Source organism: Hyla sarda, chromosome 4, assembly GCF_029499605.1.
Source record: "Hyla sarda isolate aHylSar1 chromosome 4, aHylSar1.hap1, whole genome shotgun sequence".
NCBI lineage: Eukaryota > Metazoa > Chordata > Amphibia > Anura > Hylidae > Hyla > Hyla sarda.
Window position 1 is genome coordinate 179728393 of NC_079192.1, and position 60948 is coordinate 179789340.

At 42.4% G+C, this 60948-nt stretch overlaps 1 protein-coding gene across 1 annotated transcript; it reads left to right on the plus strand.

Moving 5' to 3' along the window:
• Nucleotides 1-13364: 13364 nt before the first annotated feature.
• Nucleotides 13365-60421, plus strand: ETFA (electron transfer flavoprotein subunit alpha). Its single transcript, XM_056572946.1, has 12 exons — nucleotides 13365-13521; nucleotides 13672-13821; nucleotides 17215-17296; nucleotides 19818-19900; nucleotides 20757-20856; nucleotides 27021-27131; nucleotides 36347-36448; nucleotides 38608-38676; nucleotides 40736-40818; nucleotides 49193-49258; nucleotides 56368-56448; nucleotides 60202-60421. Exons 1-12 carry the CDS (start codon nucleotides 13486-13488, stop codon nucleotides 60238-60240), a joined length of 1002 nt encoding a protein of 333 aa, XP_056428921.1. The 5' UTR covers nucleotides 13365-13485; the 3' UTR covers nucleotides 60241-60421.
• Nucleotides 60422-60948: the final 527 nt, after the last annotated feature.

Genomic DNA, 60948 nt, shown 5'->3' on the forward strand with positions numbered 1-60948 from the left:
GAGTGACTGGAAGTGTATTTTGCCCGGATCAGTGATTTGAGAGACCCTACCACTGTTCCAACTTGGTACCAAGTAGATTTCAGGACTCTCTTACAACCGATCTAGATATCTAAAGATTCAACACTGTTGTCTACTCAGATCACTACTTATCACACTTGTGAAAAATAATATCTATGCATGCTTTTAGAGTATAAATGTTCTATATAGAGTAAATATAGGAAAATTGTGGTTTTGAAATGGGGGACTTTAGTCTTCAAACCAAGTAGATTTCAAGACTCTCTTATGATTCAAGCAAAGATCTTACTAAAGTTGCTTCCACTGATCTAGACGAACCCTAAACATTCAATAGTGTTGTCTATTCTGATCACTGTTTATCACACTTGTGAAAAGTAAATTCTAGCACCATGGAAACCTGTGGTTTTGAAAAGGGTACTTTAGTCTCCCAACCAAATAAATTCCTCCAGGTAATAGGTAAACATGTTCGAACAAGGGTCTGGTCAAGTAGATATTTTCTTTAACACTCCATTAACTTTATACCCCTTTCATAGTCTCTACTCCGAAAGGCAAGTCCTTATGACATTATAGGGTGGGTATTAAAGAGTCAGTGGGGGAGATTTATCAAAGGATTTAGACTGGTGTTTCCCATCTAAATTTGTCACACAGGAAGCCGCAGTCTAAATATGTGTGACTTTTTTTTTTTTTTTTTTAGAGGATTTTAGAACATGATGCATTCTAGACTATTTTTAGACAGAAAAATGCATTGGTGCTGAATTTATCAATAGCGACTTTTCGGCAAAAAGTTGCATTGACCGAAAGTATGCTGAAATGTCAGACCATGCTGGAGCAGGTATAAATACAGTCTAAAGCATAGATCCTGAAGTCTGTGCGCAGAATTTATCAAGAGCCGTGCGACTTTTGATAAATTAAGCGTACAATAGACCGACCTAACACTCTGTAGGTTGCTCTATATTGATGCGGGAAATAGGCAGCTTTGATAAATCTCCCCCAGTGTTTGTCTGACTAATTTTTGCCCTGTCTGGTTGGTTATCTTTTTAGCTAATAAGGTTCAGGACATTCTAACTACACACACCATGTTGCCTTTCTCTTATGCAAAGTCTTTACTTTATATACACAGGTGGAGTTCAAATAGCTTAATTTAAACTTGGCAGACAGAAAGCGAGAATAAAATGGGACGTATCTTGTCTGAATTATGTGAATTACTATGCAGCAAATATTTACAGACTAGTTTAAGACTGTACTTACACTTGGTGCCTCTTGAGAAACATAGAATGACTGCATCCTAATTTACTGTTTGGAACATTTTAAGTCCCTGATTTAATAGCCATAGCACTGTGTGGCAACCACTGCCACAACAGAACTCACAGGGGTATTAACCCAGCAGTCCTGCACTTGAGCAAACTTTTCATAAGTTCCAAAAATTCTAAATTTTTGAGCGAAATTCTCAAAAGTTCCCAAAATTCTCCCTTTTTGGGAGTTGCAACAAGATTGGTGATGGTGTCTCAAAATAGTGAATAACTAGTAGATGAAGAAAGTGAAGAAATAGCTTCTGTAAACACTGAAAAGTTATAAAATATTACCAAACATTCTCCTTTTTAGGGAGTTGCAATAGTATTGGTGTTCTAAAAATAGCTTTTGTATGAAAAGCCGGAAAAAAAGGTCCCTTTTTTGGAATCATGGGTTGTGTATGTGTACGCCTGGCTGGTAGTAGCAGCAGCAAGGGTGGTGGATTGGTGGCAGTTTATAGTAGCCAGCGGAAAGCAAGAAGTGGTGGACTAGTGCTAGTAGTAGCCAGTGGACAGCAGTCAGTGGTGGACTGGTGGTAGTGTATTAGTCAGTAGACAACAGGCAGTGGTGGACTAGTGCTAGTAGTAGCCAGCGGACAGCAGTCAGTGGTGGACTGGTGGTAGTTGTAGTAGCCAGTAGACGATAGGCAGTGGTGGACTAGTGCTAGTAGTAGCCAGTGAACAACAGGGAGTGATGGGCTGATGGTAATTGTAGTGGCCAGCAAAAAGCAGGCAGTGGTGGACTAGTGCTAGTATTAGCCATTGGACAGCAGGCAGTGGTGGACTAGTAGTAGAGGTAGTAGTCAGAAAAAAAGCAGGCAGTAGTGGATTTAGTGTTAGTAGTAGCCAGCGGACAGTAGGCAGTGGTGGACAAGTAATATTATTAGCCAGGTCTTTTCATGCTGCCCCATGTGCTTATGTAGAGATGCAATTCCTAAACTTGGACCCTGGCTATGCCTTACTTTCTTTTTACAGAGACGCCACTGTGCCTGGTTTTTCACATCCTGCACATAGCAGGATACTGTAAAGAGATACGCACACCACCGCCCAACTGTGTCCACAAGGGCCTTGTTATTCACTAAAACAACACAACCTCTGGAAGACAGTGAATATTTTTCCTTGCTGTTGCTGCTGCTACCTGTATTGGGCCTGAGCAAATGGGTGGTGCACACAGAGCTGCTACTACCACCAACATGCTAACTGGCTGAGAACATGGCAGGGGTGCTTTTTCCTCTACCCCTTCTTCTGCCAACCATTCCTTTTAAGAGACTTTTTTTTAATAAAAAGATTTGGAGGTTATTTTTATGTGTTGGGGGTAAAATGGCACTCCCCAAGTTGTCAAGCGGCAGAGAAACTGCCAGTCTTCTTTCACTCTTAATGCTTTCAATGCATATTTATGTTAAACACAGGTAGAAACACTATATGTCAGATAAAAACCCAGAAAATACAGGCAACTTGGTCTAAAATGTGTAGGCTATGTTCAAAATAAACACTTTTAATGCATATTTATGTTAAACCCAACATAACATTTACTATTACTTGTTTCTGTATATACATGAGCTGGGACCTGTTCCCTTTATTATGTGTATTATTGTAGTTCAACTTTTGTCACATTTGTGCATTTATTGGACAGAGAACGATCCTTAATGGATGCATCAATAATAAATGTCATTCTGACAGTTACAATGTTTTCCACATGTGAATATTTTATATGATGTTTTTCTCTCTGTGCTCTTAAAAGGAAGAAATAATGAATTCACATGATAAAGCCTTCCTTCCAGACAAGCCCCGAGCTCTGTAACCTCTCAGCTGCTGGTTGATCCATATAACAGGGCTAAGTATTTGATGAACGCAAAGAACATTTATCAAGTTTGCTCTGCCAAGAATAGGGTTGATTTGGAGCATCTAAAATGGAAACACTGGTGCACAACATCTATTAGTTTCCCCTTGGAAGTTATTTCAGTGCTTGTTTGGAATCTATGATCTATAGTGCCTGATGGAAGATTGAGGTACAATGTAGAAGAAATAGAGATCAAACTATTATCTGCTCAAGTCCTATGCAAGCTGTCTGCAGCGCTCTCAATCCAATTACCAGCAGACTAAAAATGCCCAGATCAATTCTGAGTCAGGGTTAATATTCAATCCATAATCACATTAATGACAATCTGTCCATAATTAGCTATTCCATAATCCCCGGGAGCTCGGAAAAGACTATTCTGTTACCAGGCAGCTGCTTGGCCACCTAAACCTCACCATCAAAACACAGACCCCATGACACTATTGTGGTGCACTTAAGCCTTTACAGTAAGAGTGTTTTGCCTTACGACCCGCAGGGGCTGGTTTACAGTACAAGAAGCACTCCCAGAAAATATTATTTTTCAGCAAGATACCGTACACTAATCCTCCTAGGCCTAATCGTCCTCACGGAACAAGCAGCAAATTACATTTCTTCATCTCAGGAGACTCTGTATGTAAGCTGTCAAAATCCAATAATAATAATGACAATCTGTCCTAATGAACTAATCAGAGTAAACATAGCAGATCTGCCTTATAGTGAGAGGCTTATGGGACCCAGACGTTTATTCTAACTCAGGGAGCACTCTTATGAGGTGTGATGTAGAAAAACTGGTTACTACTGTGAAAAATCTGGGATAAATGGCAAACCATCTAACTGGTGGACTTCACATGAAGTGTTTCTTACTAAAACTAATTTGGCATCTCAACGAATTAGTAAAAAAAACATGTATTGCATATTAGTAAACATTGCAGATATGACAAATTAAACATATGGACTTAGATTTCGCAATCTGTATGAGGCAAAAAACTGGAGTAATTTGCGCATACCAACCAATCACAGCTCAGCTTTCATTTTACCAGAGCTTTTATAATATGAAAGCTGAGCTGTGATTGGTTGGTATGGGCAAATTACTCCAATTTTTGTTTTTGACAGATTAATGAATATGGACCATTGTAGAAATTTCCCAAAACATGACAATACAATATCAATATTTATCAGGACTTATTCATATTTATTTGTAGATGTATAATCCCTTAAGTATTTCTGTTGAATGAAGCGATTGCATATGGCTAGGATCTGTCATCACTTCATAATTTTTAACTAAATATAAGAAGACTTTATTAGACGGGTATATTTATGGACACGTAGGGCTTTTTGTTAATATGTAAATTAGGCTGAAAAGCACAACAAGAGCTCAGGTAAGTCCAGCCCGTGTCCTCTCTTTCGCTGCTTTTGTCCCATTTGCATCATCTATACTATTTGACTGAAAATCCCTAGAAAACGATGACAAGGGCTGTACTTACCTGGGCTCGTACCATGCTGGGGAATGCCCACTGAACTTTTGAGGGTTATTTACATATTAAGACTTTAACAAGTTTGTGCCTTTTTTTCTCTGATTCTGGACAAAAATGTCCAGATTTGCATGACTTATAATGGGAAAACTGTTTCGTAAACAGCATTTTGTTATATTAATTTAGCACTTTTGTGGCCGTTTTTCTTTCTGTTTCTGGCTTTTGCTAAACAAAACTGCAATGGCTGTATGTAACACCTGTGTAAAGGATCAGTGCATAGAAGAAAAATATAGGCCTGCACATACAAAACTAGGAGTGAAGAAACATCATGGATCAGGATCCAACAGACAGATGGTCCTTCTGGGTCAGGATATCGGTGGTGCAAAATCTCAGGCAGACATAAACAATGCTTCAAATGAAGAGTGAAAGATAGACTGCACTCACCATCCATCACAAAAGCTTTATTGGAGCAGATAAAGCATAATGACTCTAGCAGTCAGGAGCATTCGGGGCAGGGGTGTACAGGACAGAACTGTTTTGCGCGACTTGCCCGCTTCCACGAGCTGACACTCCAAACCAAAACCGCATCGCAAACTGCAGTGGCTGTGTGTAACACCTGTGTAAAGGAGCTGTCACACACATCCTTAAAGGAAATCTGTCATCAGCTTCACCTGCACTAACCTGTCTGTACATATAGGTATTGGAGGTGACACTGATGACAACGATACTTACTTGGTCACATTACGTTCTCAGGTACTCCCGCAATCTTCCTTCTGTTCCAGGGTCGTCTTGGAGCATGGGTGGAGCTTCACTGATGGAGTTGTTGGAACATATTTTGCTGAAGTTATTTGAGGCAAAAGTAGAAGTGAATTTACCATTTCTTTTGAATCCACGCCTGAGTTTTGCTCAAAAAACTACATCAAAACTGCTCCAAAAACTGTCACAAAACAGCATGTGTGATTGTTTTTTTGGGGCCAAAAATGCTGTAGTCAGATGTTTGCTAGGAGTCAATAACAAAATATGAAACACATGGCATGTATTTATTTGATGTTTTTAGGCTCAGTGGCAATTTTCTTTAAATTGTAGCATTCTCAGTTTTTAAAGAAATTGGGGCATTTTTCCCTCTTATAGACTTCTACAGGAGGAAAAAATGGCATATTTGCTGGTGTCCTCCCCAGCCCCCTAATTCTTTAATAGAATGTAGAGTTGTATGAAAAACGCAGGGGACATTATTTCTGAAAAGACAACACAAGAACTGCAAAAAACTGAGAAGAATGAGGGAAAGTTTTTTTGTGCATATTTTTAGGCCATAAAAAGGTCAAACAAAAGTTGTGTCTGTTCGTAGCCTTATGCAGGGAAATGTGTGTGTTGTATAAAATAAATGCAACAAAAGACAATAGACACATGATGCAACAATGTAACCATCATGTTTGTCAAATTCCTTAGCTATCTACAACAGCTTATCAAGATATAAATAATATATATTAAAATGGGAAGATGCACAATGCCATTATCTATGTCAAGCACTGGATTTGCCATACAGATGGTATGGCATCTCCTCTTACTGATGACAATGGGAGTTCCCATCTGCTTTAATTTCATAATGGGTTTAATCCTCGACCCCATCTGCACTCCATGATCCCATAGCAGAATGACATGATCATATATTTGCCCTCATCACATCACAAACTCATGAATCTTGAAATCCACAGATTTTCTAATAACATATTGTTTATCATGACCCTCATTTTCTAATGCTTACAAAAGAATACAACAAGGTAGTAAGACATTAGACAGTCATGAAAGGACATAATATCTCTACCTACCCAAGTCTTACATATTCTTGAATATTTGTAAATATATAGCTGCAGTCATGTAAATGTAATATGAAACAATACCCATCCTACGCTATCATTATACAAAATATAATTTATTTATTAGCAATGATAGATCCCAGAAAAAGGACAAAGTGACTTTAAGTAAACAGATACTAACAGCAAAGTACTAAACGTTCCCCCCCTAATCCTCTTGTTAGTAGACAAGATTCTGCTTTTTGCTTGTATATGAACACCCTTGTATCTTAACAGCCAATAGGAAGGAATAAGTTGACTCCCACATGGGCCCCCTCGGTTTGCACCAACGCGGTTATGCCTTCTAGACGCTGATCGGTGGTCGCACATGCACTCATATAGCTATGGCATTTTACATATTAGGTGGATTATTTACATTCTGTCCCTCCTCCCATTTAACGTATATGCCAGGAAAGTTCCATTAAATAGAGGCTGCAATGGACGCCTTACCGTGGCAACCATCACCTGCAGACCCATTTAACACATATATTGTGACATTTGTCCTGATTTATCTGTTAAAGCAGATGCTATTATAGTCTATAGAAGAGAGACACCACTGTTGGGCATCCTTTCACTGGACCAGTCACTGATTTTTTTTAAAAGCAAATCAAGCTCTTGACATACCAGATAAATAGATGCCAGAAAGTAAATAAATGTGATAAAAAGCATATGTTTGCACCTATCACACATAAGCTACATATGATATCCATACCAGCTTAATCTACTATAATTTTCCATTCTTTCTCTTTTGTGGTACTGTATACTGATGTATGCCACACAGACAGGGATCAAAATAACACTATTTTTTGCCTCAATCAGACAATGTAAGGGATAGACATATTTAGTGTGCACGTCAAGACCTTACCTGACATATACCGTATTTTTCGTCATATAAGACGCTCCGGCATATAAGAAGCACCTAATTTTATAGGATAAAAACATAGAAAATAAAGATTCTGAACCAAATACAATGTAAAGTATAGGACAGTGATCTTCAACCTGCGGACCTTCAGATGTTGCACAACTACAACTCCAAGGATGCCCGGACAGCCGTTGGCTGTTCGGGCATGCTGGGAGTTGTAGTTTTGCAACATCTGGAGGTCCACAGGTTGAAGACCACTGGTATAGGAGGTAGTACTCATGTGTCCCTGCCGCTCCGGACACGTCACCGCTCATCACCGCTGCCCTGGATGTCGCCCTCCATCGCTGTCGCCGTGTCCCCATCGCTTCGAAACGTCTCTGCTGCCGGGTATCCTCGCTCTCCGTCACCGCCATCACGTCGCTACGCACGCCGACGCACGTGCGCGAAGATGTGATGACGAGGAAGGAGAGCGCCGGCCATGCAGGGGATCCCGGCACGGAGCAGACACAGAGGAGGCAGGTAAGGTCCCTCCCGGTGTCCTGTAAGCTGTTTGGGATGCCGCGATTTCACCGCGGCAGTCCCGAACAGCCCGACTGAACAGCCGGGTTAGTGTTATTTTCGCTTCAGACGCTTTCAGGTCAGCTTTGATCGCCGCGTCTGAAGAATTAATACAGGGCATCACCGTGATCGGTGATGTCCTGTATTAGCTGGGGGTCCCGGCCGTTGATGGCCGCAGGGACCGCTGCGATAGGACAGGTATTCACCGTATAAGACGCACCAACTCCCCCCCCATTTTTGGGGAAGAAAAAGTGCGTCTTATATGGTGAAAAATACGGTATGCTAAATGACCATCACAAATGTGATGTGAATATAAGATCAGGATGACCATAGTATGGTTTTGGAGCCACATGTACCCTGCAGATATTTTTTGTGTGGCTCCTGACCCCAGCACTACAACAAATAGGCTTTCAGGATTCACTGAGGCAAGGCCATAGTAGAAGAAGCCTATAGAAGAAATCAGTCATACACAACTGCTATCCACAGAACATGAGCGCAGAGATTGACAAAGTAGGAGACAGGTGCATACATGTGGTTGCTCACATGTAGGTTATTGTTAAACCCATGAAGAGTTAGTTTGTTGCATTCTAGCTGAATTCTGTATCAGTTACTACTCTGTGCGGCTTGCAAATTTTATGTGCAATTGTTTTACGCTGGGCACCAGATACAGACAATTGTAAGTGGGTACTAGGTGAGAGCACCCCTGACCCAGGTTCCAGTATCTGCGTGCACCAGCTGGGCACCAGACATTTGAAATTTAGAAAAGGGATGTGCTGTTTCTTCTGCTTTCTATCTATCTATCTATCTATCTATCTATCTATCTATCTATATAAAAACAGGATTCCAATAGCACTCTGGATAAGTGAACAATACTGTGAAGTTTATTCACCCATGTTTCAAATGCGATTTTCTAAAAATGCCACTGATCCCAAAGTATTATTTGCTGGCACAACTTCTCCCCTTCCTCTTGCTGTTGGTCCCTAAAGGATCAGTCCTGGGTCCTCTCCTCTTTTTTCTCTTCTCTTTTCTCTCTACTGTGGGACAAGCTGTGATGTGCTAATATGGGGTGGTGTGGTGAGGTGCAGCAACAGACAGACAATCACTAGTGATGCTAGGGTAGCGTTAACCACCACACTTCAAGGTAAAGCTGTTCTCCTGGGTCAGGCACTGGGCAAAAAAGACACCAGATGCAAGGTTACGGAAAACCACTAAGAGTTTACTGAGGAAAATTGCAGGCAGATATTAACACCATAGCAATACAGTCTTTCCACAGCAGGGTGGGACACAGGGTTGCAGAGGTAGTCAGTAGTAAAATGGTTGGGCATGCTGGGACTTGTAGCCTACTCCACTTTTATGTAACTTGACTTGACTGGACTTGGCTACTGGAGACTTTAGATGTTAGGCTTTAGAATTGAGACAACCGACACTGACTTGAGATTCACTACAGTGCATCCATGGAATCAGCTTACCACCCGGCTTGGACTTCAGACTTTCCAGACCGGAGCTGCCTGAGGTTTTCTACTCCTGACTTGTGTTATGGGACCCCTGTTGGCAATTTTGCTTCTTCTCCCTGCAACTTAGAACATAGACTTTTCCTGGATGGCAGAACGCCTGTAGGTAGTGTTGTTGCTCACCTGCAGAACTTCAACTCACACTTCACGACTCCTCTCTTCACTCTATACAGCACTCCACTGACTTCTCTCCACTGAACTCCTTCTCCAAAGGTGGTATTCTTCCAGTGTCAAGTACATCTGCTCATAGAATAATCATGTTCATTCTTTTGGGTGGCATTCTACTGGGACTGCACTACTGTCCATGAAAAAGCAATGTCTGCGCAGCCCCACTGCCAAAGGCCCAGCGGCGCCTGCGGCAAGCGGACAGTCAGCCAATGGAATTCCACTGGCTGAATGTCTGTGGTGTGGAAGAACCCTTACTCTAAAAAAGGGGCGTGGTTTAAGGTTCCATTCACACAGCAGAATTTCCGAGTAGAATCCAGCGGAAAAATTCAGCTTGGAAATTCCATTGCAGCAGACTCCTATTGCTTTCATTGCTACACTGTGCACATGGTGGAATTTCCGCATATGGGGCGAGAGTTATGAAAACCTGTGGAGAGGCAAATTTGACCAGTTGCCCATAGCAACCAATCAGATCGCTTATTTCATTTTTCACAGGCCTTGTTAAGAATGAAAGAAGCACTCCGATTGGTTGCTATGGGCAACTGGGAAACTTTGCCTTTCCACAGGTTTTGATAAATCTCTCCCATGCTGTGGAAATTCAGATTCTGCCATAGAAATTCTCATTCCAGGCTCCGCAGATTGAATTAACACCCCAATTCTTTCTTTGCTCAGAACTAGGGCTTCTTAGACACATTCCTTATATGCAACTTAACAAGCGGTGTCACCCGACAAAGAAAAAGGTCCCGGCACACGGTAGATTGCTTTGCAACGTTTATTTATCTTTCAGCATTACTGCATTCATTGCAGCTCACACCTGACATCCTTCAACAACAAGTTCTGTTGATAAAGGCTCAGGTGTGAGCCGCAACGCATGCAGTAACGGTGAAAGCTAAATAAACGTTGCAAAGCAATCTACAGTGTGCCGGGACCTCTTTCTACATTGTATTGCCTCTCCACACGCACCGGACTTCTAGCCGCAGTGCTGACCACTCTATTTCATTCACCAGACAAAGAAAAGGCTCTGCAAAAAATGCACAAATTTATCAGACAACAACGTGTTACATCTGGCACAATAGAAACTGGCAAAAAGATAAAGGGGGGAATTTATCATTTATCATTTTGGAAGATTTTGGGGGAGATTTATCAAAGGATTTAGACTGGTTTTTCTTGTCTAAATTTGTCGCACAGAAAGTCGCAGTCTAAATATGTGCGACTTTTCTGCGACTTTTGCTCTAGAGGATTTTTAGAACATGAAGCATGCAAGTCTATTTTAGACGGAAATGCATTGGAAAATGCATTGGTGCTGAATTTATCAAGTGCGACTTTTCAGCGACAAGTCGCATCGGCTGAAAGTACGCCGAAATGTCAGACCATGTTGGAGCAGGTTCATATATAGACTAAAGCATAGATCATGAAGTCTGTGCACAGAATTTATCAAGAGCCGTGCGCCATTTGATAAATTAGGTGCACAATAGACCAGACTAACCCTCTGTAGTTTGGTCTATATTGATGCGGGACATAGACAACTTTGATAAATATCCCCCTTTGTGTTCTATATTTGTCGCAAGCGTGTGGCGCAGGCCCATTTTGCGTCAACACATTGCGACTTTTGCTTTAGAGCAAAACAGAAAGTGCTCCAGTTTAGAACACTTTCAAATGGGGAGATTTATAAAAACCTGTCCAGAGGAAAAGTTGCCCAGTTGCCCATAGCAACCAATCAGATCGCTTCTTTCATTTTTAACAAGGCCTCTGCAAAATGGAAGAAGTGATCTGATTGGTTGCTATGGGCAACTCAGCTACTTTTCCTATGCACAGGTTTTGATAAATCTCCCCCAAATATTTCTGTTTTGCCTTTTGCCGTGGGTATGAATTTACTATGTTCCTCTTTTTTAGTAAATTGCCTTTTTCAGGTGAAAGGAGGTCTGTCATGGCGCAAGAGGAAGACACAGCCGAAAAATGTTGCACTGGGGAGAGGAGGGGGGAGTTGTTACGTGATTTTTTTAACCCTTTTTTGGGGCGGTGGTTTGGTGCCCTTGCCAGTGCTGTGAGACAGTGAGACACTTTGATAACTAAGGTGCAACGGCACCAAACCACCGCCCCAAATAAAGGCGGAGAACACTAAGGCTGCACTCACATCTCATTTTTGCAATACTGTCGCCATATCCGGTTTCATTGAAAAAACCATATTGAACCGTATTGCAAACCGTATATATAGACATTTCATTGTAAACCGTATGCCAACTGTAGCATCAGGTTGTGTACGTTTTGCATCATTTACGGGTTTATACAGTTTTTAACGGTACACCAAACTGTAGTCTACTACGGTTTTGTGCCCAGGTCAAAAACTGTATCCAACCTGTATACGGTTATTTTAAAATGGAGTTCTATGGTAACCGTATTGAATCGTATGTGTGTACGGTTACATCTGGGTTGCACAATACTGTTTTAAATTTCTTTTTTGGGGGGAAATTCAATAAAAAAAAACTTTATTTAAAATGTTGACAAACATAAAACCGTATCCGTTTTTTTTCTCCAAGGAAAACGTATTAAAACGTATGCAAACGGACAACCGTTTTCAAACCGTATACGGTTTAAAAACGTGAGGAGGCATATACGGTTGCATACGTTTCGGTCCGGTTTGGAGACATACGTTTTTTGTACAGAAACGGGATACGGGACCCATATTGCAAAAACGAGATGTGAATGCAGCCTTAGATATTTCACTTTTTGTAAATTCCCTCCATAGTCTATTGCTGAAATAGTCCCAAATAATTCATGGTAAGCTGTGCCGTGGCCCCTCATTCTAGCAACAGATGGGGCGGGGGTCACAACATTAACATTGAAACCTATAATCTGTATAGTGGGAGACACTAGGGATATAAAGATGGTAAAAGTATATTTAATTTAGGTACATATTCTTTTTCTGGGGGGAAAAAATTATAAAGATGGCAAAAACTTTAAAGGGGTACTCCGGTGAAAAACTTTTTTTTAATTTTAATCAACTGGTGTCAGAACGTTAAACAGATTTGTAAATTACTTCTATTAAAAAATCTTAATCCTTCCAGTACTTATTAGCTGCTGAATACTACAGAGGAAATGGTTTTCTTTTTGGAACACAGAGCTCTATGCTGACATCATGACCACAGTGCTCTCTGCTGACATCTCTGTCCATTTTAAGAACTGTCCAGAGTAGGAGAAAATCCCTACAGCAAACATATGCTGTTCTGGACAGTTCCTAAAATGGACAGAGATGTCAGCAGAGAGCACTGTGCTCATGATGTCAGCAGAGAACTCTGTGTTCCAAAAATAAAAGAATTCCCTCTGTAGTATTCAGCAGCTAATAAGTACTGGAAGGATTAAGATTTTTTAATAGAAGTAATTTACACATCTGTTTAACTTTCTGGCACCAGTTGATAAAAAAAAAAAAAAAAGAGTTTTCCACCGGAGTGCCCCTTTAAAGCCAGGGAAGTTGTATAAATGTGGTCCACAAGTATATCACTTAGATCAGTGTTCCCCAACCAGGGTGCCTCCAGCTGTTGCAAAACTACAACTCCCAGCATGCCCGGACAGCCTTCGGGAGTTGTAGTTTTGCAACAGCTAGAAGCACCCTGGTTGGGAAACACTGACTTAGACTTTGGTGTTTCCCCTCTATGAAGGTACTTTGGCGCACACAAGGACATAAATGACGTATCTACAGATGCTCTGTACTAAATGACGTATACAGATGCTCTAGAACTAATGATCACATGACTTCCTATCAGCCGTGTATCAATAGCTCAACAATTACTGTCGGCGCTTCCCCACGTGACCGGTCCCGCAGCGCTGTCAGGATGACGTGACGTCATTAGCGTGCGCCTCCGTAGCGTCAGTCCTAGGCTTTAGACGTCACTGTCCCGGTCACCTCTGTGTCCGAGTGTGTAGCCGACATGTATCGAGCGCTGAATACGTGCACACAGCGGGGGGTAAGATTCCGGGCTTTATCGTTATTAGAGGAGAGGAATGACGGAACTGTGCTGTCAGTGTGTGGGAAAGCTGTGTTATGTAATATAATATGGTGCTGTATACAGTGTGTTGTTACATAACTATTAACCAGTGAATTTCCTCTGTTTTAGTCACCCGCCCTTCGCAGGTTACTGAGCACCCTGGTCATTGCGGAGCACGACAGCCAGCAGGTGACCCCGATCACCCTGAGTGCGATATCTGCTGCAAAGAAGCTGGGAGGGGATGTGAGCTGCCTGGTGGTCGGGACCGACTGCTCTAAGGTAGGGATTACAGAGAATTGGTGTTTCCTTAAGATCTCCCCATAGATCATCACAACATGTTCAGTCATCTGTAGGCATATGCTTTATTCCGTGATCTCTAAGAGCCCGTTCACATGATGCTTATCGTCTCTATGGCAGTTATGCATCTAAATACCATCATAAGGATATGAGCCATGTCCAGTAGTGAACATGGGGAGCGTGACGGAAAACGATCACTTTGACTGCCCTAAATACTTCCTGCTCTTTGTGGCATCACGGAGAGCTGAGGAGAACGGTGTTGGAATGCTGTTCTTCTGACCTGGCAGGTCCTGTTGCCAGTGTGGGAGGCCCAAGGGCCCTGACAGGTTCCCTTTTAAGGGGATGTCTGGTAAAATATATTGTCCTATTGTCCCCAGTCTGCCCAATAAAATAACAAACATTTTAAGGCTACATTCACACTACCGTTAAGCCGTCAGGGGAACCGGGGAGAATAGCGGGAGAAAAATAACTGCATGTGCCGTCTCTTTCTCCTGCTATTCCTGTCAAAAAACAAAGGTGCCTGGAAGCCCCCATAATAGTAAATGGGACCCATTGTTGCCCATTGCTTCCCGTCACGAGAGCGGCTGTTAAAATAAATGAAAAAAAAATTAAAAAACAACTTTAACGGCCGTTCTTGACTGGGAGCAACGATTGTGTGAAAGGGGCCTTTTTCCCCTTCCTCTGCTCCCTCGTAGCTCCAGTATCAGGATGCCCGTCTCCGGCCAATCTCCACAAAGTCTTCTTCCCAGTTTTCAGCCTGGCTGGAGCTGTAGACATGACATGACATGACATCACAGCTCTGCTAAGCCAATCACTGACCACCGCAGTGTCTCACCTTGGCAAGCGATTGGCGAGCGGCACTGTCAGTTCCCTGGCTGTAGACTCTACGCTCTTCAGCCCGTGGGAAAGCAGAGTCAGTAATGGCAATATTCTATATAAAATATTCTTTATTAGCAAGTAATATACAAAAAATACATGGATGCAAAAAGATAATAATACTAAAAACTATTAAAATTGCTCTAACCAGAGCAGTCTCCTACGAAAATATGAGGGGGGGAGATATAACCACACTCAATTGGGTGTATTAGGCTGAAGACTGAGCACCCCTATACTGGAGCTACAAGGGAGCTAGGAGGAAGGTGAGTTAAAGTGTGCGGTTTATTTTTTAATTAGACAGGCTGTGAGCAAAATTAAACAATTTAAGGGACAACCCCTTTAAAGGGGTGCTCCGGTGGAAAACGTTTTTTTTTTTTTAATCAACTGGTGCCAGAAAGTTAAACAGATTTGTAAATTACTTCTATTAAAAATCTTAATCTTCCAGTACTTATTAGCTGCTGAATACTACAGAGGAAATTCTTTTATTTTTAAAACACAGTGCTCTCTGCTGACATCATGACCACAGTGCTCTCTGCTGACATCTCTGTCCATTTTAAGAACTAGCACACATATGCCATAGCACACATATGCTGCTCTGGACAGTTCCTAAAATGGACAGAGATGTCAGTAGAGAGTAGTGTGTTCCAAAAAGAAAATTTTTACCTATGTAGTATTCAGCAGCTAATAAGTACTGGAAGGATTAAGATTTTTTAATAGAAGTAATTTACAAATCTGTTTAACTTTCTGGCACCAGTTGATAAAAAATAAAAAAAAGTTTTCCACCGGTGTACCCCTTTAACCCCTTAAGGACTCAGCCAATTTGGACCTTAAGGACTAAGACAATTTTATTTTTACGTTTTCGTTTTTTCCTCCTCCCCTTCAAAAAATCATAACTCTTTTATACTTTCCTCCACAGACTAGTATGAGGGCTTGTTTTTTGCACGACCAGTTGTACGTTGTAATGCCGTCACTCACTTTACCATAACATGTATGGCGCAACCAAAAAATACTATTTGTGTGGTGAAATTAAAAAGAAAATCGCAATTTTGCTAATTTTGGAAGGTTTTGTTTACACGCTGTACAATTTACGGTAAAAATGACATGTGTTCTTTATTCTTTGGATCAATACGATTAAAATGATACCCATGATAACATACTTTTCTATTACTGTTGGGCTTAAAAAAAAAAAAAAAAAAAAAAAAAAAAAAAAAAAAACGCAAACTCTATAACTTTTTAATTTTTCCGTATAAGCGGCGGTATGAGGGCTCATTTTTTGTGTGGGGAAATTAAAAAGAAAACCGCAATTTAGCAAATTTGGAAGGTTTTCTTTTCACGCTGTACAATTTATGGTAAAAATGACATGTGTTTTTTATTCTCTGGGTCAATAAGATTAAAAAGATACCCATGATTATACACTTTTCTATTACTGTTGCGCTTAAAAAAAATTCGCAAACTTTTTAACCAAATTAGTACGTTTATGAGGGCTTATTTTTTCCGCCGTGATCTGTACTTTTTATTAATACCATATTTGCTTATACGAAACTATTATTAAATTTTTGAATAAATTTTTTTGGATTAAAATGTTATAAAAAAGCAGCTATTTTGGACATTTTTTTTTTCACGTTCACGCCATTCACCGTACGGGATAATTTACATTTTATTTTAATAGGTCAGATATTTACGCACGCGGCGATTCCAAATATGTATATAAAATAATTTTTTTACACTTTTTGGGGGTAAAAAAGGGAAAATGGGACAATTTACGTTTTTATTGGGGGAGGGGGTGTTTCACATTTTTTTTACTTTTATTTTTACACTCTTATAGTCCCCATAGGGGACTATTGAGAGCAATCATTCGATTGCTAATCCTGTTCAGTGTTATGTATAGGACATAGCACAGATCAGCATTATCGGTCATCTTCTGCTCTGGTCTGCGGGAAGGCAGATCAGAGCAGAAGACTCCCGGAAGGCAGCGGAGCCAGTTGAGGGGACCTCCGTCTGCCGTGCAGGATGATCGGATCGCCACGGCAGTGCTGCGGGCGATCCGATCATCCTGTTAAGTGACCGCGATGCGGCAGATGCTGTGATCTGTATTGATCACGGCATCTGAGGGGTTAATGGCGGACATCCGCGGGATCGCGGATGGCCGCCATTACCGGCGGGTCCCTGGCTGCGATCCACAGCCGGGACCTGCCACGCATGATGCTGGCATCGCTCCGATGCCCGCGGTTATGCTCAGGACGTAAATGTACGTCCTAGTGTGTTAAGTAGCACGTCACCAGGACGTACATTTACGTCCTGCGTCTTTAAGGGGTTAAGCACATGCATAAATGTGCTCTAGACAGAAAGTAAGGTATTGGAAAATGTATACCTTCTCCTTAGATTTCTATGCAGATATGTTTATATTTATCATTTAGAACGTGAAATGACTTTATTTTTTATTTTTTTTGTCACATAATGATGTATTTCTATTAAATTGTATTCTGGTTACATTTGCAGGTAGCGGAGCAGTTGGCAAAAGTTCAGGGAATTTCCAAACTGTATGTTGCTCAGCATGAAGCATACAAGGGTTTTCTGCCAGGTGTGACATTTTTATTTTAGTATCTGGAGGTGACACAATTGTTTCTGTCATCTATCACCCTTCCCTTATTTTATTTCTTTTATGTATGTACACTGAAAGGCTTAGTTTAAAAAACTTAAATCTCAATTTTTGTGAAATTCATCACAGCAACTCTTAATACGATGTGGTTTATGCCTCCCCTATGACCCTGTATGCCCTCTTTGTAGGCTCCTGATAAAATGGCGGGTGATGTCCTGGATATCTCCTCCCAAACATTGATCCAGGGCATCAGTGAGTTCCTGGACTGTCTTTGACACTGCTTTGTATGCATTTAAACGTAATTTCCCTGAGTTTGTTACTTGGATTCAGGTCATTGCAGGAGAATGCAGCAGGTCTATATTCTGCTTCTTTGTGCTTGGAGGAACAAGAGGAGCACTTCCTGAGCCATATAGAATGCCCTCCAGTGAGCTACGGGTGTGCATGTGTCTGGCCCAATAGGGTTTGCCTAAAGGCCTTATGTTGTCTAGTGGGACGTGTGCTCACAGCCCAGCACCATGCAGTTTAGTTGGCATTCACCAAACTCCAGAATTGGCAGGTCGATGGCACCCTATTTTTTATCACATATGAGAGTAGAGTCTGGCCAGTGGTACCCTGACTGCTGTTAGGTATTGGGCTGAAATCCTAAGTTTTTGTCAGACCTGGAGCAGTGGGCTCTGAGTTCCCCCTGGTGCAAGAAAATGCCTTGTCTTCACGATGGCACTATTAAAGGGGTATTCCAGGATTTTTTTTTAAATTTGATTATGCTACAGGGGCTGTAAAGTTGGTGTAGTTCATAATATAGTGTCTGTACCTGTCTCTTTCGGCTGGTCTCGTATTCTTATGTGATCTTTGCTCTGGATGTTCATTTTTAACAGCATATGAAATGACTCCTGTCCTAGGTATTTCCCAGGATGCAGTGTGGCCGACACTTGACATCACTAGTCAGGTGATGACAGGAAGCCTGTCTGCTTCAATGGGTGGAACAGCTGGAGGCACCCTGGTTAGAAAGCACTGAACTTTTTATTGAATCTAGCTGTTTGTTGTTCAATGGGTGGGGTGGCTGATGTGTCGGGAGGTAGGAAAGTGGAATTCTGGGATTTGTAGTAAAAAAGAAAACTTCAATAGGAAATACTGAGGTTCACAAAAAGCATGTCCATTACTGCCCGCAGATAGGTGCTAAAATCACCTTTATAGTGGATAACCCCTTTAACTGGATTCAGGTAAACGTAGAGCCAGTCAAGAAAATCTGGGACATTAGGGTTCAGTGCATTCAACACAGCAAAGTAGTAGAGTTAAAAGTTGTGATGAAATTTCAGTTTTTACCGTATATACTTGAGTATAAGCCGAGGCCCCTAATTTCACACCAAAAACCCAGGAAAAGTTATTGACTCGACTATAAGCCTAGGGCGGGAAATACATTGTCCCGCCCATGTCATCATCCAGACCCCCGTCATTAACACCCCCTCATCATCACCCTGTCATTATCACCCCCATCATCATCACCCTGTGATCATCCAGACCCACGTCATCATCACCCCCGCCATCATTCCCCCCCTTCATCATCACCGCCTGTCAATCCCTTCATCAGTGGTCTTCAACCTGCATACCTCCAGATGTTGCAAAACTACAACTCCCATCATGCCCGGACAGCCATAGGCTGTCCGGGCATGTTGGGAGTTGTAGTTTTGAAACATCTGGAGGTCCGTAGGTTGAAGACAACCGCGGCCTTCATCATCATCCAGACCCCCCTTTAGTTTTCTACTCGCCTCCCCTTGGTGGGAAGGATGGGTGAGCTGGTCCAGGCCATCTATGCTGCAGGGACCGTCCGGTGGGGAGGGTTAGTCGTTCCAGGCTGTCCATTTTCATTGGGAGGCCCTCTTCTCTGCTCAGGGCCTGACCCCGGACTAGTGACATTGCCTTGACGATGACGCACAGGGACGTTCATGCGCAGGTACGTCACTAGTCTGGGGTCGGGACCGGAGCGGAAAAGAGGGCCTCCCGGTGAAAATGGACAGCCGGGAACGACTAATCCTCCCCACCGGGCGGTCCCTGCAGCATAGATGGCCCGGACCAGCTCACCCTTCCTTCCCACCGAGGGGAGGTGAGTAGAAAACTAAAGGGGGGTCTGGATGATGACAAAGGCCGAAGTGGTCTTCAACCTGCGGACCTCCAGATGTTCAAAACTACAACTTCCAGCATGCCCGGACAGCTGATGGCTGTCCGGGCATGCTGGGAGTTGTAGTTTTGCAACATCTGGAGGTCCGTGGGTTGAAGACCACTGAGAAGGGATTGACAGGCGGAGAGTTCACTCGAGTATAAACCGAGGGGGGCGTTTTCAGCACGAAAAATTGGGCTCAAAAACTCGGCTTATACTAGAGTATATACGGTAATTAGATTTTCGCTGATATTTGGAATCCAGCTTAAATCAGTGTATATGATATACACAATTCATATCAAGATGTTTATATATTTATTCAACCCAACCTATGATTTTTATTATCAGAGGAGCTGACTCCCTTAATTTTGGAAGCCCAGAAGCAGTTCAGTTTCACTCACATCTGTGCGGGGGCATCTGCCTTTGGAAAGGTGAGTGACCTGCTTGGATTCTGAATTTAAAATGAAGATACTTAGCCTTATGAGTTTAACCACATCTCACTGTGATGTAAATATCCTTTTTGGGTAGGTGGCACACCTGAATGTACATGTCTGTTATGATGAGCTCGCAGGCACAATGATTTCATGACATCATGTCCAACATTCTGGCTTTTTTTTTTTTAACTAATAAGGCCAAGGATAGGATGCAGTGGTTTTATTATTAGTATTTTATAACCTTTCAGACACTTAGGTGTTAAACCGCAACTAGACAGCCTAAGCTTGAGCACTGTGGTAAATTTGCCCCCTCTTAGACTCTGATTCTAGTTTTTAAACCACAGTGATAAATCTGGGAGAGTTTGGAAATGTATTTTTCTTAGCTCTTTTTTTTTCCTGTGGCATTTTTCATCTTATCAGTCATGTAAGTCATGAATTTCTCTTGAAGATTGTGAAAAAAAATCTTGAAGATTGTGAAAAAAACCCCACATGCTTCTCCCAGCCTCTTCACCTGATTTCTGGGGGCTTTAGCACTGAGACTGCGACCAATAAAAACTTTTGACATGGTTCGGCGACATGTCAAAGGTTTATTTTTAATGACTGGTATACTTTAAAGGGAATCTATTATTTGTGTCACCCGCACTAACCTGGTAATCTGTGGCCCTGTTCTCCTGTTCTCCTCATTCCATTATGAGAGTAATGTTCACATGACCAAATTAGAGTAATAAAACAAATGGTGCTGTAGGACTAGTGATGGGGAGTGTGGTATAATATGGACAAAAACAATCCTGGAGGGCTTCTTTAATGGTTGGATTTGTGTAGTTTTTTATTTTGCTTCTTTGTTGCTTTGCAGAGTCTTCTGCCCAGAGTAGCAGCAAAGCTTGACGTAGCCCCCGTGTCAGATATAATAGACATTAAGTCACCTGATACATTTGTAAGGACGATCTATGCTGGTAAGAAAGCTACATATTTTATTCACTTATTAAAGTTGTGTACGTTTTGCTATATCCACACACTTTTTTTTTTTTTTTTTTTTCATTATGTAATGTAGTCAAAAAAGAAAGTTCCAGTCACCACCGATCTTTCTTTAGTTTCTTTTTATTTTGTGCGACTTTAAACTATTGCCAAACATCATCAGTCTTCTGCATTTCTGGCCCTTATCCACTTTCCACATATAAGCTCTACTCTCTCTGTCCTGAACATGTGACATCCTGGACTCCTTACTTTGACCTTATCATTCCCAGAGGGTCCAGAAACCCCCCCCCCCCCATGGAACGAGATGAGAATCCAAAAGCAGTCAGCCGCTGTAATGTTGCAAGAATTTACCCACTAAATAGGGTTGATCTGGCACTCCCAGCCCCCAGTGCACACATGGAGAAGACCCTGCTTCCACCTCTGCTGAGGATTTACGGGGCTGAACTTACCCTGCCACGATCTCTTGTAAATCCTCCCTCACTGGTAAATTTGTGGGGTTAAAGATGGACATTCATTTGCTTCAGCAGGACATTTTGGAACTTGTGGGACAGAGTTTGTTATGCAGGGAACCATGGGGGGGGGGGGCTGACTAGTTGCCCATATCAACCAATCAGATTGTTTCTTTCACTTTTAACAAGGCCTCTGAAAAATGAAAGAAGAAATCTGGTTGCTATGGGCAACTGCACCACTCTACACAGGTTTTGATAAATTTCCCCCCCATGTGTCTGATTTGGAGGACAGGGTAGAACATTTGCTTGGGGCCCTTGAAAAGGCAGCAGAACTATGGGAACAAATCTGATGACCCTGAGAAGTCTGTGCAGAAACAACACAACCTGTGGATCATTGATCTTCTGGAGAAGGTGGAAGGTCAGGATCCAGGCAACTTTGTTGAGTAATAGCTGCTTGACTTGTTCCCTAATGGAGAGTTCTCCAGGGCATTTGAGGTTGAATGGGCTTGTAGGTTTCCAAAGAGGCCCCTGCCACCCAGCGCACCCAGTGATGAAGGTTATTGGGTCCAGTGTCCATTTTCCTGGACTTCTATCCAGACCTTCAAAGGAAGTAGGTTACCTTCACTGTGGTCAAGCGGCAGTGACTGGTGGTTTTTGCTATGAGGAAGCTGAGAAGTGGGTGAGCTGTCTCTGTAGACCCACCACGTGCCTGCCTGACTGTGTCTGGGACTCTTTCTACTTTTTTTTTTTTTTTTGCTATATTGTGCTCTTAGTATCATTGTCTGTCTGAAGTATTTTAGCAAGTACAAGTATTTCATTTGAATTATTAACTGATAGCAGCATCAAGCACACTAATCTGAATATACAGGTTTAATAGTGCAGGCCATGCTGTTTAAAACAGTCTACCTGATAAAAATCAGTTGAGCCGTTCCTTTTGGAATCTGTATAATTATATATATATATAATAAACAGAGGGCACAGTCACTGAAAAGCGGACCTAATACAACAGTTCCCAGTAATGTTCAGTGGCCGTAGCTGAAAATGCAATACTGACGGGGTGCTAAGTGGTTAAAGGAGACAAGGCTAGAATCCAATACATATATATATATAATTATATTTCTCCAGCCTTTATGTAATGATTATCTTGCCGCTCTGGCTGATAATACTGCCCCCTTCATAAGTATTCCTACACTTCTGGGTGTAGCAACTATGTTGCGTGTGCGCTCTGCATGTGAACTTGGTGGTTATGGTTAATGTTTTGCACATCATGCAGACATGCTGAAGAAGAAAAAATGTTTTCTCAAGACTACCTTAAAGTGGTGTTCCAGTTTTTTTAATTTTTAAGTATCGTACCCCTGGTGCAAAGTTATCTAGTTAGTACATTTACTTTTTTTTTTTTTAACCTCTCGGGGTGGATTGTTCCCTTTTTTGGTATTTTCATGGCGTTCAATGTGTCCATGCTTTCTGCAGACTGGTGAGGTCAGATATTACTAAAAATGCTTAAATGGAAATTGTGCTTTGTGATGTAAGATTCTGCTTGGTTGCACTCTTATTTCAAGCACGATCTGCCCAGGTTATCACCGGGCACTCAATCTCTGTGTGTAGAAACTATCTGCAGAAGGGGGAGATTATGAATATTTATTAGAGGGCGTGCATCAGGGAATGTCCGGGAAGGCATACCAGTGCACCAAAGACCCTCATTTACATATTAGGTTTTAGATAATACCGTATATACTCGAGTATAAGCCGACCCGAATATAAGCCGAGGCCCCTAATTTTACCCCAAAATCCCAGGAAAAGTTATTGACTCGAGTATAAGCCAAGGGTGGGATATACATCATCCCCCCCCCCCCTCCCTGTCATCAACACCCTCATCATCGTCATCATCCCCCCTTCATCATCCCCTCCCCCCTTCATCATCCCACACCCCCTTGTCATCATCCCACACACCCCCTTCATCATCACCACATGTCATCAGCCCCCCCCCCCCCCCCTCATCATCACCGCTTGTCAATGTCTGATACAGTGGTCTTCAACCTGCGGACCTCCAGAGGTTTCAAAACTACAACTCCCAGCAAGCCCGGGCAGCCAACGGCTGTCCAGGCTTGCTGGGAGTTGTAGTTTTGAAACCTCTGGAGGTCCGCAGGTTGAAGACCACTGCGGCCTTCGACATCATCCAGCCCCCTCTCACCCTCTTTTTAGTTCGGTACTCACCTCCGCTCGGCGGGACGTTAGGGTGCGCTGGTCCGGTGCTGCAGGACTGTCCGGTGGGGAGGTCGTCCGGTGGGATAGTGGTTCCGGGCTGCCATCTTCACCGGAGGGCCTCTTCTCCGCGCTTCGGGCCCGGAATAGAGGCATTGCCTTGACCACGACGCAGAGGGACATTGGTATTGCACGTACCTCTGCGTCGTCGTCAAGGCAACGTGACTATTCCGGGGCTGGGCGGAGAAGAGGCCCCCCAGTGAAGATGGCAGCCCGGAACCACTATCCCACCGGACGACCTCCCCACCGGACAGTCCTGCAGCACCGGACCAGCGCACCCTAACGTCCCGCCGAGCGGAGGTGAGTACAGAACTAAAGAGGGTGAGAGGGGGCTGGATGATGTCGAAGGCCGCAGTGGTCTTCAACCTGCGATGGCTGCCCGGGCTTGCTGGGAGTTGTAGTTTTGAAACATCTGGAGGTCCGCAGGTTGAAGACCACTGAGGGCGGAGAGTTCACTCGAGTATAAGCCGAGGGGGGTGTTTTCAGCACGAAAAATCGTGCTGAAAAACTCGGCTTATACTCGAGTATATACGGTAGATTAGATTTTTTTTTATATTTTGGGAACAAAGCAAAGACCATTGTATTCAGTCGCCCACACCATCTGGTAGTACCAGCAATTTGGTGTCTGGCATCGCTGGTCAGGTGCTCTATAGTCTTCTCCTTTTCCCTTGTTTCGTGGGTGGGGGCAGGGCTGCTCCCTAATCGGGAATGCCATCTACCTTACTTCATAGAACTGAGGCATCTTTGTTATGTGTTGTTGGGGGTGGGGGTTAAGAAAGGGCAAGAAATGACTTGCGTTGGATAAATTGGCTGGGCTAGTGTAAATGGTGACTAACACAAATGGTCTTATACTGATGTTATGTTAGAGATACCTCTATAGTATAACACTTTGCTAAATCTCATTACTAATTCTCTAGAACAGACCTTCTGGGATTACTTCTTAGGGATTTCTCTCAGGATAGAAGGTTAAGGACTTTAATCTTTCTAGGGAATCATTTATAGATTCCTGTAGTTTTCTCATGCTTTTCACCAGCCACGGTGTAAAGAACTGACAGTGTTTTCCTTTAGGGTGTATTCATACATACAATATCCTGCGTACCTGCATATATTTGATGCGCAGGGTTGGAAGCTGCAGATTTTATGCTGCAAAGTTCATTGTAAACTAAATGACTAAACACAGATTCAAATCTGCAGCTTCAAATCTTGTTCATCAAATATGTGCAGAATACTGTACGTGTGAACAAATAATACACCGGGTTATAGTGCGGGTGAACAGGAGACCGATGCGGGTCCCTGACTCGTATACCTGCAGTCCGGTCCTTCTGAAGATCCTCTTCTGTCTTTGAAGAATTGCGCACTGGAGGGGGGCCTGCCGGCTTGATTTGAATATTCATGGGCACTGGTTACCAGAGCGCCTGTGCCTACTGAGCGCTCACATGACCAGCGCCATGAATATTCAAATCCAATCGACGGACCCGCCTCCAGCGTGCAATTCCCCAAAGACAGAAGAGGATCTTCAGAGGGACCAGGTGCTGGACTGCAGGTACGTACATGAGTCAGGGACCCACATTGGTTTCCTGTTCACCCGCACTGTAACCCAGTGTATTGGGTGTAGTGTGGGTGAACTGGTGACCGTTTTCCTTTTAACTACCTAATGACCACAATACGTCTTTTGTCAGTGGGGCAGAAGTACAGCAGGGCTCCTGCACTAACTGCGGGGAGCATAGAAACCTGGGATCCTTGTAGTTTAACTCTTTAGATGCTCCCTCATTGGCACCCGTGTGTCACAATCGCTACTACTCGGCTGAATTTCCATGACTATTGAAGGCCCAAGGTATGCCATGTCTGTGCGGCTCCTCAGTTGTGCAGGAACTATGCGGTAGGGCTGGATATTTCACCTTTTAGTATTATGTTGACAGGATAATAATATATTATATAGGCAATCAGGACATTTAATGTCAAAGTCCCCTTGTGGAACTAATAAAATGTGAGTGTTACTAAATATAATTTTATTATATTAAAAATAATCCCCCCTGCAACCCCACCCCCCCCCCAAAAAAAAAATACATTTTATTTTATATTTTCTCCTTATACACATTTTGGTATTGCCACATCCATAATGACCTAAACTATAAAATGATCTCATTATTTATCGCACATGGTGCATACTGTAAAAATATAAAAAATCTATGCCAGAATTGCTGTATTTTGGTAATTTGGTACAAATTGTCCCGCTAAGTACAAGCCCTCATATGGGTATGTCGACAGAAAAATAAGTTATTTCTCTTGGAAGAAATTTGCTTGGTCAATAAAGGGTTAATGTTAATAATATCTGTTGTCGCAGATAAAAACTGTATAATATAAGGTGGCATTTTCTATTAGCCTTTTTTATTTTCTATTAGGCTGTCCGGGCAGGTGGGATTTGTAGTTTTGCAACAGCTGGAGGCGCCCTGGTTGGGAAACACTGGCTTATTATATAAGGGAAGCGGTTTACTACTCCTGCGTTGTTGTGGTCAGTCCTTTTATGCTTAGATAAAGAAATGGTTATTGAATTCACCCTATCTGTACATCCCCATCACCAAGTGAGATCAAGTGCTGGCTCCCCACATGTCCTGTTAAATATTAATCCATCCTGCTGTTCGGAGAGCTCGTCACAACAACATACAATCCGTGTCCTTGGGATGAGAAATCTCAGTGGGAGGACACAACATAGTATCCAGCTCCACCAACACGGTCCCTGGTGTAAAGCTCTGCCTGCTGGTGCAGCTGTCACACAAATGGCAACAGTCTTTCTCGTTCCATAGTGGGAGAGAATGTAAACTATTGAAATGTAGGTACAAGTTCTCATTCACTTCTATATTGTTACATTTTCTGATATGGGAAGTGTGTGTTCTGTGGGTCTAAGACAGAAACATGGCAGCTGGCTTACTAGTCCCTAAAGGACCAAAATACTTAAAACCCTGAAGCTTACCCTTGACGGCTTCCTAAATGGCTCCTATTCTTCAGGGAATGAGCAGATGCAGTTGTACAGCTTGTGCAATGAACATGGATCTTGTACAATTTAGTTGCTTCTGCATTTGGTAAAGATGCCACCAGTCCTTTTAGTAAGCTGGCACTCTAACCATAATGCCCACCACCAGATGTTGTGCAGTGGCAGCTTCCTCTCCTGGCAGCTGTTACTTTGGATATTTGGCTTGTATACAACTTGCCATGTGTCCATCATGGCTGCTAGGTGGATAGAGAGGACGCTCCTTGCAATATCTATGGGGATGTTTTCTCTCTTATCCATTGATTTTCATTGGAGAGATACTACATGAAAGTAGGGATGTTCTGTTATTATTAGTCTGTAGTTAATATGTAAATGGCACAGCCTTTTCTCTTAGCTGGTATTGTAAACTGAACCTAAATGTGTCTACCCTCATGTTTTGCAGGAAATGCCCTGTGCACTGTAAAGTGTGATGAAACCGTGAAGGTCCTGTCTTTCAGAGGGACGTCTTTTGAAGGGGCTTCGAGCTCAGGAGGCAATGCAAGTGTGGATAATAGTAAGTAGATTGGAACCACTATGCGTTCCATAATGTCAATTCTTTCATTAGAAAACCATAAACTTTAGTTAAAGGGTATTGCTATGTTAATATGTAGCATATTACTAGGATTAAACTAAATAGGACTCAAGTTTATAACACAAACCCTGTTAATCTGTGAAGGAACAGGCACAAGGCTTCTAGATGGAAAGACAGAGATGGGGCACTCTGCAGTGCCGCCGCAGAGTGCTGAAGATTAAAACTGGGGGTCTATGAATGAATACTAGGCCTACCATGTTAAAGGGGTACACCGGAGGGGGAAAAAATTAAAATCAATTGGTGCCAAAAAATGTATACAGATTTGTAAATTATGTCTATTGAAAATTATTAAGCCTTTTAGTACTTATCAGTTGCTGTATTGTACAGAGGAAGTTGTGTAGTTATTTCCAGTCTTACCACATTGCTCTCTGCATACACCTTTTGTCCAAATCGGGAACTGTCCAGAGCAGGAGAGGTTTGCTATGGGGCTCCTACTATGGACAGTTCCTGACATGGACAGAGGTGTCAGCAGAGAGCAATGTGGTAAGACTGGAAAGAACTACACAACTTCTTCTGTAGTATACAGCAGCTGATAAGTTTTCCCTCCGGAGTACCAGTTTAAGAATCTAAGTACCCTCTATGAAAAAAAGTATTCTCCTTAAATAGTCGCTGCCAAGATGATGGATGCTAGAATATGTAGGATTTCTTTTTCTCCTCTCCCCCTACTCTTCCTATTTTCCATTTGCTTGCATTTTCTCTGTTCTTCCCTTTTTGTTTCTGTCCTTCCCCCCTACATCTCAACCAAGGTATCGCCCAGGAATGTTTTCTCTTTTACAATCTGTTTAGGAGGGATTGATCTGTTACTCATAATACACTGCTCAAAAAAATAAAGGAAACACTTAAACAACACAATGTAACTCCAAGTCCATCACACTTCTGTGAAATCGCACTGTCCACTCAGGAAGCAACACTGACAATCAGTTTCACATGCTGTTGTGAAAATGGAACAGACAAGGGGTTGAAATTATAGGCAATTAACAAGACACCCCCAATAAAGTAGTGGTTCTGCAGGTTGGGATCACAGACCACTTCTCAGTTCCTATGCTTCCTGGCTGATGTTTTGGTCACTTTTGAATTCTGGTGGTGCTTTCACTCTAGTGGTAGCATGAGACGTAGTCTACAACCCACACAAGTGGCTTAAGTAGTGCAGCTCATCCAGGATGGCACATCAGTGCGAGCTGGGGCAAGAAGGTTTGCTGTGTCCGTCAGCGTAGTGTCCAGAGCATGGAGGCGCTAACAGGAGACAGGCCAGTACATCAGGAGACATGGAGGAGGCCGTAGGAGGGCAGCAACCCAGCAGTAGGACCGCTACCTCTGCCTTTGTGAAAGGAGAAGTACGAGGAGCACTGCCAGAGCCCTGCAAAATGACCTCCAGCAGGCCACAAATGTGCATGTGTCCACTCAAACGGTCAGAAACAGACTCCATGAGGGTGGTATGAGGGCCCGACGTCCACAGGTGGGGTTTTTGCTTACAGCCCAACACCGTGCAGGACGTTTGGCATTTGCCAGAGAACACCAAGATTGGCAAATTCACCACTGGCGCCCTGTGCTCTTCACAGATGAAAGCAGGTTCACACTGAGCACATGTGAAAGAGTCTGGAGACGCTGTGGAGAAAGTTCTGCTGCCTGCAATATCCTCCAGCATGACCGGTTTGGCAGTGGGTCAGTAATGGTGTGGGGTGGCATTTCTTTGGGGGGCCTCACAGCCCTCCATGTGCTTGCCAGAGGTAGCCTGACTGCCATTAGGTACCGAGATGAGATGTGAGACAATATGCTGGTGCGGTTGGCCCAGAGTTCCTCCTTATGCATACCTCATGTGGCTGGAGTGTGTCAGCAGTTCCTGCAAGAGGAAGGCGTTGATGCAATGGACTGGCCTGCCTGTTCCCCAGACCTGAATCCGATTGAGCACATCTGAGACATCATGTCTCACTCCATCCACCAACACCGTGTTGCACCACAGACTGTCCAGGAGTTGGCGGATGCTTTAGTCCTTGTCTGGGAGGACATCCCTCAGGAGACCATCCGCCACCTCATCAGGAGCATGCCCAGGCATTGTAGGGAGGTTATATGGGCACGTGGAGGCCACACACACACTACTGAGCCTCATTTTGACTTGTTTTAAGGACATTACATCAATGTTGTATCAGCCTGTTGTGTGGTTTTCCACTTTGATTTTGAGTGTGACTCCATATCCAGACCTCCATGGGTTCATAAATTTGATTTCCATTGATAATTTTTGTGTGATTTTGTTGTCAGCACATTCAACTATGTAAAAACGAAAGTATTTCGTACAATAAGTTAATTCATACAGATCTGGATGTGTTATCTTAGTGTTCCCTTTATTTTTTTGAGCAGTGTAGTATCTCTAGGTTTTTAGAATTTCGGTCAATTTATTAAGTTTTTCCATTTGCTTTTTGAAACATGGCAAATCTTTGCTATATTGTTCACATTGGCCTCAAAAGTTTAAAGGGGTACTCCGGTGGAAAACCTTTTTTTAATCAACTGGTGACAGAAAGTTAAACAGGTTTGTAAATTTCTACTATTAAAAAAACCTTAATCCTTCCAGTACTTCTTAGCTGCTGAATACTACAGAGGAAATTCTTTTCTTTTTGGAACAGAGAGCTCTCTGCTGACATCATGACCACAGTGCTCTCTGCTGACACCTCTGTCCATTTTAAGAACTGTCCACAGTAGGAGAAAATCCCCATAGAAAACATATGCTGCTCTGGACAGTTCCTAAAATGGACAGAGATGTCAGCAGAGAGCACTGTGTTCCAAAATGAAAAGAATTTCCTCTGTACTATTCAGCAGCTAATAAGTACTGGATGGATTAAGATTTTTTAATAGAAGTAATTTACCAATGTTTAACTTTCTGGCACCAGCTGACTTATAAAAAAGTTTTCCACCGGAGTACCCCTTTAAACTTTTGAAGCCAATGCGAACAACTTAAGGACCAAGGGCGTACAGGTACACCTTTGCTCCCTGGTACTTAAGGACCAAGGGCGTACCTGTACGCCCGTGGGAATTTCAGTCCCCGGGTGACTGCTGATTTCTACCAGCAGGCACCCCGCGCAAATGCCCAGGGGGGGTCATCAGACCCCCCCCCATGTAGGCGATCGGCGCAAATCGCTGGTGAATTCACACCAGCGATTTGTGCAGATTCCCGGTCACGCGGGTCTATGGTGACCTGGAATATAAGGGGGATCGTGGTTGTCAAAGACACCTATGATCCCCCTGAAGGGATAGGAGTGAGGTGCCAGGGGTCCCACCCCTCCTATCCCTGCTATTGGTCGCCAGAAGTGACGGCCAATAGCAGATCGGGGGCGGGGGGGGGGTTAACGTTCGGTTTCCCCGAACTGCCCACCCACAATAGGCGGGGCAGAACGTGGAAACAGAAGGGGACCGGCAGCAGAAGATCCACTTATCCATCCAGAGGCAGTGGGCGACTGTTATCGGCAGGCGGCGATGTTGTGCGGCTGGCTCACTGGATCCTACGGAAGCCGATGAGTTGCCTAGCAACATCTGGAGGGCAACAGTCTGAGACCACTATACAGTGGTCACTAAACTTTAGCCCTCTAGATATTGCAAAACTACAACTCCCAGCATACCCAGACAGCTGTTTGCTGTGTGGGCATGCTGGGATTTGCAGTTTTGCAACATCTGGAGGGCCGCAGTTTGGAGATCACTGTGCAGAACTGCAAATCTCAGAATGCCCAAACAGCAAACAGCTGTCTCGGCATGCTGGGCGTTGTAGTTGCGTACCTCCAGCTGTTGCATAACTACATCTCCCAGCATGCCCTTCGGTTATCAGTACATGCTGGGAGTTGTAGTTTTGCAACAGCTTTAGGCACACTGGTTGGAAAATACTGACTTAGGTAACAGAACCTAACTGAAGGTTTTCCAACCAGTGTGCCTCCAGCTGTTGCAAAAGTACAACTCCCAGCATGCACTGTCTGTCAGTACATGCTGGGAGTTGTAGTTTTGAAACAGCTGGAGGCTTGCCCCCCCCATGTGAATGTACAGGGTGCATTTACACGGACAGGTTTACAGTGAGTCTCCTGCTTCGAGGATGAGCTGCGGCGAAAATGAAAAATGTATTGTGCGGCAGTGTTTCCAAAACTGAGCCTCCAGCTGTTGTAAAACAACAACTCCCAGCATTTCCGGACAGCCACTGACTGTCCAGGCATGCTGGGAGTTTAGCAACAGCTGGAGGCACCCTGTTTGGAAATCACTGGTGTAGAATACCCCTATGTCCACCCCTATGCAATCCCTAATTTTGTCCTCAAATGCGCATGGCGCTCTCTCACTTCAGAGCCCTGTCATGTTTCAAGGAAACAGTTTAGGGTCACATATGGGGTACCTCCGTACTCGGGAGAAATTGCACTACAAATTTTGGGGGACTTTTTCTCCTTTTACCCCTTGTAAAAATTCAAAAACTGGGTCTACAAGAACATGCTAGTGTAAAAAATGAAGATTGTGAATTTTCTCCTTCATTTTGCTTCTATTCCTGTGAAACACCTAAAGGGTTAATAAACTTACTGAATGTCATTTTGAATACTTTGAGGGGTGCAGTATTTATAATGGGGTCATTTATGGGCTATTTCTAGTATGAAGACCCCTCAAATCCACTGCACATCTGAACTGGTCCCTGAAAAATTCTGATTTTGAAAAATTAATTGGAAAATTGCTGCTGAACTTTGAAGCCCTCTGATGTCTTCCAAAAGTAAAAACTTGTCAACTTGATGATGCAAACATAAAGAAGACATATTGTATATGTGAATCAATATATAATTTATTTGGGATGTCTGTTTTCCTTACAAGCAGAGAGCTTCAAAGTTCGAAAAATGCTAAATATTCAATTTTTTTCATCAAATTTTGGAATTTTTCACCAAGAAATGATACAAGTATCGACAAAATTTTACCACTAATATAAAGTATAATATGTCACAAAAAAAAACAATCTCGGAATCAGAATGAATGGTAAAAGCATTCCAGAGTTATTAATGTTTAAAGTGACAGTGGTCAGATGTGCAAAAAATGCTCTGGTCCTACAGTGAAAATTGGCCTGGTCCTTAAAGGGGTACTCTGCCCCTAGACATCTTATCCCTTATCCAAAGGATAGGGGATAAGATGTCAGATCGCCAGGGTCCCGCTGCTGGGGACCCCGGGGATCGCTGCTGCGGCACCCCGCTATCATTACTGCACAGAGCGAGTTCGCTCTGCACGTAATGACGGGCAATACAGGGGCCGGAGCATCGTTACGTCATGGCTTTGCCCCTCGTGACGTCACGGCCCGCCCCCGTCAATACAAGTCTATGGGAGGGGGCGTGGCAGTCGTCACGCCCCCTGCCATAGACTTGCATTAAGGGGACGGGCCGTGATGTCATGAGGGGCGGATCCATGACGTCACGTTGCTCCGGCCCCTGTATCGCCCGTCATTACGTGCAGAGCGAACTCGCTCTGTGCAGTAATGATAGCGGGGTGCTGCAGCGGCGATCCCCGGGGTCCCCAGCAGCGGGACCGCGGCGATCTAACCCCTTATCCCCTATCCTTTGGATAGGGGATAAGATGCAGGGGTGGAGTACCCCTTTAAGGGCTTAACAAAAACCCAAAAACTAAAATGGGAAATAGTTGTGTTAAATCATATAAAGAAATAAAATATAACACATTATTTTGGTCACCTTAACTCGCCCAAAAAATGTTATAAAAAGTGGTCAAAAAGTCAAATATACTCCAATATTAGATCAGTAAAAACTACAAGCCCTCTTTACAGGTTCATTAATGGAAATGTGTTTTGCAAAGGCCAAGTCAGAGCCTTGGGCTCATAACCCTATTGAGATGCTGCTGCATGACCTGAAGAGGGCTGTGCATAAAAGGCATTGCAGAAGTATTGCTTAAAACACACTTAGGGTGTGTTCCCACCTGGCGCATACGCAGTGTATTCATGCTGCGCAAAATTTAAGGCAACAGCGGGAAATACGCTGCGTATTCCTTGCTCACTATACACACAGGGCTTTCCGGCGGCAGCCCTATGTGTGCAGTGAGTTTTGGAGGCGGAGCCGCGCATCACGTCACGCCGGCACACGGCCCCGCCTCCAAAACTCACTACACGCATAGGGCTGCCACCGGGGAATAAGGGGACTAATAAAATGTAAAAAAAAAAAGAAAAAGTTTAGTGAAAGTAAAAAAAAAAAAAAAAAACACATTAACCCCCTTTCTTATTAAAAGTTTAAAATAGAGATGAGCAAACTTACAGTAAATTCGATTCGTCACAAACTTCTCGGCTCGGCAGTTGATGACTTTTCCTGCATAAATTAGTTCAGCTTTCCGGTGCTCCGGTGGGCTGGAAAAGGTGGATACAGTCCTAGGAGACTCTTTCCTAGGAATGTATCCACCTTTTCCAGCCCACCGGAGCACCTGAAGGCTGAACTAATTTACGCAGGAAAAGTCATAAACTGCCGAGTCTAGAAGTTCGTGACGAATCGAATTTACTGTAAGTTCGCTCATCTCTAGTTTAAAACCCCCCCTTTTCCAAAATTCCATATAAAAAATATAAAGACATAATAAAAATAAACATATGTGGTATCGCCACGTGCGTAAATGTCCGAACTATAGAAATATATTGTAAATTAAACCGCATGGTCAATGGCGTATGCGCAAAAAAATCAAAGTCCAAAATAGGCTATTTTCGTTCACTTTTTATACCATAAAAAATGAATAAAAAGCAAAAAAAAAGTCCAATAAAAAAAAAAGGTACCGATAAAAACTTCAGGTCACAGCACAAAAAAATGAGCCCTCATACCGCCCCGAACACAGAAAAATAAAGTTATAGGGGTCAGAAGAGGACAATTTTAAATGTATAAATTTTCGTGCATGTAGTTAAGTATGACAAAATCAAACCTTTTATAAGTAGGGTATCATTTTAACCCCTTAAGGACCAAGGACGTACCGATACGTCCTTGGTCCTGCTCTCCTGATATAACGCGGGGTTACACAGTGAGAAACCAGTGATCAATGATGATCAGTGTGTGCAGTGTTATAGGTCCCTATGGGAGCTGTAACACTGCAAAAAAAAAGTGGAAAAAAAAAGTGAATAAAGATCATTTAATTTATTAAAAGTTTGAATCACCCCCCTTTTCCAATAAAAAAAACTGTGTAAATAAAAATAAAAATAAACATATATGGTATCACCGCGTGCGGAAATGTCCGAATTATAAAAATATATCATTAATTAAACCGCTCGGTCAATGGCGTGCGCGCCAAAAAATTCCAAAGTCCAAAATTGTGCATTTTTGGTCACTTTTTATATCATTTAAAAATGATCAATAAGTCCTATCAATGGAAAAATGGTACCATTAAAAACTTCAGATCACGGCACAAAAATGAGCCCTCATTCCGCCCCATACACGGAAAAATAAAAAAGTTATAGGGGTCAGAAGATGACAATTTTAAACGTATTAATTTTCTTGCATGTAGTTATGATTTTTTCCAGAAGTCCGACAAAATCAAACCTATATAAGTAGGGTATCATTTTAATCGTATGGACCTACAGAATAAAGATAAGGTGTCATTTTTACCGAAAAATGTACTACGTAGAAACGGAAGCCCCCAAAAGTTACAAAACGGCGTTTTTTTTTTCAATTTTGTCGCACAATGATTTTTTTTTTCCGTTTCACCATAGATTGTTGGGCAAAATGACTGACGTCATTACAAAGTAGAATTGGTGGCGCAAAAAATAAGCCATCATATGGATTTTTAGGTGCAAAATTGAAAGAGTTATGATTTTTTAAAGGCAAGGAGCAAAAAACGAAAATGCAAAAACGGAAAACCCCCCGGTCCTTAAGGGGTTAATCATATGGACCTACCAAATAATAATAACGTGTAATTTTTACCGAAAAATTTTATGCGTAGAAACGTAAGCCCCCAAAAGTTAAAAAATTTAGTTTTCTTCAATTTTGTCGCACAATGATTTTTTTCCTGTTTCACCGTAGATTTTTGGGTAAAATGACTGATGTCGTTACAAAGTAGAATTGGTGGTGCAAAAAATAAGCCATCATGGATTTTTTTTGGTGCAAAATTGAAAGGGTTATGATTTTTTAAATGTAAGGAGGAAAAAATGAAAGTGCAAAAACAGAACGCTTGGTCCTTAAGGGGTTAAAGCGTACCTGTCTCGTCATAGGGAAATAATGCTTCTATATGTTACTCACTGTGTCATGCAACATGTTTTTACATGTGTTTTTTTTGTGGTGTCTAGCTTCTGTATTTGGGTAACAAAATCCCTCTGTTCTGCTACTTACTCATTGTGACATCCAGTGTTCAGTAGGGATGTGTCCGAGCCAAGCACTGAGCCCGCCCTCCCTCACCATGCATTCACTCCCTCCCTGAGTCTGCTGTACAGTGCTGGGTCTCTTCATGCAATCACTGCAGGCTGCTCTGAAACCCACTCCTCTCTGATTCAGACAGGAGTCTGAAAGACAGGACAGGAGTAAGTTATTTCCCTCCTTCCTCTGAAAGAAACATGTCAGTAGGTGGTGGGAAGAGCATGTACACAGAGGACCAGTGTTCAGGGTGGTTGGGGTAACATTTTCAATGAGTTGTATCACAGTGTACAGAGGGAGGAGAGCAAATATATATAAGCATGAGCAGGGGATAGGTCATTGTATAATTTATGCAATTTTCCAGCATATGCTGTGTAATTTCAAGATCTTTGCTTGCAGTCATATGTTTGAGTCTTTATTGTTTACTACCATTGTATAAAAAACCTGTCTTGGACAAGTACCGTTATCAAAGCTGTAGTTTTTTGTAAGGTGCACCAGTTTATCAATTACATAACTGGGATTTTTATTCACCAGAAGTAAAATAAAAATTCCAGTTGAATGACCGCAAGCACAGATCTGTCTGTGAAGATTCAGAAAGTATAGGAAAACTGTATATACTTTCTTTTTATAAATATAAACTTTATTTGCCTTTTTATTTGACCACTTTACTCTTTTGTACCTGTGATATTAATGTGACATTTTATTGGTAAATAATGCACACATGGTTTGGTCCTATCAGAGTGACAATAGCATATAACAACCTTTGTAAATGATTTGATCACAAATCAGAAGTCTGAAATGATATTTTCCATGTTATAGTAACTCCTCCTGCACCAGTTGGCAAATCTGAGTGGTTACAGCAGAGCTTGACCAAAAGTGACCGTCCAGAACTGACCAGTGCAAAGGTTGTCATCTCCGGAGGTAAGTTTACAGAACATATAGGGAGTGGATTTACTAAGCCTAGTGTTTCATATGTTGGCCCTAAGTTAAAGGGGTACTCCACTGCCCCATTGTCTGGAACATTTAGTTCCGAATGCTGGGTGCGTGCTGCGGAGGTCGTGCTGTCACGGCCACGCCCTGCGTAATGTCACGTCACGCTCCCTCAATGCAATTCTATGGGAGGGGGCGTGACATCCGTCAGGCCCCCTCACATAGACTTCCATTTAGGGGGTGTGGCGGGACATCACGAGGAGCGTGGCCATGACTGCACAACCCCCGCACCCAGCAATGTTCTGTACGCTGGGGCAGTGGATTACCCCTTTAAACCTGCAAGCCTTAGAATTACGCCTGTAAGTTGTTTGTTTTTTTGCCGCTCTGTCAGACTCACACCTTTTTAATAGATTTCCCCCATAATTTAAATTTTTTTTCTTGGCCCCTGTTAAGTAAGGCTTATGAACTAAGGCAACACACTTAGTTTTTTTTTTGTGGACTGTGGTTAAAACCAGAGAACCAGTAACTGTAAAGTATTGAAGTTCCAGTTTGTAACTTTAATCCATCACCGTAACTTAACCCCTTAAGGATATGCGGCATAAATGTACGGCGCTGCATAGTGTCACTTAGCGCACAGCGCCGCACATTTACTGTGCATATGTGATGCGAGCGCAGGAGCTGCGCTCACTTCCTTCCCGGCGGGTCCCGGTGGCTGTCAGCAGCCACAGACGTACCGGTAATGGCAGACGTCAGCGATCGCGCTGATGTCTGCCTTTAACCCCTCAGATGCCGTGATCAATACAGATCATGGCATCTGCGGCAGTGCGGCACTTAAAATGGCTGATCTAATCGCCCGCACTGCCGCGGGGATCAGATCAGCCAAGATTGTGGACAGAGGTCTCCTCACTTGCCTCCGTTCATCTACCAGGGTTTTCTGCACTGATCTGCCTTGCAGCAGACCAGAGCAGAAGATTGCCAATAGTACTGATCAGTGCTATGCCCTATGCATAGCACTGAACAGTATTAGCAATCTAAAAGTTTAAAGTAAATGTAAAAAAAATTAAATAAATAAATAAAATGTGAAAAAGCCTCTCCCCTAATAAAGTTTTAAATACCCCTTTTCCCCATATTAATACACAGAAGCGTAAAAAAATAAGAAAAAGAAATAATGAACATATTTGATATCATCGCATGTGTAAATGTCCGAACTAAAAAAAAAAATATATATATTAATGATCCCCCTACGGCGAATGGCTTAAACATAAAAAAAAATATATATATATATGTATGTGTGTGTATATATGTATATATATATATATATATATATATATATATATATATATATATATATATATATATATATATATATTATATTATATTTCTGCTTTTTTGTCACATCAAACTGCAAAAAATTTTTATAAAAAGCGAACAAAAAAGTCACATGTAAGCATACATAGTAATAAAACAAAGTGCAGATCATGGCACAAAAAATGAGCCCTCACACATCCCTGAATACGAAAAAATAAGAAAGTTAGAGGTGGTCAAAATAGCGCAATTTTAAACGTACTGATTTTGTAAAAAAAAAAAAAAATATGAGATTTTTTAAAAGCAGTACAATAATAGAAATGTATGTAACCATGGGTATCATTTTAATCGTATTGACCCAGAGAATAAAAAAAATTCATTTTTTTCCGTAAAGTGTACAGCGTGAAAACGAAACCCCTTAAATTTGCTAAACTATGATTTTCGTTTAAATTTCCTTACATAAAAAATATTTTGGGTTTACCATACATTTTACAGTTACACTTTGTAATGAGTAATGTCATTATAAAGTGCAACTGGTCACACATAAAAAACAAGCCCTAATATGGGTCTGTGAATGGAAATACTGTATAAAAGATTTATGGATATTAGAAGACGAGGATGAAAAAATGAAAACGCTAAAATAAAATCAGCTGTGTCCTTATGAGGTTAAATGGAAAAAAATATCCTTTAATCCAGAAATAAGATATATTTATTTTTATTTTCTTTACATCTATAATATGTTGCTGTATGTATTGGAGTACATGGAAATAATAAACTTATGTTTTCCTAGCACATTTTGTTTTTGTAATGTTTCTTGAAATCTGTGCGTTTCTGTTCAAACCAAGGTCGAGGACTGAAGAATGGAGAGAACTTTAAATTGCTCTATGATCTGGCAGATCAGCTTCATGCTGCAGGTAGGTTCTGAATAATTAATTATATGTATAGACTATATCTCCCCCTCTGTCTGTCCTATCTATCTGCATTCATAATGATCTAGATTTCAGTCTACTTAAAACCAAAACTGTCTAATTTTGTCCATAGCTACCAATTACTTCTCAGCTATTTTAAACCCACTGACATACCAATAACATTGATTTTGTCATCATGAAGACATTTGTTAAGAGGGGGGATATAATAGGCAATAAGTGGACTGTCATTTCTTCACCTGTCCAGTGCTAAAATCTACAATAGGAGCAATGGTGCACATGTGTACAGTTAGGGTGCAGAGGAGATGGCACCAGGGTGTTTAGTAAGAAGACATGCTGGCTGAGCCTGTACGATTATCTGGGCAGCGTTCTGTTAGGAAACCTTGGATCATATCCCCTACCTAAACATTGTTGAAAATCGAGTACTTTCCTTCATGGCAACAATATTCTACAAGCTTCTTTGGGATGTTCTGGAAATACAAGTCTGATCCATGAAGGTCCCATGTAAATGATCTGGTGGTGCCCGATACCACAGGACAACATTACAGGTTTCTTTGGTGGGGTTTAGTGTCTAGGACAGTAATCCAAAGAGTCCACTTACAAGACTGTTTAGAGTGACAGTGCATATTAAACTTTAATTAATAAACATGAAACGGTCATTATCTGAAAGATTGGTTTGTTAGATTATGTTGCAGTAGAGTGACATACCCTAAACTCTATACAACAGCAACACCGTTTTTAAAGAATGCAGGGCTTATTAGAGAATGCAGGGCATTAAAGGAGAACTCCATAGGATAGGGGATAAGGGTATGACCTCTGCGAACACTCCCTCCCCCCTTCGATCGCCAGAACATGGACCAGCTCTCGGTGAGGAGCATGTGCTGCAGAAGGCACGGACTCCATTTATTTGTATGGGAGTGCTGAAGACAACCAAGTACAGCACTCGGGCATCCCCGGTGCTCCCATAGAAATGAATGGAGGGGTCGCCCCCACGCAATCAGCTACTTATCCCCTATCCTGTCTTCCGGAGCGGTTTTCTTCCTGCTGTGGTCAGCTTATTGCTGGCTGCAGCGATTTCCACCTCAGCCCATGATATACTGAGCTGCAGTGTTGTAACGTGCTTGGCCTTTCTTCTGGTGTCTAGGCCCATTACATCACACTGCCACTCAGCCTATTACCGGCCAAAGCGGGACATCATTGGAGCCAGGGATTAGCTGAGCCACAGTGTAACATGTCTGTTACCAAAAGCTGGAGAAAGACCACAGCAGAGAACAGAAGATTCCAGTGGCACTGAAGGAGCATCAGAAGTTAAGTAAAAGTTTTTTATTCTGACCGGCTGGGCATATATGAAAAATAACATTGTTCGCTGGAGTTCTCCCTTATTCCAGCCAAACATCTCTGGGGAGACCTGAAAATGCCTGTCTATCTATAGTCCCCATTCAGCCTGACAGAGCTTGAGAGGATCGGCTGAGAATGACAGGAAATCCCCAAATCTAGGTGTACAATTGTGGCCTCATACCCAAGAAGACTGCCGGCTGTAACTCTGCCAAAGGTGCTTCAACTAAGTACTGAGTAAAGGGTCTAAATACTTGTGTCAATGCAATATTTTAGTTTTTCCTTTTCAATGAATTAGCTAAGACTTGTTAAAAAAATAAATATATAGAAATAAAATTTTGCCATTATGAGTGAAAAAAGTCAAAGGGTCTGAAAACTTCCTGACTGCTCTGTAGTAGCTCATACTTTGAGCTCAGCCATTTCTGCTATATTTTGCTAAATTATCAATCCATGTCTTTGTAGGCAGATTCATTTCTTTATGAGCCAATACATCAGGAAGTAGACAAAGATCCGATATTAACGGCATATCTAATCAATGTACAATAAATGTTTATTGTGAGGAAAAGCCCTTTAAAGTCTCTTTCTTCCTATTTTGTCCAGTAACGGTTATTCTCCTACTCTATTTCACTGTTTGTGCATGTTATTTCATTAATAATCTATATATACAATTTATCTTCAGGAGTATTTATTAAAACTTTTTTGTCTTGTACAGTGGGCGCCTCTCGGGCAGCTGTAGATGCTGGTTTTGTGCCCAACGACATGCAGGTTGGACAGACTGGAAAAATTGTTGCACCTGTAAGTGCGTCACAATAATGTATACATACTGCATGCACATTTGTTCTATAACTCACAGAGCATTCATTAGGAAAGACCTCAGGTGTCATGATCCCTGTCGTACTGCTCCAATAATACATTCACCATGTGTACCTGATCCCTCTCTTCCTGTTTGCTAGCTTTCAGTGCTGTTAGTTTTAATTCCCATATGCTTGTTAGAACCTAGACTGCGCTCAGGTTTATGCCCTATTTAAGGGGTACTACCGTGCTGACAACTTATCCCCTATCTAAAGGATAGGGGATATGTTGCCTGATCGCGCGGGGTCCCCGCGATCTCACACGCAGCACCCCGCTCTCATCAGGCCCCGGAGCGAACATCCGCTCCGGGCCTGATGACGGGGCCGGTGATCGTGACGTCACAGCTCCGCCCCTGTGTGATGTCACGCTCCGCCCCATCAATGCAAGTCTATGGCAGACAGTTGTTTTGCCCCCTGTCATAGACTTACATTGAGGGGGCGGAGTGTGATGTCACATGGGGACGGAGCCGTGTTGTCACGATTCTCTGGCCCCGTGATTGGCAGTCATCAGACCCGGAGCGGATGTTCGCTCCGGGTCTGATGAGAGCAGGGTGCTGCTTGTGAGATCGCGGGGGTCCCCGGCAGCGGGACCCCGCACGATCAGGCAACTTATCCCCTATCCTTTAGATAGGGGATAAGTTGTCAGCACGGTAGTACCCCTTTTAAATGCTGTGTTAGCAAAAATATGGGCACTACTAGAAAAATATGTATGAACGGAGTGCTTCAACTTTACGCCAAACCATGATGACAATACATCAAGGGGTTCAAGGAACAAAAGCTGAATCCCACCAAGGACACACCTTATAATAAGATAAGTGCAAGGTTAATGAACTATAACGTGGCATCCAAACAATAAATATAATGTTAAAAAAAATCCATCAGGTCAGTATATACAATCCATTCCAAAATCTCATTTTTAATAAGGTACTAAAACAGCACTACAGAGACAAAGCATATAACATTGTCATATCATATAGAGCAGTGGTCTCCAACCTGCAGACCTCCAGATGTTGCAAAACTACAACTCCCAGCATGCCCGGACAGCCGTTGGCTGTCCGGGCATGCTGGGAGTTGTAGTTTTGCAACATCTGGAGGTCTGCAGGTTGAAGACCACTGACATAGAGATTACCAAACAGATATATGCCTGCTAATGTGATTGCCCCTTGTTTTGTAACCTCATGCATATTGCTGTCTTTTCACAGCTTCCTCAGGGGTAAGAAAGACCTGAGCAGACATAACACATATATGAATTATGTTTAGCATTTTGTATTTGGCAAGTGTAATGTTTATAGAATATTGTAAGTACATGTAAGACCTGCATTTAGGGGTGGGATTGACCCCTCTGATTTGCGTGTAGAGACTTCAAAGGAAGGACGGAGCTACAACTAAGAATGCAGGTAGAGTTCCAAATGCGTTACATTGCCCTCTGTTGGGTTTTACTGTGGATTTAACAAGATGGAAATTCAGTTGTTATCACCAAAAGTGCTGCCCAGAAGGGGCTTTCTTTCCATTCCCTGGTTTGTCACTTCAGGGAGCAAAACAAAAAAATGCCCCTCATTAAAAATTCATAACACTCCCCCGTTTTTTTCATTTTTAAATAAAACCTAAATCTGCAAAAAATAGAACCATAATATGCAGTTAATAATCTCTCAATTATATCAACTGGTGCCAGAAAGTTAAACAGATTTGTAAATCACTTTTATTTATACATCCAACTTTATTTAGCAAGAATATTTTTTTAGATTTTTTTTTGTCCTGCCTACCTCTCCCAAACCAGGTTGTGTGTCTTTCTTCAATTACTGATGATTTGTGAGTCGGGCACAGTTTCTCTGCGCACTTAAAGGGGTACTACCGTGGAAAACTTTTTTTTTTTGCTGGGAGTTGCAGTTTTGCAACATCTGGAGGTCCACAGTTTGGAGACCACTGTGTCCTTCCAGATGTTGCAAAACTAATCATCCTCAGCATGCCCTTACTGTCCAGGCATGCTGGGAGTTGTAGTTCTGTAACATCTGGCCCTTCAGATGTTGCAGAACTACAACTCCCAGCATGCCTGGACAGTTTTGGCATACTGGGAGTTGTAGTTTTGCAACATCTGGAAGGGCACAGATTGGGAACCACTGTATTAGTGGTCTGCAAACTGTAGTCCCCCAGATGTTGCAAAACTACAACTCCAAGCATGCTGGGAGTTGTAGTTCGGCAACATCTGGCTCTAAAGATGTTGCCAACTACTACTCCCAGCATGCTTGAGAATGTTTGGGAGTTGTGGTTTTGCAACAGCTGGAGGCACACTGGTTGGGAAACATTGTCTGTTTCCTAACTCAGTGTTTCCCAACCCGTGTGCCTCCAGCTGTTGCAAAACTATAACTACCAGCATGCACTGATAGACTGTGCATGCTGGGAGTTGTAGTTTTGCAACAGCTGGAGGTCCCCCCCTTGTGAATGTACAGGGTACATTCACATGGGCAGGGGGCTTACAGTGAGTATCAGGCTGCAAGTTTGCGATGCAGCAAATTTTGCACGGCAGCTCAAACTCGCTGTAACCCCCCGCCCATGTGACTGTACCCTAAAAACACTACACTACACTAACACAAAATAAAATAAAAAGTAAAAAACACTACATATACACATACCCCTACACAGCCCCCCTCCCCTCCCCAATAAAAATGAAAAACGTCTGGTACGCCACTGTTTTCAAAATGGAGCCTCCAGCTGTTGCAAAACAACAACTCCCAGTATTGCTGGACAGCCGTTGACTGTCCAAGCATGCTGGGAGTTTTGCAACAGCTGGAGGCACCCTGTTTGGGAATCACTGGCATAGAATACCCCTATGTCCACCCCTATGCAAATCCCTAATTTAGTCCTCAAATGCGCATGGCGCTCTCACTTTGGAGCCCTGTCGTATTTCAAGGCAACAGTTTAGGCCCACATATGGGGTATCGCCGTACTCGGGAGAAATTGCCTAACAAATTTTGGGGGGCTTTTTCTCCTTTCACCCCTTATGAAAATGTGAAGTTGGGGTCTACACCAGCATGTTAGTGTAAAAAAATAAATTTTTTACACTAACATGCTGGTGTTGCCCTATACTTTTCATTTTGACAAGAGGTAAAAGGGAAAAAAGCCCCCCAAAATTTGTAATGCAATTTCTCCCGAGTACGGAGATACCCCATATGTAGGCGTAAAGTGCTCTGGGGGCGCACAACAAGACCCAGAAGGGAGAGTGCACCATGTACATTTGAGGTGATTTGCACAGGGGTGGCTGATTGTTACAGCGGTTTTGACAAACGCAAAAAAAACAAAACCCCACATGTGACCCCATTTTGAAAACTACACCCCTCACGGAATGTAATGAGGGGTGCAGTGAGAATTTACACCCCACTGGTGTCTGACAGATCTTTGGAACAGTGGGCTGTGTAAATTAAAAATGTTGTACAGACCACTGTTCCAAAGATCTGACAGACACCAGTGGGGGGTAAATGCTCATTTTATGCCTTGTTACGTTCCTCAAGGGGTCTAGTTTCCAAAATGGTATGCCATGTGGGGGTTATTTTGCTGTCCTGGCACCATAGGGGCTTCCTAAATGCGACATCCCCCCCCCCGAGCAAAATTTGCTCTCAAAAAGCCAAATATGACTCCTTCTCTTCTGAGCATTGTAGTTCGCTCGTAGTGCACTTCAGGTCAACTTATGGGGTACCTCCATACTCAGAAGAGATGGGATTTCAAATTTTGGGGGGTATTTTTTGCTATTAACCCTTGCAAAAATGTGAAATTTGGGGGGGGAAACACCCATTTTAATGAAATTTTTTTTTTTTTTTTACGTAAAAGTCGTGAAACCCCTGTGGGGTATTAAGGCTCACTTAATTCCTTGTTACGTTCCTCAAGGGGTCTAGATTCCAAAATGGTATGCCATGTGGGTATTTTTTGCTGTTCTGGCACCATAGGGGCTTCCTAAATGCGACATGCCCCCGAGCAAAATTTGCTCTCAAAAAGCCAAATATGACTCCTTCTCTTCTGAGCATTGTAGTTCGCCTGAAGTGCACTTCAGGTCAACTTATGGGGTACCACCATACTCAGAAGAGATGGGGTTACAAATTTTGGGGGTATTTTCTGCTATTAACCCTTGCAAAAATGTGAAATTTGGGGGGAAACACACATTTTAGTGAAATTTTATTTTTTACATATGCAAAATTCGTGAAACACATGTGGGGTATTAAGGCTCACTTAAATCCTTGTTACGTTCCTCAAGGGGTCTTGTTTCCAAAATGGTATGGCATGTGTTTTTTTTTTTTGCTGTTCTGGCACCATAGGGGCTTCCTAAATGCAACATGCCCCCCAAAAACCATTTCAGAATAATGTACTCTCCAAAATCCCCTTGTCGCTCCTTCGATTCTGAGCCCTCTACTGCGCCCACCGAACACTTTACATAGACATATGAGGTATGTGCTTACTCGAGAGAAATTGGGCTACAAATATAAGTATACATTTTTTCCTTTTACCCCTCATAAAAATTCAAAAATTGAGTCTACAAGAACATGCGAGTGTAAAAAATGAAGATTGTGAATTTTCTCCTTCACTTTCCTGCTATTCCTGTGAAACCCCTAAAGGGTTAAAAGGCTGACCGAATATCATTTTGTATACTTTGGGGGGTGCAGTTTTTATAATGGGGTCATTTATGGGGTATTTCTAAGTTGAAGACCCTTCAAATCCACTTCAAACCTGAACTGGTCCCTGAAAAATAGGGAGTTTGGAAATTTTGTGAAAAATTGGAAAATTGCTGCTGAACTTTGAAGCCCTCTGGTGTCTTCCAAAAGTAAAAACTTGTCAATTTTATGATGCCAACATAAAGTAGACATATTGTATATGTGAAAAAAAAATATATATATTTTGAATATCCATTTTCCTTACAAACAGAGAGCTTCAAAGTTAGAAAAATGCAAAATTTTCTAATTTTTCCTAAAATTTTCTAATTTTTCACCAAGAAAGGATGCAAGTTACAATTTTTTTTTTACCACTATGTTAAAGTAGAATATGTCACGAAAAAACAATCTCGGAATCAGAATAACTAAAAGCATTCCAGAGTTATTAATGTTTAAAGTGACAGTGGTCAGATGTTCAAAAAATGGCCGGGTCCTAAGGTGTAAAATGGCTGGGTCCTTAAGAGGTTAAGACCATCAGTTGGACCTCCATTCGCTGGAGGGGTGAGAGGGCTAATTTGTGTTGGGAAGGAAAATAAAAATACCCAGTGCCAAAAATGTTTTTTTTTTGTTTTTTTTGTGAACAAATAGTCTAATCTTCTGCAAAATGGTACAAAGTACTTTTTTTTTTAAAGTGCACGTTTTTATTCTTTAAAATTTAGTAAAATGTAAGAAAAACAATAGAAATATGTTAGCTTGGATATTGTGTGTATATTTTCTCAAACACGCACTTATTTACAATGATTTGTTGAGGGGGAAATAAGAATGTCTGTTCTCCCCATTAAGATGGTGCTGTAAGAATCAAGCACTTGAGTGATGCTGTACACGCCGCTGCCTCTGGTGCATCACAGCGCAGTTTCCTTTAAGTGGAGGTGAACTCAGACTGTTCTGTGAATACAGGAGTTAATGAGATGGATTAAAGGGGGATCCAGAACACGCTGGCCAAATTGCTTTTATGTTTAACCCCCAGGGAGCAGAACATCAACTGCTTTCAGCCAAATGCACTGACATATTAATATTTTACAGCAATTTAATGTTTTTTCTGGCTGCCCCAAAGGACTTGCGAATCAATTTGCGAACGTTGTTCTCTTGCAGTTAAAGGCTGAGCTGGATAATTCAGGATGAAAGAGGCTGTCAGCCCAGAGCTTTTTAAGGGGCTTAATAAGAAAGTAGGAATCACTCCCACCCTATATCCAGCCGCCTCCTCTCACCTACTTAAACTTTTATGCTCTGAAGTGGTCCTCGCTTCTTGTTAGCGCCAGTTTATATAACTTATGTAGACTTTATTGTGGCCTGAATTGAGGCTTTATTCCCCAAACCCTAACTAAAAAGCAGAGGAATATCGGTTACCTTGGGGATGTTGATGTAAGGTGTGATATTACGGTAGTTACAATAGTTTTCACTTTGTTAGTAACAATTGTTAGATGTGATAAAATCCTTTCAAGATCTACTGTGTTTTTTTTTTTGTTTTTTTTATTCCTCTTAATAAATTAAAGGGGTATTCCAGGATTTTTTTTTATTTCATTATGCTACAGGGGCTGTAAAGTTAGTGTAGTTCATAATATAGTGTCTGTACCTGTGTGTGACGGTTTTCTCACAATTCTTCTGTGATTTTCACCCCACTATTTTTTTTTACCAGCATACAAAATGACTGTTGTCTCGGATTTGTCCCAGCTTGCAATGCGGCCGAGACCTGACTCACTAGTCAGCTGATGACAGGGAGCCTGTCTGCTTCAATGGGTGGAGGGATCAATCTGCAACTAATGCAACAGCTGTAGGCACCCTGATTGAAAACCACAGGTCTTTTGAATGGATGCAGCTCATTTATGTTTCAATGGGTGGGGTGGCTGATGTGTGGGAGGGAGGAAAATGGCATTGTGGGATTTGTAGTCAAAAAAACATAAGTCAAACAGGAAATACAAGTTCACAAACAGCTAGCCACAGTGTTATGGTAATCTCACATCATAGCCATTTAGCCCCAAGACAAGCGCTGATCCTTCCTAAGCATATCCATACTGCCTGCCAGGTACGTACTAAAATCACCTTATGGTGGATAACCCCTTTAAGATTGTGTTCACACTACTGAATTTCCACAATTTCACACACATTGCTGGAATTGCGGCGGAATTCTGTTCTCTAAACACAGAATTCTGCAGAAATTCAAGCCCCATTGCGTTCAACTGGATTCCATCCACAATTCTGCAAAATTATAAGATTGGACTATTTTTGCGGAATGTAAGAATATAAGTCCACTGAAATTGAGCTGTCTGTCTGGGACAGCGGAATTCCATTGAACATAAAATGCAGTAAAATCTCTTTGAACTTATCCTAAGGTGGGAATTTAGGAAAGCAGTGCGACAAGGTCAGATGTAAAATTTTTGCATTTTTTTTTTCCTCTTGGTTTGCTACTACACTCCCCAGAAATGCTCTTTTTATTTAATGTCAAGTTTTTTTTAATGACAGAAACAGAGTTTTGATTGGTTGCACTGAGCCCCCTACTGATCAGCAGAATGAATGGGGAGAAGCACACGGTAGTGTCGTTTACTACCTGGCTCTTAGATTGAGATCACTATCTTCTCTGGACAGTCCTATAGACTTTTAGGGCTATAGGAATGTCTGGGCAGAATTCTGTAGACTTCTACACGGACATTCCTCTGCAGCAGAGTCCCATTGATTTTAATGGGATTCTGTTGCATTGTTTACATGGTGGAATCTCCACCGCCGATTCTGGCACCCGCAGAAAGAATAGAGATGTCTTTTTCTTTCTGCGAATTCCGCTAGGAAATGCATTGCCATCTATGGAGATGGCTCATTTCCAAGCAGTCCTAGTGTCAGCATGTTCTGCCAGCACCCGCTGTCGGCAGAATGTCCACCCAGAAATTTTCCAGACAGACCTTCTGCAATGTGAACATAGCCTTCTAATGAACCATCCTGAGAAGCCATGAGCTGGGGAGTGAAGCACTCAAGCATGCACTTTTCCTTGCTCATTTTGCTGAACTCTGTGACTTTATTTATTTATTTATTTTTTTTGTATGACAGGGATACTTTAAAGGACATCTGCAGCGGTACAAACACTTATCCCCTATCCTCTAGATTTTTGCACAGCAACCAATCACAGCTCAGCTAATGAGCTCTGGTAAAGTGAAACCTGAGCTGTGATTGGTTGTTGTGGGAAAATCACTCTATTTTTTCTCGCACTGATACATCTTACTTATCACTGTACTTCTTGAGATTTATCTATTGAAAGTAGATGATACCGGCCAACAGAAGAAAAATGGCCTGAGGAATACTTATTAATGGTAACACTGTTATTAAAATGGAAAGAGAAATAGGAGTAGGAGTTCTTTTAGTTTAGGAGAAACATAATAATGTTCCCTCCTTGTATAAATGATTTTATAATGATATGAGCAACAAGGAGGCACGATCTGAGGTAAATGAATAGGTGTGGCTGGTAAATCCTTGCTAAGTGTTTTGAACATATCTGGGATACATGTATATCTATCCTAATATAAAGACAGATTAGATGGGCCAGTTCTGATTTTTATTTCCTGGGTTTGACTGATGGGTTCTGTGATGTGTCCTATGTGTAGTTGCCATTAGTACTCATTTGGTTCTTTGTATTTGCAGGAATTGTATATTGCTGTTGGGATCTCTGGAGCCATCCAACACTTGGCAGGAATGAAGGACAGTAAGGTAAATGTGAATTTGTGATTGATAATAACATGTAGTCCTATTGTACAATTACCGAGATTTGCAGACAAATTCGTAGAGTTTATTTTAAGCCTATACTCTTCACCACTATTTTACCAGATCATCCCAAAATATGTGTAAAGGGGTTATCCTGGAATCGAAACATGGAGCTGCTTGCTTCCAAAAACCTAACCACACCTCCTCAGGTTGTGTCTGGTACTACAACTTGGTTCCATTCATTTTAATGGAACTGAGCTGCAATACCACACACAACAGGACAAAAGAAATCAGCTCTGTGCAGCAACCACTAAGTGTCCCTGTCATTTGTAAAAATTTTTGAGGCCACACGTTTTGATTGGTTTAGGTCTGAGTTTTCATACCCCCACTGATCACTAGAATGAGTCTAGAGAAGTGCATGGCTGCTCACTTGTTGCTTGTACTTTTTATTGGTATCATTTTTGCGATACGTGCTAGCTTTTTGATCTTTTTTTTTATTTTTTATTCCGCTATTTGTACCAAAATTAGTGAATTTTGCACCTTTTTTTTTTATTTATTTTTACGGCGTTTACCGTGCAGGTTAATTTACATCATAGTTTTATGGTAACCGTAATTACGGACGTGGCAATACCTATTATGTATATGATTTATGTTTTTGATCTTTTCTTTTTTTGATAATACAGGGCTTTTATTGGGAAAGGGGCATTTTATTACATTTTTCTTTTTTTACACTTCATACTTTTATTGAAGAACTTTTTATTTTATTTGTTACACTTTTTACAGGTTATACTATGCTGCAATACATTTGTACTTACCACCAACATAAAGGGATATATCCAATGTAAACCAAGGGATAAGGACCTGTGGTGCTTAAAGGGGTACTCCGGTGAAAAACTTATTTTATTTTTTTTTAAATCAACTGGTGCCAGAAAGTTAAACAGATTTGTAAATTACTTCTATTAAAAAATCTTAATCCTCCCTGTACTTATTAGCTGCTTAATACTACAGTGGAAATTATTTTCCATTTGAAACACAGAGCTCTCTGCTGACATCTCTGTCCATTTTAGGTACTGTCCAGGGTAAAAGGAATTCCCCATAGCAAACATATGCTGTTCTGGACAGTTCATAAAATGGACAGAGATGTCAGCAGAGAGCACTGGGCTTGTGATGTCAGCAGACAGTTCTGTGTTTCAAAAAGAAAATAATTTCCTCTGTAGTATTCAGTAGCTAATAAGTACAGGAAGGATTAAGATTTTTTTAATAGAAGTAATTTACAAATCTGTTTAACTTTCTGGCACCAGTTGATTTAAAAAAAAAATATATATATATAAGTTTTTCACCGGAGTACCCCTTTAAAACCACTGAATTAAATAACCTATCAGCCAGAAAAAGCGGTCCAAGACCGGCTAGTAAACAGATATACATAGGCCCTATATACATAGACAGGACATTAATGTTGTCTTTCCCCGCAGCTTGTGCTGCAAGCCAGCAGCCTCTATCTTGTTCCAGGGGGAATCGGGGCTTTGGCAGCCGTGGACATTCCTTCCTTTTCCACCTCCCAGCCGGTGGGCATTTTGGCTGAGGGGGATTAGGCACATAGTTCCACCCCCTCACCTCTTCCGCAGAGCGGGTCCGAGGTCGCCTTTCTGTCCCCCCCTTGCTGGTCCCCTTCTAGTCAGCAGTCGTACGTGCGCTAAGGGGTCTCAGCCCCATGATGCACTCTCCGGCAGTGGGGAGTGCATAGGGGAGGAGTCGTCCAGCTGACACTATCTCCAGCATGGACCCTCCTCCTTTCCATTGGCCTGGCAGCTATGGAATCAATCACACAAACAAAAACAAAAAAAATCTACATATATATTTGTATATTCGCCCGCTGGTGGTTGTAAATTGTATTACAACTCTTGGTTTTATTCCTGCAAAGTACTCCCTCTGGTGGTGAATTTATGATTTGCATCCCTGCAGTCTCTTCTCGGTACTTTGACTATATCTACGATTCCTGTCCACGGGCCATGCATTTGTGGGACCCTTCCAACAGGATTTGAGAGGTCGCTTCAATATTAGCACATTTCTGATAGTACTGCACCTCTTTTCTACAGGGGTCGATGTTTTGGGCTTCCCTCTGCTTATGAGCATTGGGACTTTATTTGTCCCATCCCTCAATTTTCTCGCGGTGGGGGAACTTATGTGACCAATTGTGGTCCTTACCAAGGATGTATGTTCCCTTTAAAAATCCTGGGAATTCATCCCTTGACTGCTTTTTTTCCCCTACAGTCAGTGGCCATGCCATGTCTGCAGCAGTCCCTCCATATAAAGGCAGAACACCGATGGGGTCCCCCAACTGATGCCACTGCAGTTCTTGCAGAAACTGAGGGGCCCTTCCGAGCTGTCCCTTATTCCAGAAGCCAGACTGTGTCTACATGGTTTCCTGCACCACGTGCATCCTACATCAGTTACCTGTGCCTGCAGTTCTGGTGTTTTCTACGGCATACTATCTGTAGCACTGTTTAGGGGGTAGGCTGGGAGCATTTTCTGCAGGTTTGTTAGATCTTCGCAAGAACAGCTGCAGTCATTGTTCTCCTTTCACAGGTGGCATAACACTGGTCTGCTCCCAGCATCGTTCTGGCTCACCGGTAGATGCTCCCTCTGCTTTCACTACTGCCGGCCACCTGCTCTTGCGTAGCGGTAGTCCTGGTTCCCCACTACCATTGTGCGGTATCCGTCTCTGTGTCCATCTTTGCACGTATGGGGCATACTTGGGCTTTCATGTGGTCTCATTTCTGCACTTCTGCTGCAGCTGAGCACTTCTGTTTTGGAATGGGGCCTGTAAGGCGACAGTGTGTTCAACAGCCCCTCATGCCTTCCAACAAGGGTCAGGATTGCTCTGTGGCTATGGCTTCTGGTTTTTGTTTGGACGGTCCAAAGGTTTTGTCCCCCTTGGGGATGTACCTCCTACAGCTTTATTATGAATCGTACGCTCCTTTCTTGCATTCGTAGTCACATCTGTAGCCACCACGAGTATCCCGGGTCCACATCCCTACGAGGACTCAGATGGTTTCTCCATGTTGTCGCAGAGTTCCTAGGGTTACTGTTGTCACCCGTATGTGCACCCTTTACCGTGGGGCGGTGTTTAGCATGCTCGTACGGGACCTGGCGTAACCTTGATATTCCCTCTTCTGCAGGAAGTGCACCGATCTGAGGGCTTGGCACGGACTGTGCCAGAGTTTACCATGACTGCCTATTGTTTCTCTCCCCACTGTGAAACTGACCATATAGAGACATTTCTCTCTTCCCCCAACCCCCCCCCCCCCCCCCCTTCATGTGTGGAGTTTCTCTCTGGGTCCCTGTTCTGCTATGAGCAATCAGGGGGTTGTTGGGCCAGCTATGTTTCTGTGTTCTCGGCCTACTATTGCAGTCTGGCACTTTTCCCATTTTTTTTGGGCGACCTCCGGCTGCTTCTGTGACCATGGCACTCTCCCCTGCTGGGGAAGTTTTTAAGTCATGTATGTTTTGGCTATAGCCGGCCTGGTCTCCATCTGTTGTATGGTTCCTGCCTTTGTCAGCTTTAGCTCCCTCTGTCTCCCTCTCCGTTCCTGTGCTGACGGAATGTTGTTTTGGAGTCCTCTTCTGGTCTGTTTGGACCGACGGGTCCAAGGCTTGTTTCTCCTTGTCCATCCCTTCTTCGTTTGTGTTTGCGGGGAGTCTTCCTGTATTAGGTGGCGGTGGAATGCCTTCATGTCTGGGACAGTTTTCCCTTCCTTGGGGCCTTAGTAATGTGGTGGTCTCAGGCAGGTGTGACATTTCTGCCCAGATCTCTTAGTGATCCCCTTGTAGGGTGGTCTCTCTTACCCATGCTATTCTTATCTTGACATGGCAGCACGTCTTCTGGAATTCTTTTCTGGCGATGGCATGCTCACATTCTAAGGGTGTGGGGCTTCTGGGAGACTTGGGAACTTTCAGTTCCCATCTCCGTTCACTCCGGTATTCTGGGATACTCTTCTCAGAGCGTTCAGGTCCTTGTCCGACCGGTCTACTTCCCTTCTTCTCCTTCGGGGTCCCTGTACCCCTGGGATGGAGAGCTTTCTGGTCAGTCTGATTATGCCAGTCTAGACAATTTGACCTTATGCATGGACGTGGTTCTCTGTTTTCTCTTTTTGCCGCTGTTCTGGCTCTGAATCAAACTCTGAGTCTGCTCTTCCTCCCGGGTCCTCGCGGTGTACCCTGAGACAGGGATTCTGAACCCACCAGTGTGTTGGTCCGGGTTGTCTGTCAAATCCGTCCTGTTCTCTCGGGACGGTTTTGTCTGTTTCTTTTTTTCCCGGGGGTTTCTGGTCTCTGCTTTCCTCGTGCTCACCTTCTTCTGAGTGTATTTTGATCTCCCTGGCGTTCTCTTGCCATGTTCTCTTCCATTGACTGCTTCTCTGACTGGGGTCCTTGTCGCTCCCCTTTTGCATGTGTTGATCAGCCGGGCTAGTCCTCTGTATGGTTCTGTAGCGGCTTTGGTGTTGGTTTCCTACTTACTTCCAGGATGGTAATCCTCTCGGGCCTCCGAGACGACATTTCCTGTCTCTCTGCGGCCTATAGGTCTCCAGTCTCGGCTACGGACGGTCTCTTCCTTTTGGCTTCCTGGGCCATCTACGTGGGTGGTGGATCCTCCAGAAGCTCTGTTTCCGGGCCCGGTTGTCTCTTGGCCGAGGGTCTTGCCAGCAAGCCTTGCAGACGGACGGGGTTCAGTCTCAGGACTGTGTCCCCTTCTCTGGCGGTTATTAATTCCTACCCCAGGGACTGCTTTTGAATGTCCCATCAGTATCTTGTGCCCCCAATGAAGCGACTGAGATTTTTTTTTTTGTACTCACCGTAAAATCTTTCTCATAGCCTTCATTGGGGGACACAGCATCCACCCATATCTTCATGTCTTGCCCGGATTCTCATTTCCAGTTTCTGTTTTTTTTTATCTGGGATTCCTTCTAGGGTCCTTCAGACATCTCTCCTCCTTGTTTGCTTCTTCTACTGCTTTGTGACACAACTGAGTTCCTCATAGCAGGTGGGCGGACATATCCTGCCAGGGAGGAGTCAACCTTTTTTTCCTAGTGTCAGTGCCTCCTAGTGGCAAGAGCATATACTGATCAGTATCCTGTGTCAGTATCCTCTCTCCCCCAATGAAGGCTACAAGAGAGATTTTACGGTGAGTACAAAAAAATCTCCTTTTTTAACAGCATACAAAATTACTAATGTCTTGGGATTTCCCAGGTTGCAGTGTGTCGAGGCCTGACATCACTAGTCAGTTGTGCAAAGGGAGTCTGTCCTGCTTCAATGGGTGGAGCAAGAGATAATTTTGCAACAGCTGTAGGCACCCTGATTAGAAAACACTGATCTTTTGAGCTTTTTTGTGCTGCAATGGGTGGGGTGGCTGATGTGTGGGAGAGAGGAATGTAACCCCACACTTAGGGTGCGTTCACACTACGCAATTGTGCTGTGAACTTTTACATCAGTGTGAATGGGTTTCTGCAAGACCTGTTCACACTAAGCAATTTCAGCAGCGAAAATTGCTGCTGAACATGTTCATTCTTTGTGCGGAATTCCGTGAGCACTGCATAACTGTCAATGGTGACGGCGCAGTGCCGCAGGGTCCTACCGCCGACGGCGGCTGACAGGCTGAATCTCCGCTGTCTGAATTCGGCGAGCGGAGATTCAGCGTTCCTTCCGCAGTGTGAACGCACCCTTACAAGCATGAAACTATGAGATATGTAGTTTAGGAGACCAAACTCCAACAGGAAATACCCAGATAGCCTGGCAGGTATGTACTAAAATGACCTTATGGTGGATAACCCCTTTAAGGCATTTCAGTTATCCTTCACCTTTACAGAAATAGATCCATCAGAGGAGCCTGAATGATTAGCAGAGCAATGATTTACACATCCACAGGTGCTCCATAACCTGGACACTACAAGGTTTCAGGGGCAGACCTTCCTAATGCGCAAGATTAAGGAGGTCCTCCCCTGACTTTGTATTGTCCAGGTTATGGGGCACCTGTGGATGTAGAATTCTGTTAATCAGGCAGGCTCCTTTAATGGATCTATTTCTGTAATAACAAAGGATATATGAAAATGTGAAATGTCTTAAAGAGCAGTGAGTTATGCCTGTATATTGTGTTAACTGAGGCCCTTAGCCTATATGAACGCCTTATCAGTGTGTATAAACAAGTTGGATGGAGCTCTGATCTTATGGGCTTGTGAAAAGTGAATTGTAGTTGTGTAGGACATGTGGTTCATGTGTATTGGAAGCCAATTTAATGTTGCGGTAAGAAGCTTCAGAAAGTTTTTTCATTGTAGCCCTTTTCTCGTGGGTGATACCGAAGTAATTGAGCATTGTTTTTTACCTTTTATTACAATGGAAGAAGTTTTGGGAAAACTTTATTAACAATACAATCTCAAGTAAAGCATTGTTTCATTTTTTCTAGCATAGTATTGTAGCTGATATTGATTGGCATCTGTATTTACTATCTCCACTGTAAAGGTGACAGTTCTTCTGAAAACCCCAGGCCAAATTTTAAAGGGGGGAAAACCTTTTTTTTTCAAAATAAATATGTCCAAGCTGTGTGATGACAATCACTGGCTGCAGTGGTGTCCTGCCTCAGCCTGTTATTGGCTGAGCGGCATTGTGACCTTTCATGCGGGCTGTCCTTTAATGTTCCTCACAGCCGGGCACATTGCTGGATTAACACCCCCCCCCCCCCCCCCCCCCTTTTAAGGAAATTCAGGTATATAAACTTTAGTTGGCGAAACACAGGCCCAGATTTATCACAGTTTTTTTTTTTTTTCCTATAACAGCCAATCACAGCTGAGTTTTCATATCTTAATTAGCTCTGGTAAATAAAAGCTGAGATGTGATTGGTTGTTATGGGTAAAACCAGTTTTGTTTTCAGACAGGTCTATAAATCTGGGTCATTTGCTTCTTTTCAGCAGTATTTCTTTTTATTGCATGGGCAGGATGGTGGCTCAGTGGTTAGCACTTTTGCCTTGCAGTGAAGCAAAAAAAGAGAAATCACTCCACTTTCTAGATGACTTTTTTTTTTTTTTTTACATTGCACTATTATGTCTTTGTGTTTCTGATTTCAGACCATTGTTGCCATAAACAAAGATCCAGAGGCCCCGATATTCCAGGTCTCAGACTATGGCTTGGTGGCAGATTTATTCAAGGTATTTTTTCAGACTGTTGTATTATTATTTTTACAGATTTTATTTTCTTGTTTGCCGTCTTTTGCCATGTACAGTGATGTCTTGCTTGTGTAAAGGTCCTGAGGAAATATGTTTCAATTAGAGTAATATTTAAACTTTCCACTGTCAAAATCGAAGCTACTATCTATCCATATCAGCTCAACATCTCCAGCTGGGGTCATTTATATTTATTGTAATTTCCTTGACACTGATGCATACAGAATATCTACACCTGGCAGCTCTGTTCCCCAATTCCATAGTTATAAATGGCTGGTTAAGGGGGGGTTGTGCTGTTCAGTTAACATGGCACTGCTGTTACTTCATTCTGTGCATCAGTAGGGGTATTGGCTTTCAGACTCAAATCTATTGGTAAGTGAAAGCATACCCTAGTTATATAACCAAAGTACATGGCAGCATATTACTACGGTATGCTATCACTTACACACACACACACACATACACACAATAAATATATACACATACACACACACACACACACACACACAGAACGTTAGCCTGAATGTTTTTTAGCCAAATACTAAACTTTTTTTTTTTTCTGATCGATCTTCTGATTTCTAGTTCTTTATTTATTTATAACGTTTTTTGTAAATTAAGGGGCCATCCATCTTGCCTGAGCATTTTAGAGATATGGTTTACAGCAGGACACATAGGCAAAAATAAAAAAGACCTGTTAGTTTCTCATGAATTTAAACATTACTGGGTAATCTGTGACATTTTCAGAGATCATTCTACGGGAAGGGGGTGCTGATCTGTGAGTTACAGCTTTTGTATTTATATTGGTTAAGAACAGGAATCTGTACAGAACATGAAGTCTCAGCTTTGTTTTAGACCTATAGGCCAAAATTGAGACTAATAAAATGTAAGGATTGTTTTAAAATAGAATGACTAAAAATTCTTAAAGATAACCTAAATTAACATTGGGTCACTTTCTGATGACACGTTCCCTTTTGATGATCGATAATAAGTGTCACAGCATATGTACCTTTGATGACAAGTGTTTATACAACCAGTCTGGGTGCAGTAAGCAATAAATAGTGTCTTCCTTGTTGACATTCAGCTCTTACCTGCCTTATTAGCCTCTCTGTGATCTACAGAGGAAAGCAGATGGCAGTGCCAGTACTTAATGCTGCTTCTGAACTGTCGCCTGCTGGCAAGATCCAAGTCACAGTCACTTAAAGTGTACAACGTGTAGACTATTTTACCATTTTGTAGGAGCACATTAATTCCACCTGATAGAAACAGATATTGTAAATAATTGAAGATTTGTTTTCATCAGAGGCTTTTCATTGAGGGCCACACTCCTTCACATAACTAACATTTACATGTTTTGCAAAGGTTGAGCCAGTTGGCATTTCTGTGTCATGTGTTTGAACATTGAGACTTAGTTAAATGATTTTTTTAAAGCCTTTAAACATGTGTTTATCCAATGCATTCAGAAAATGATCAGACCCGTGATTTATTTATGTTTCTTTTCTGCCTGGGCTGCAAAAAGAAAAATAACAATCCTTAAGTTGCCTCCCACTGCTACCTCGGTGCGCTGATATCTGCCTCCTGTCTGCTGGCCCCGGTCTTCTTCCACATTCTGGGACCCGTAATGTCACACTGCACTGAGCTTATCGATGGCTGCAGCAATGTACCACTTTGGCCGGTAATAGACTAAGCGACAGTGTGATATAATGAACCCGGGGACCAGAAAGAAGGCCGGGCCTCTAAATTGCCAATTTATTAAAAAAGTGAAAACTAACATTTTGCCTGGACATAAGTATTCAGACTCTGCTATGACACTTGAAATTTAGCTCTGGGGGCTTCCCATTTATCTTCTACACCTTGACTGAAGTCGTCTGTGGTAAATTGTTGATAAACTATGATTTGGAAAGACACATCCCTGTCTTTATAAGGTCTCACAGCAGGAGAGCAAAAACCTGGCAATGGGGTGGATAAGAACTGCCTGTAGAGCTCAGAGACAGGATTATGTGAAGTTACTGGTCTGAAGAAGATTCTGCTGCACTGTAAGTTCTAAGGGCACAGTGGCCTTCCTTCCAGATTTTTCCCATTTTAAAATTATGAACAACCACAACCCTCTCTAGAGCCAGCAACATAACCAAACTAGGTTAATCGGGTGGGGGAGACCCTGTGTGAAGATGGGAGAAACGTTGAGAATGTCTTACCAGTACTAGGTTACTCCAGGTTTTCAAACTAGCCCAGATCAGCATAGGTGCTGAAGCCAGCTCATCACTAGACTTTAATAATAGTTGAGAATCTGCAAGGGAGGCTGTGAAAAACCTTTTATCTCTCTCTCTCTCTCCCCCTATCCATTCAGGAAGTTTTCAGGCCCTTTCATGCTTTGTTGCGGCCTTGTGCTAAAATAATATTCCACAATGACAAATCTTTGCTAATTTATTGAAAAACGAATATTGCATGGACATATGTATTCAGACACTTTACTCAGCACTTGGCATTTTTACAGCCTCCAGTCTTCTTGGGTACGATGCCGCAAGGTTTGCACACCTGGATTTGGGGATTTTCTGCAATTCTTCTCTTCTGATGCTTTTCGGTCAGGTTGGGGATGGGGACAGTCAGTGGACACATTATCGGGTTAAGATGTTCGATTGGGTACAAGTCAGGGCTGTGTGCTTAGGGTCATTGTCTTATTGGAAGGTGAATCTTCAGCTTAGTCTGACTGTAGAGGTTATATTGGGCAGGTGATGAGCAGCGCCTGGTTTCCTCCAGACATGTCTCCTAGAGTTGAGCTAGAAAGTTCAATTTTGGTTTCATCACACAATTGTTTCTTACAATCTGAAAGTCCTTTGGGTGCTTTTGAGCAAATGCCAGGTAGGCTTTCATGTGTCTTTTACTGGATAAAGGCTTCTTTCTGGCCACTCTGCCATAAAGCCCAGACTGGTGGAGTGTTGCAGGAAGGGGATGAAAGGCCTCACAACCAAAGCTGCCTTTCAGGCCCGATAACAGAGCGTACCAACATCCCTAGCAGTCTCCCCAGGGATTTGAAACTCTAAATTTCCCATAAAATTTCCCTCTAAATTACCCAGCTTTCCCTGGATGAGATATGCACTTCCTGAAACTTTGTATTCACATAGGAAAGGTACCTTGGGGAAACAGTGATCCGTGATGACCTTTCCGGTTATATATGTGTATGTGTGTATATATAATAATTTCCCCCCCCCCCCCAAGCTACATAGGTCCTCACAGAAGTATATATTTTTAAGTGTGTGTGTTTTTTTTGTGTATCAGTGAGTGGGGCTTCAAATGGAATAAACAAGGAGTTAATGCCCCTAATTTACTATTTTAAACCCTGCTTTTGTTGGGTTGTGCCACAAAATGTGTTGGTGTGGCACAAATTGTGTCTGCCAGAATTTTTGACGCAATGCACCAAAATAAACCTACAAACTCGAAAAAGGGGAGTGGCTGATGGGGCATGTTGTCAGAACCCATCCTATTTACTATTGAACAAAATCTTGAGAATAAGTGGCTGGAAATTCCCACCAAAAAAAGGACATCTGGGATCTCAGTAGTGGGTAAAGGTCAGGCGCTGTCAGGCTCCATTTCACCTGTCTGATACTAGTGTCTATTATTTCTTTCCCCAATCTGATGGTCTGCCAGACCCTTCCAGCATTCAGTGGACATCTCTAGGTGGTTCTAGTTTACCAGTAACATTGTATATTCTCTATAACTGTGTGTTTTCATTTTTTTTTATAGGCAGTACCAGAAATGACTGAACTACTAAAGAAAAAATAAAGGCTGCCTAATGGAAATACCTGCTGCTTCCAGGAAATTTGCCTTGTAATTAATTCTATAAGTAAATATGGATAGAACATCACAAAACACTGTATAAAATTTGTATACTTTTTTTAAATTTTATTAGCAGTGTTAAAAAAAAATATAAATGTTACTATTTTATTAAACTCCAATGCTGACATTTAAGCTGTGTGCTTAATGTATAAGGTGTTGTTACTCATTGTCTGTCATTTTGATGATCATCTCCATTAAGGAGAAAAATAGATAAGCAGCAGTAATATGCCATGGACCTCTATATGAATAGGTCCAAACACTCCTAGTTTAGAAAAAAAATCTATATATTTTTTTCCCCCTAGATTAACATGCATTTAGCAAGATTTTTAGGAACTTGTTGCTGCCTTTTAACCCCTTAAGGACTCAGGGTTTTTCAGTTTTTGCACTTTCGTTTTTTCCTCCCTTCCTTAAAAATCATAACCCTTTAAATTTTCCACCTAAAAATCCATATTATGGCTTATTTTTTGCGAAGCCAATTCTACTTTGCAGTGACATTAGTCATTTTACCCAAAAATGCACGGCGAAACGGAAAAAAAAATCATTGTGCGACAAAATCGAAGAAAAACGCAATTTTGTAACTTTTGGGGGCTTCCGTTTCTACGCAGTGCATATTTCGGTAAAAATGACACATTATCATTATTCTGTAGGTCCATA

What these genes read in the sequence shown, in the direction of transcription:
- ETFA (XM_056572946.1), top strand. Translation starts at nt 13,486, where the DNA reads ATGTATCGAGCGCTGAATACGTGCACACAGCGGGGG. An exon ending in TGTAAGGACGATCTATGCTG is followed by an intron (nt 20,857 to 27,020) that starts GTAAGAAAGCTA and finishes CATGTTTTGCAG; the next exon opens with GAAATGCCCTGTGCACTGTA. An exon ending in AAAGGTTGTCATCTCCGGAG is followed by an intron (nt 36,449 to 38,607) that starts GTAAGTTTACAG and finishes GTTCAAACCAAG; the next exon opens with GTCGAGGACTGAAGAATGGA.